Source organism: Ammospiza nelsoni, chromosome 16 (genome assembly GCF_027579445.1).
Source record: "Ammospiza nelsoni isolate bAmmNel1 chromosome 16, bAmmNel1.pri, whole genome shotgun sequence".
NCBI lineage: Eukaryota > Metazoa > Chordata > Aves > Passeriformes > Passerellidae > Ammospiza > Ammospiza nelsoni.
Window position 1 is genome coordinate 12,799,066 of NC_080648.1, and position 60,948 is coordinate 12,860,013.

Here is a 60,948-nt window from a genome sequence, read left to right on the forward strand (position 1 = left end):
TATCTCTTTAGAGAGGCTTTTGCTTTCAAATGAAAAAAAAAAAAAAAAGATAAATCTATGAGAAAGAAAAATCTTGCAGGAGCCCCTGAGCCTGGAGCAGCCAGAGGGAGCCCAGTTTCTCACAGAGCTGCTAAACCTCACATAAATCTCCACCAGAGCATCTGGTTTATTCTGTAACTTCTTGGGAATTGCTGTGTTTGCAGATTCAGCACAGGTCCCCCCTGGGCTGGGCTGCAGGAGTTCTTTTGATGCTGGGGAACCCGGTGAGAGGCAGCAGTGACCCCCAGGATGGGCAGGGGCCCCGTGGGAGGGCGAGGGCAGGGTGGGATCCTGCGTGGGTTGGGTGCCCCCAGCATCACTCCAGCCCAGCAGGGCTCCCAAGGGCAGTTTTGTTTGGAGCTGTCACAGCTGATGTGTGCCAGGCAGGAGACAAGAGCCTGGCAAAGCTGGCATCACCCCTTGCACATGGAATATCTGCATTTCAGCCCCGTCTCTCAGATCCTCCACTAACACCTTGCTCAATCAAATTAACCTTTTTTTACCCTTTATTAACCCACAGAGTCACCCTGTGTGGTATGCACGGGTTTGACCTGATGGTGGTGAGGAGGGATTAGGTGTTTGCTTTCTGATCAGCCCTGGGATGAACTGGGCTACCCACTCTGAAACATTCACTGAATTCATCTCATCCCTCAAATACGGGTTAGTGGCTGAAGTCCTGCCCTGGTGCTGGAAATCTGGTTCTGTTCCTGGTCATGTTGCAGCCTTGCTGGGCTCCTTCCCTCTTCCATGGATCACTGGAGAGCTTCAGTGCTTCTTGGGGACTGTGCTGGGACCCTCAGCCGTCACCCCCTCATGCTGTGCTGAGCCTGTGCCAGCAGCACCAGGAGCAAAGGCAGGAGGACACAGACAGTAGCACACCAGGAAATTGGGTGCTAAACTGAACTGAGTGACTGCTGCTTGTGTGCCTGGGAGGGCCAGCATCCAGTCCCAGCTGGGTGAGATGCCTTCCATGCCCATCCCTGCTGGCTCCCACTCTTGGTTTGCTCAGTGGTCAATGCCATGAGCTGGATTCTTGTTTCTCCTGCTTATTCAGTAGAAATCCAGCTGCTTTCATCCATCCCATGGGATGCTGCAAAGGAGCCCCTCTCCTACCTGCAGTACTCTGTGGCCATGGGTCATCCTGCCTTGAGCTCTTTCACATTCAGGTTTCAGCATAAGAAGTGGCTTAGGAATGTCTCCATCTCCTTGCAATGAGAGAGCAGGAGAGAGATGCTGATAAAAATAAAAATAAAACTGAGCTGGCTGAGAAACGGATTTGCAGCCTGGAGGTTGGAGTTTGCTCTGTGGATGTTCTCTGATGTCTCATTAGGGTGTCTAGAGCTCAGTTTTCCTTTGCACTACCTAAACTCCTGCTTCCACTCAGATGATGTCAGAATATAATTGTACTGCTGGGGCTGCCCAGTGTCCAACTGATTTGGCCTAAATGGGTGGATGTGCAAAGGACTCGTTAGGGAGAACAGATGAACAGGATGGCAGGCACACAAAGATCCCATTTCCTGGCAGAACCAGGCTGCAAGCAAGGTTGTGTAGGTTGCTGGGCTAGAAATCCCTTTCTGCACATCTGCAGCAGTGGTGTGCAGTATCTTGTCCATGTTGATACACCCAGGGCAGCCCCAGGGAAATCCATGGAGCTGTTCTGAGTTTGCTCCCACTCCTTCCCACAGCAGCACTGCTCTCAGCATCAGAAATTCAGAAGATGGGCAAACACATCTGCCAGGAAAACAAATGTCTAGGCATCATCCCCCTCAGTTCTCTGGAACAGGATTTTGTAATTTTGGGTGGAGAAGCAAATATCCACAGCTGTGTTTATTCCCTGCCTATGGGCTCTTCTGCAGGGGAAAACACCAGGAACTTGTCAGCAAACTGCCAGGCCTGGGTGTCCTCCCTCAGAGTGCCACCTGCCCCCACAGCCGAGGCAGAGTTCCACAGCTCACCCTGCATGCCTGTGGAATAAAAAATGAACTTAGGAGGAGACAGCTGGGCTACCTTTGACTGTATTTTTGTGCTGGAAAGCAGCAGGTGCTGTTTGCAGACCTGTGGGATGTGCATCTGTGTGCACAGACATGTGGATCCTGATGGCCCCAAGCTCTGTCCATATCTGGGGGACCAAGGAGAGATTCAGGCTGGCTTTGGCCAAACACTTCTGGCACACGGAGCCAGTGCCCAGCAGTGCTTAGGCATCATGTGGGCTTTCTCCAATGCATCTTTAAAGACTGTACCTAAAGCACTGCCCTCTGTCTTAGCTCAGTACAGGGAGAAGGAGAGTGACCCTCTGGGTGGCAAAGAAATGTGGTTCTTGCAGGGTTTTCTGTCCTTCCCCTCTTCTGATCCATGCACGTTCAAGTGATGGCACCTTGGTTTGGGGCTTCCTAGAAGAAGAGCTGGGCTTTCCTTAGCCCTGCCAGGCAGCCTGTCCTCAGCCCACCACAGGACCTGCAGCTCTGCTCCTCTCAGAGACAGGGACATCATGACACAGGGGATTTATGGTCCATCTTCTGGGGTGCCTCTGAACCCCTCCTGCTCTTTCCTCCAAGCAATTCCACCAAAGCCCAGGTACTTCCCAACAAGAAGCAACACTCTGGTGCAAAACAGGAAGGATTTTAAAGCCAGTAGGAGCCTCCTGACTCTCCCACTGGTCCCCAATGCATTTCCATGAGCTCTCCACAGGTTGTGTGTCTCCTCCGTGCCCTCGGGAATGCTCCTTCCATTCCACTGCTCCCCTTCTTCCCCCGCTGGCTCACCCTCCACTCTGCTCTCTCTGCCAGGTAAGACCAGGACAAAAGACAAGTACCGGGTGGTGTACACAGACCACCAGCGCCTGGAGCTGGAGAAGGAGTTCCACTACAGTCGCTACATCACCATCCGCCGCAAGGCCGAGCTGGCCGCGGCGCTGGGGCTCACCGAGCGCCAGGTCAGTGCTCAGCACCCCACAGACCCAGCCTGGTGGGCCTGGGGTGGGCAAGGGCCAGGGCTGTAGCCCGAGCAGTCAGAGGAAGCCCCACCTTGCTCCACAAACATCCCTTCCTTTCCAAACTTTGGGATGCCCTCCCTGCCCCGTGGGGACTGGAGGTTGTCATCCTTGCCTGAGTCCATCCTTGTCTCTTCATTGCTATCTTTCCTTTCTGCAGGTGAAAATCTGGTTTCAGAACCGGAGGGCGAAGGAGAGGAAGGTGAACAAGAAGAAGCTGCAGCAGCAGAGCCAGCCCACCAGCACCACCACACCAACCCCACCAGCTGTCAGCACCCTGGGACCCATTGGAGGCCTCTGCAGCAGCAATGCCCCCAACCTCGTCTCCTCATCTCCGCTGACGATCAAGGAAGAATTCATGCCTTAACCCTCTCCACCAGCTACAGACCCCAAGAGAAAAGCACTATGCAGCAGAGCCCTGCCAGCCCATGTGCTCTGAAGGGTGACAGCCCCTTCCCAAAGACACGACTGTCCCTGGCTGAACCGATGGGGCAGACAGCGAGGCTGGGCTGGGTGGCACTGGGCCTTCCCAAGGGACTGGTGGGCTCTCCACTGTGTAAAACCTGGGTTAGGTACTGCTCTCCCATAGGAATCACTCACTGGTTGGTCTCTTGTCTGTGTAGCAAGGTGCTGATGTCAGCAGAAGGAAGGGGATGATAGTGGATGAGGGCTTTCCTGTGGTGCTCCAGGTGCTTCCTTTGGTGTTCCTGGCAATCCAGCTGCCTGCTGATTTTGGGCAGTTTGAACAAGACTGAAATAGGAAAAAGACCTGGCTGGACTCAAGACAAAATGAATTTCTGCTGAGCTGGTCTCCCGGGAAGCGAGGTGAGGGGACAGAGCAAGCTGAGCTCTGGGAACCATGCAAGAGACTCAGCTGTGGGAGGTGACTTGGGAGCCCTTCAAACCATGGTGATGGTGGCAAGGTGGAGCACATCCTTGACAAGAGCAATCCTGAACATCCCCACCATGGTCCCCAGTGCCAAACCCTGCGTCCCAGCCCTGCCCCTGCAGCCACACTGAGCCATGTGAAGGCATCTCCAGCAGCCCTGGTTCCCTGGCTGTGCCATGGCAAGGTGGCACTGCAGCCATCCTCCACCTGGAGCACAGGGAGGGGGTAGAAGGGAGAATTTGGGGCATACCACCCTGTTGAGCCCTTCCATGGCGAAAGGAAGGAGAACAGAAGGTTTGCCATTGGGACAGGGTCCAAGAACTGGCCCTAGGCTGTCCAGAAGGGCCAATCCTGGGAGAATTTTTGGTGCTGCTGCCAGGCAGGCAGGGGCCTCCTCAGGCATGCAAGAAATGACTGGCATGTGCCCTGGTGTGAGGGGATGGAGAAGTGGTTTTCAGAAAGACAGAGAAGCATTTATTTTCCTATTTTCTTTAAAATTCAGATTACAGGACTGAAGATTTTGTCCTCGCTGTCTCCCTGCTCCTCCATGCACTGCACTCCCTCTCACTCACTGTATTCCTAGGCCAGTTAGCGAAACCCCATCCATTTCTACTGGTGAACTGCAGCTGAAAAGTCTCTTTATCCTGTGGAATCTTGACCATTGTATAGGCCCAGGTTAATGTACAGCCCAGTTTCAGCAACCCCAAAGGCCAGTGGGGCACAGCTGGGGCACAGGAGGGTCTGTGGCTCTTTCTCAGGCTGCACCACGTGCTCCTCAGCTGCAGTTCCAAAGACCAAGAGGGGATGAGGGAGCATGAGCCTTGCATGGTAGCTTGTGTGATGTTTCTCAGCATTTTCTCTCCAAACTCTGGCAGGATGGAGCAGCAGACATGTCCCTGCTGCCTGAAGACCACCCAGTCAAACCCTCACATCCCACCTGACACTGCTGGTGCCTCACATCCCTTGGCCACATTCTCCACTGCCAGTCTCCACCATTCCCGGCCCCCAGAACACAAAGTCCCCAGGTGTGCTGTGGCTTCTACAAGTGGGTCCCAGTTATCCCACTGTGTGCACTGCTCTGCTCCAGCCCCCAAAGGCTTTGGGTGTCCCTCCTCCCAGTGACACTTCCCACAGCCACTGTTACCAGGTGTGTTCGGTGATGAGGACAAATGTGTGCATCAACTCAGGACTTCAGCTCAGTTTTTGTGTATATAAGGCAGAACTGGTTTTCCTTTTTATTTTTTAGGCATGGGTGAAAATAAAGCCAAGCAGGGATCCTGTGTGACACAGGTTTGTGGCCGTCATTCCTGCCCGTGGTGCTGAGGCAGGGGAGGATGCTGGCTTTGGGGTCACACTGGGCACAGCCAGGGTGGGAAGGGTGTCCTGGGGCAGCAGCCTTGTCCCTGTAGCACACGGTGTGCCTGTCCCACAGGGACACTGCTGGCAGTGGCATGGCTCATATCATGGCATGGCACTGCCACATCTCATTCCTTTGGCACCAGAGGGATGGCAGACACGATGGCTGCAGACTCACAGCACTGCAGACAGAGAGGACAGGGTGAGGCCATTTGGGCTGGCAGAGGCCAAAGAACAAGGCCAGCTGCCCACGGATGTGGCCGCCTCCCGTTGGCGCCTCCTGGTCTCTAATCTCATTTTATGGCTGTCGATGGGCTGAATATCCTCCTTGTCCAAGATGAATAAACAGAGAATGAGGATGTGAGATAGTGCCTGGGACAGCTGGCATTGGTGCCCGACACTCTCCCCTCTCCATCCCGTGTTCCCCTCCTCTAGCAGAACACTGAGCCAGCAGCTGCCCTGGAATCCCTGCCCTAAATGGCTCCTCCAGCCCCAAAACTCTTCCCAGTGCCAAGGGTTGCATGGGGTGTGTTGAGGTGCCAGGGCAGGACAGCTGGCTGTGGAAGGACACCTGAAGCAGGATAAAGTCCTCGTGGGTGGAGGAGATGGAGGAGTGGGAACAGGATGAGGTGGCATTGCTGAGAGAGGGACAGAGCAAAGTGTTTGTTCCTGCAATTGCAACAGAGGCTGCACCTACTGCTGCACCCTGGTGACCCTGCATGGTGCCAGGCTGCCCATGGCACAGGAGAAACACCTCATGCACCCCTGCAAGGAAATATGGGGAATCAGGAACTAAAACAGGCAGGGGGATGCAAATGCAATGGAGCCATATAGGAAAGGGGTGAGACTGAATCAGCCACCTGCCTGAAGAGCTGGGCTGGACTGGGGAAACTGGAGCTGCTCCTGAGTGCAGACTCCAGCATGGTCCCCATGGTGGGGGCTGGCTCTTCCACACTCATCCTCCCTCCTTGGGCTTTGCCTGCCTTTAATGTCCAATTTTGCCATTTCCACGTGGAGACCAGCAGTGGGGTCCTGCCCTGGCAGGGGATGGGGTGGTGCCAGCACTGGGCATCACTGTTGTCTGCAAGGGGGAGGTGCAGACAGCAGTGGGGAGGGGAACAGGGTCCTGGTGGGGGTGAGATGTGCATTTCCCAAACTCACCTGCAGTGCTGGGTGGTCTGCAGGGAGGGGCTGGGACAGAAGGAAGATGCTCCACTGCCTGCCCAGAGAGGCTGCGGGTGCTGTTGACAAGATGAAATTCCAACTGATACCCTAATCTGGCGCCTGCCTGTTTGCACAGCAGGGTAAAAGTCCAGGGAGCCGTGGGCTGTGCCCTTGGGTCCCTGCCACCCGTGTGTGCACAGGGAGCCGGCGCGGGCGGGAAGAGGCAATAAATGCACCCACACACCCAGGCACCCCTTCCCCCTACACACACACACACACGCCCCTTGGCCAGGTGACGAAATGCATCTGCTCTGCTCCCCTCCCATGCCCTCCCTGCGCCCTGCATCTGCCGTTTGGGCAGGGATGGGTGAGCCCTGCAGGGCCCTCCCTGTGCCAGGAAAGGGGCTGGTGGACACCGTGTCCCCACCAGCTTTGGAACCTTTGGTTCAAACCTCCTGGACACGTGTCACCTTGGCGGTTTCAGCCCTGGCAGGTGACAAACACCTGGTTCTGGCACTTGCAGCAGCTGCCTCCTGAGTCACATGGAGCCTGGCCCTTATGGGAACAGCCAGCCCTCATAGCCAGGGGACCCTGGGGGCTGTCCCCTACAAGACCCCACAGCGTCTCCCTGCTCCTCCCTCTGCACTTTCCATCAGCTCCCACTGCCCAGCTTTACCCCTCCTTGGAGAAATCTTGAAACCATCATCAGAATGAGGCCCTGCAGAGCAGGTGGCCGAGCAGAGCGGTGCTGCAGCAGCCTCAGCATGGCACAGTCCCAGCAGTGACTGACCAGAGCACCGCTGCCTTCCCCGTGGCTGCAGCACAGAGCTGGGTACACTCCCCTCCTGTGCCAGCCACCTGCTCCCCCCTTCCCACCCAAATCTGTGGGGGCTGCCCAGGCTGGGGGGGCAAGGGTGTTTCCCCAGCCTCAGTTCTGCCCTCTCCTTGCCCTCACAAAGAGCAGGCAGTGCCAGTGGCTGTCAGGGCTGCCCTGGGGTGGAGGATGTGTGCTGTGCTTTGCCCATGGGAAGGGAAAGGTTTACTTGGTGTCCCAGGGGTGGCTCAGAGGTGGAGTGGGAGAAAATAAAACTTGCTGGGAAATGCTTGCAAGCCCTGTGTGTGCTGTCTAGTCCCAACCCCTTGGGGATCAGGGCGTGGGGAGAGTTGTGCACATCCTTGCGCTATCCTGGGGATTTTGGGATCCCTAGATTGCTGTGCTCCTTCTGGCTGTTTCTGCCTCTGCTGTGTGCTGCTCCATGAAGTGCATTTCGTGGCAGCTTCAGGGCAATGCCAGACTTGGTCCAGCCCTGCAATGCTGAGCTGAACCATCCCAGGTCCCTGGGGTGGGACATCTACTCCTGGTGACCCCAGGCTGTGAAGAGCTGCTGGTGCTACCAGAGCAGCACCAGACAAACCAGAAGAGCGAGTTCCAGGTACAGAACATCCCAGAAGAATTGGGATCAACATGGACATTTCAGGGCACCCTCAGCCCTGGGTGTCTCTAATGAAAAATACTGCCCTGGACACAAGAAGATGAGGCCAAGAAGTCTGCCCAGGGATGCTGAATGGTTTGGTGATCAATCCATGCTGGTGACATGGGGCTGGGACAGCTGTAGCAAGGTGGCACCAGGCTCTCTGGTTCAGATTGCACTGGCATGAAAGGCACACAAAGCGTCCCTGCCCTGCATGAAAGGCACACAAAGCATCCCTGCCCTGCATGAAAGGCAAACAAAGCATCCCTGCCCTGCATGAGGGCTGAGGTAGGAGCAGTGCTTGATGCAGCCCCTGGCCATCAGCCTGACCAGCTCCAGGCTCAGCATTCCCAGCCAGCATCTGGGAGAGGGAGAAGTGGTGGGCAAGTCCAAGGCAGGTAAAAGCAGCCTGAGTGAATTCCCAAAGATACTTCTATTTTTGAGGAAGCTGTGAGTGTGTGAAAAGAGATGTTTGATGGGTTATCTAGTTTTACTCTTTCCTCTTTTCTCTTGGAAATCCAGGTAAATATTAGCTCTAAAAGACCCATTGTGCAAATGCTGAGCCACTTGATCATGTTGGATTCCTGCAGAAATGTGTCTTTATCCTGAGAACACCTTTCCTTTCAGGTAAAATTTTCAGAAGTGCTTAGAGGGCTGCAGGAACACAACTGCCACTACATATCCTGGATATTTGCTTTTATATCAGGAAGGCTGTGTTCTCTCTGATCCAACCCTGTCATTGTCCTCCTCATCCCCACTCACATTAAACCTCAGTAAAGCATCTGGGCAGAAGTCTGGCTCAGGTTGGAGCCTGTAGGGCACTTGCAAGGAAAAGGGACACATGTGGTGTCAGAGCACTGGGCACAGTCCAGGGATCAAGTGATGGACAAGTGGATACTATCATGGGAAAGAGTCTGGAGCTGTCCTGGTCCCACATGTCAGCTGTCCTGGCCCTGGAGCATGTGGGGTTGTTCTTTCTCCCATTTCCACCATGGAAGTGGGAGGAGAAGGCACAGACCAGCTCTGCCACCCCACTGGGAATCTGACTGAGTGAGGATGGAAAGCCAGCATCTCCTTGGGCACTGGGATTCCAGTATCCACTGCTGACCAAAACTGGGACATCTGGACCTGGAGATGTGACCTGTGCTCCAGCACTGGGGCCATGATCTCACCCTGGGGGCTCAGATGCTCACCCTGGGCATTGCCCAGGGATTGCTCTTGCCCTCGGTGTGGTGGGATGTGGGACTGGTGGCTGGGGAGCATCCCCTCCCCTGGACTGAGGGCTGGGCTCAGGCAGCGTGGGGAGCAATCCCTTCTCATCTGCTCAAGCTCCAGCTGTGTCCTGCCACAGGAAAGTCCTCTCAGAACCAGACAGGAAGGTGCTGTGAGCTTGTGGCATCTCTGCCATCACTACATGGGGTGCTCGGTGGCAGAGTGACCCCAAAGTCGGGTCTTTGGGACACCTGATGCATTCGAGGTGTGAGTGAGGCAGCAGCCGTTCCCCCTCGCTGCCCGGGCAGGGTTCTGAGGTCCCGGAGCCCCCTTTCCCCGCCAGGAGAGCTTTTGACAGACAGACCTCCCTCGTCCCTCCCTGCTCCGCACGCAGCCATCCTCCACTCGAGGCAAACCTTTCCTCCAGCCTCGCTCCTCGCCTCCCGGCTCTCCGGAGCAGGTGCGAGCCCACCCCTCGGTGCCATCGCTCCCCGCTCTCCCTTCGCCCTCGCCGGCGCCGAAGAGAGCGAGACGCCGAGTGCCGGAGCGGGGAGCGCATAGCAACAGGGTGCGGGATGAAGCAGCTCCGGCAGCAGCAGCTGCGCAAGGTGAGAGCCGGCAGCGGGGGTGCCCCAGGGATGGGAGCAGGAGACCAGGGTACCCCCGGTAGGTGACGGGAGCGAGGGTACCCCAGGGCGGGGAAGGAAGCGGGGTAACCCCGGGCTGGGAGCGGGGGAGTCGTGCCCATGGCCCCGCATCCCTCCTCGGGAGCCTTGGTGGGCAGGGATCAGTGGGATGTTGGGGAACAACGGTGGTGCGCGGGGCCAGGGGAGATGGTGTCAGCGGGATGGGGCATTTCGTGCCCCCTGCCCCTCCTGAGCTGCCCCCTGCCCTGCCCTGCCCTGCCAGCAGCGCTGCCGGCGCTGGGTGACTCATGTTGTGTCTGCCGGGTGCCGTGGGTGGCACCGGGGCAGAGCTGGCTCCCGCAGCCTGGCACCCCGAGAAAGCCGCTCCTGGGACTGTCCCGGCTCGGGGTCCCTCCCACAGGATGGGCGCAGGGGTGGGCAGCACCTTTCCCATCTCATCCTCATCCTCATCCTCCTCCTCATCCTCCTCATCAGGATTTACAGGGGTGTGGGTGATGTGGGGCCAGCTGGACGCTGAACTCTGGGTTCAGAGCAGAGCTGGCAGAACTACAAACCCTTCTCACATCCTCCTGGGAACCCTTTTCCAACCCAGCTGTCAGGCTTTCCCATCTAGGCTCCCCTCCATTGCCACTTTGCTGTTGCCAGTCTGAGCTCCCATTTCCCCCCAAGCCCTTTCTCTGTGGACACGGTGGAGCAGGGGGGCACAGACAGTGTCAGCACAGCTCCATCGTGGGGATGTGCTGCTGCTGAACGGGCCAGCCCCTCCTGGAGCACCCCAGGGAGTGACCCAGGGCTGGGAGCCTCTTCAGCTACACCCTGTACCAAACCATGCCCTCTGAACACAGGGCAGGTTGACTGTGTTGAGATGAATGAAAACCCAGGAGAGTTTTATCCCTGCCAGGAAATTCCTTGGGTATTGGGAAATGACGTAAAAATCCCAGCAATGTCCTGGTGACAGCCAGCAGGCCCTGACAGCTATTTCTCCACTCTTGTTTGGAGGCATTGTTTGGCTCTTCTCTTTCTTCCTCTTTCCTACAAATTGCTTTTCCAGATGGCTTTGCGACTGCAAGATCCATTAAGAGTGGTCTTTGCCCCTTCCAAAGCCTTTCTGAGTCACTTGATGCTGGTGACCCTCTTTAGCATTTATTCAGGAATTCATTTAGTCCCATGATGATCAGCTGGGATGGAAAGCAGATGTCTCTGGAGTTATTTCCCCCATTCCCAGTGCTGCTCAGAGCCCTCTGTCCTTCATTACCCAAAAACACAATTGTTGAGCTGCAGATGGAGGACCTGGTGCTCACAGCCACCTTGGGAGCACTGTGTCCAATGCTGGCATTGGGCTTGCCTGGAGCTGGTGGTGGCTGATGAGGAGATGTGCCCATCCCCACTGCAGCACCACCCAGCGCCCTGACAGCCTCCTCTTCCTCTCATCGTGACCCACTGCCCATTGGTGAGCTGGAGTTTTAAGCTCTTCTTACCAGACATATTTTAGACATATGGAAATACCTCTTGATTAGAGAAGACCTTTCTCAGGCCCTAAGGATTTCAGGTTGGTTTTTGCATAATAATATTCCCAGAAGAGCTGAGTGGTTGTTTTTATTTATTTGGTTATTTTCTATGGGGTTTATTTGTTAGAAATGGACTAAATCCCACTCATGGGAGCCATGGTGCTGGTTGTCCCTTCCCATACCTGGCCAGGCTGCTGAGCAGCATCTTCCTGCCTGAGCCACTGCCCTCCTCTGCCTGTCACAAACTGCCTGGAAACTTCCCCAGGGTTTTCAGATTAAAAACCACAAGTATTTGTATCTGTGCACACTCCTTGCACTTTGGACATTGCTGTAATGAGTTTGCTTCAGCCTCAGCCATCTCCAACCTCCCTGTGCTGGCTCTGCCATCCCTTGTCCCTCTGATGGCATCAGCTGTGACCCCGGGCTGGGGTCACCCAGGGTCAGTTCAGCCCTTTGAGGGGCTCCTCCTCTCCATAGCAGCACTTTATTTACTTCACTCTGTAAGTGATATTACATTTGAATTCATTTTTATGCCTTTTAAAGATTTTTTTTCTCTGAGAGATTAGCAAGCAATTCAAACTAATCTGAAGTGACTCACACTTTAGAGACTCGATGTGCTCAGACCTGCAGGGGAGAAATCTGGTGCTGGGTGGCATTTCTCTTGCTCAAAGGCTGTGATCACGCACAAAACACTGACAAAATAACCCCACAATGCCAGCTTGAATGGAGATAAAATAGGATGAAAACATACCTTTGATCTGGCTGGAGTTTTTTCACTCAGATGCAGCTGAGTTTTGGTTTAAGTAAATTGGTTTAGAGAAAATAATTAGCACAGAGCCATTTCCTTACAGACCCGAGCTCTTATCTTGGCAGAGACTAAAGTGCTTTTTCTTCTCGGTGACCTTTGCTTTGCTGACTTCTTTGGGAGCATCTTTTGGTGCATAATGGGAAGTGGTGCTGTGTTCAAAGAGGCCCTGGTTGCCAAGGGAGCTGTTAGTGCCCGTCTGTTTATAACCACGAGGCGGGAGCCCGGCTTGAGGGATGGCAGCTGACATCAGTGGAAAGCACTGGAGCAATACTGGAGCACTGGTGCACTTCAGCTGCTGCTGAAAAGAGAATTTCTGTTATGACAGAGGCTGAAAGAGAGCATTAATCCTAAAAAACCAGCTCTAGAATCAAGCTGCTGGTGATTTCCAGCAGTCTGGAGAAGGGTGCTTCCCTCTGAGATCTGGGACAAGGATGAGCTGGAAGCCTTAAATATTGTGCTTCGTAATTCTTTTCAAGTCAGGCAAATAGGCCAGTTTTTCTGTGATTTCTATGGGAAGGCTGGGATTTGGAGGGAATTTTGAGCATTGCCTTTGTGTGTATTTTCCAGCAGCATCCCTGACCTGTATTCCTGTATTTCCTCAGCTTGCCCAATGGGGACAAGTGCCATTGTCCTTTGGGTTTATCTGACATTTGAGCGGTCTCTGCTTTCTGCTCTGGGGTCTTCAATTTGAGCTGTAAATCTCTAGATAAAGATATTAACAAGGGGGCAGTCATTATTGAGACACAAGTGACAAACTATATCCCATGGCCCTTGAAATGGTGACTGAGGTGGGCACCAGGACATTTACAGTTTGGACAAGGTCCCACTGGATTCTTTCATTGCCTGTTGTTGCTTCTGTGTTGATTTCTGTGCTACACCTCATGGACCCACATGTAATAAGATCTTGCAGCTCTACCTGACCCTCCTGCAGGTGTTTGGGATTCAGACAGAGATGCAGGAATTAGGGAACATGATTTAATGATCTCCCAGCATCCCTGCTTGCTGTTTTTTTGTGATTCAAATCTGGAAAACAAGAGCTCCCCAGGCAGTGTGATGGACAGGGAAGCAATATTTTGCAGGGGGAAGACCCAGCTGTGATGGCCCCTGCCTGACAGGGATGTTTGTGAGCACAGGTTTGAGCTGCTGAAATCTTTGGGGGGAAGTTCAGAGCAGCCTGTGCATCCCCTGCAAGCACAGAGAGCTGTGGGTCACACTCTGGGTGTGCTGGGCTCATTAGCAGGCACAGCCATGGCCTGGAGGTGCTGCTGAACCACAGAGCTGTGCTGAACAACTGCAGGAGGCTGCCAGGTACTGATGGTTTATAGCAATAGTATCACATTTGGGTCATATTTTGACTTTTCAGCCTGTGTTTTTGCAACGTTTTCTTCTGGCCTTTGCCTCGTGATGGCGGCATCCAGCAGGGATGGGCTTTTCACAGAGGATTTTGGTGTAACAGCTTTGCTGGAGCTGTACATTTCAGGTTGGCTCTGGGAAGAGTTTCCCCCTGTCCTGTCCCTCGAGGTGTTTGTGCTCCAGGTGGGGATGGGAGGAGTTTGTCTCTGTGTTTGGTGCCTCTGGGCTGCCAGCAGCATGTCTGCAGTGCCAGCAGCTGGGGGTTTGGGGTGCACCCTGCACAGGGGACAGCTGGCAGCCCTCTCCTTCAGCATCCTGGCTCGGTGTCTCCATGGGAACCAGCAGCAGGAGCATCCTCCAGTCCAGTCCAGCTGGAGGTGAGGAGGAGGAAGGGAGGTGGCTGCCACCATCTCTGAGGCCCTGAAAGGGCAGCACTGAGCTCTGGTCACCAGCCAGCTCTGCTCTCCTGGGCACTGGGCTCTGCTGCGGGCTCTGAGCACTGGTGCACACTGGTACAGGAGAGCCACAGCTCCTTCTGGCTGATCCTCCACACCCAGACCCCTCTCCTCAACCACATCCCAAGGGTTTGTTATCTGTAATAATGAACAAGGACAGGGAGATGGCTGCTTTATTTCTTCAGAGAGCCCAAGAAGAGAAGGTTCCTGTGGTGGCGTTTGCAGGGGTCCCACGACCAGGGAAGAGAGGAGAATGTTGACTCCGTGATTCAGAAGGCTTGATTTATTATTTTATGATATATATTATAGTAAAACTATACTAAAAGAATCAAAGAAAGGATTTCATCAGAAGACTAGCTAAGAATAGAAAAGAAATGATAACAAAATCTTGTGACTGACCAGACAGTCTGAGCCAGCTGACTGTGATTGGCCATTAATTAAAAACAAGCACATGAGACCAATCACAGATGCACCTGTTGCATTCCACACTAGCAGATAACCATTGTTTACATTTTGTTTCTGAAGCCTCTCGGCTTCTCAGGAGAAAACATCCTAAGGAAAGGATTTTTCATAAAACATGTCTGTGACAGGTTCTCAAAGGGGCTCCTCTGGCCCTGGTCATGGTACCCTGTCAGCAAGGACACCAGAATCCTCCCGTGCCTCAATACAAACATGATAAACTCCCACACCAGAGCACAGCAATGCATGGTGGCACAGGGACAGGGTCCTCATTCCACCCCTTTGTGCTGCCTGGTTTTGCTGTGGGTGTTTCTGTGATGGGATCTCATCTGGCAGCTGCTGGCTCAGGCTTTCAGCTCTGGGGTCAGTGGGGATGATTTCCCTGCTCTCCTGAGGTCAGGAAACTGGGAGGATTCAGACTGAGCACCTCCCTGCAAACCTGATGTACACCCATAAAAACACAGAGCTGCCCTCCTGGTGCATCACCCCAACCCAAATGGATTGCAGGGCTGAGGCACTGGGGAGGAAGGGAATGGGTTAATGCCCTGCCTGTGCTGCATTGATCCAGAGCACATTAGGAATTCTGGAAGGAGGTCTCTCATCTCTCAGCAGGAACAACTGGGAGTATCACTAAATTCCCACAGTGCAGGCTTTTGGCAGCTGGAAAAGTGTGGAAAATGAACAGAGCAATGAGTGTCAGCCAGGGGAGTGCCTGGCATGGCACACACATGGGGCTGGTGTCACCCTCCCTGGCACACCACAGAGCTTCTCCCACTGCCCTCATGCCTGTATCCTGCAGGAGATGCAGAAAGTTTATTGTGGCCCCTGAAAGGATGTGTTTGGAACCTGGGCTTGTGAGTGGGGTCCTGGTGAACCTTCCCAGAATGGACAATCCCAGATTTCCCAGGGGAGCTCTGGCCATGTGGGATCACATTTATCCTTTTTGTTACTCACTGGCAGAGCAGGGCAGTGGCTGAGGAGGGGAACAGAGAGCTGCTGGGACAGGGTGTTCCCAAGGCACAGGTGTCAGTGCTGTCACTTGGGGTCACAAATTCACTCACGAGTTCTGGGCACTTCTTCCCTCTCTCCCATTCTTCATTCTCTGTGTTTATTCCTTGCTCACCCCCTGTCTGCCCTCTCCCACCCCCTGGTCCCTCAGCCAGTGCCACCAGACCTCCTGGTGAGCCCCAGCAGCCAGGATGGGGACCTGGGCTCGGAGTGCCCCGAGGACAGAGGCACCTGGACGGGGCGCTTGGATTTCCTGCTCTCCTGCATCGGGTACTGCGTGGGCCTCGGCAACGTCTGGAGGTTCCCCTACAGGGCTTACACCAACGGAGGAGGTACTTGGGCATCCTCTGCAGCGCTCAGTCTCCCACCCACTGACCTGGGATGGTAGAATATCCCTGAAGAAGCATCCCTTCCCCTTCCGGGGGCTGGAAAGTAACACTGGTTGCGGGGTGAAGCTTCCTCCTGCCCTCCCCATGGTTGTTTAGGGCTTTAAGCACCTGTATCCATGTGTGGAAGGGATCTGTGAGCCCATCTCTGTATTCCTGGCCTAGGGCAAACCCCTGTGTCCATGCTGAACCAAACACCAGCTCTCCTGGTGTCCAGCAGCTTCTTGGTCTGGTGTCCTCCAGGATTCAGCAGGGTCAGCAAACCCTTCCCAGCTATCAAAGGAGGGAATGAACCTTTTGCAGTACAAGAGCCCTGGGTGATGGTGGAAAATGCTGGTTCAACAGCTCCCAGAGCAGTAACAACTGGAGAATTTCATGGTGTTTGTGAAAGATTCAAAGAGAAAAGAGTTGGGAGCAGTGGGGAAGCACAGCACCAGGTGAATCACAGCCCCTTTCTCCTTCACTAACAGTGAGCTTTCGTTCTTCCCTGTCTTCCTGATTTTGATGTAGATCCCTCAGAGCCACATATATTGAATGAGCTTTACTCCCCGTCACAGTTAGGCTTGAGGTGTTTGTTCTATATTTCTTTCAAGATTTTTTTTTCTTTTTTTTTTGCTTCTTGCAGGAGCTTTCTTGGTTCCTTACTTCATCATGCTGGCTATCTGTGGGATCCCCATCTTCTTCATGGAGCTGTCACTTGGCCAGTTCTCCAGCCTAGGGCCACTTACAGTGTGGAAGATCAGCCCTCTCTTTAAAGGTGCGTGAGTGAAGTCCAGAGCCTCTAAGGGGCCTCTGCAAGAGCTCTTTGGTGAGGACATGCACCAGCAGCAGCATCCCAGGGTCCTCAAAGCTCTTGTTAGAATCAAAAGAACCTGGGGGAAGGCTGGAATTCTGAGTTAGCTGTTTTAGTAACTGCATGAGATGGGTCAGTGTTTGAGGGCTCTGGATGGCATGGCCAGCTCTAGAAATGGTATGGAGGTTATTAAACCAGCTCCGGTACAAAATAGAGCATGAAAACAAAGCAATATACCTGTTAAAAACAAAGGTAAGAATAAAGCATTTGAGGAAAAGGTTCAGATCAAATACTTTTATTCTCAACATTAGGCTGGTGTAAAGGTGTTTGTATGAGGCAATAGATCATCAATGCAGAGAAGGCATGTCCACATGTTATATTATAATGGCCATAAGTGGCTCCCCCAGCAGGTGAACCTTGGACTGGTTGATCATTTGGCTGCTGAGGTGCAGTGTCTGACCCTGCTTTTGGATGCGCTTTGCTCTGCTCCAGCTCACTCCTTCTTTACCCTCTCCTTCCCCCAGGCGTTGGCATGGGCACGATCCTCATCGTCTCCCTGGTGGCCATTTACTACAATATGATCATTGCTTACGTTCTCTTCTACCTCTTTGCATCCCTCACAAGCGACTTGCCCTGGCAGCACTGTGGCAACTGGTGGAACACTGAGCTGTGCCTGGACCACCATGTCATCAGGGCGGGTAACAGCTCCCTCCCCATCAACATCAGCAACACCGTCAGCCCCAGCGAGGAGTACTGGAGGTAACGGGGCAGCCTGGGGACGTGGCTGCTGTCCAGCCAGGGAGAGGATGGGGAGGAGATGAGGGGTGAGGATTTGCACAGCTCACAGCACAGATGCTGCAGGTCTCACTCACGGGGGTGGTGTGGGTGCAGCAATGGGCCCGTGTGCTCAGCTCTGGGTGACAGCTCAGTTTAGCCACTGGGGTGTGGGAGGTGTCCATGTTCTAGTGCTGCTTTGTTGGCCGGGAGATATGCTAGACTAAAATGCATCCCACGTCTGGAATGGCTGGCAATTTGCTCTGGAGATGCCAGGCATCCCTTCTGGGCTCTCTAATTCGTGCTGGAGAAATCACTCCAAGTGTTCCTGTTTGCTTGGCAAGGAGCTGCCTGTGATAGCTGACAAGGTCATTTCTCAGCAGAGGCATTTCTGGGGTCAGAGGGGCTCTGGAAGGAGGCAGCCCATGCTCACTGGCAGCTCTCCTCCCTCCCTAGCCGCTATGTCCTGCACATCCAGGGCAGCTCGGGGATTGGGGATCCTGGGAGGATCCGCTGGAACCTGTGTCTGTGCCTGCTCCTGTCCTGGACTATTGTTTATCTGTGCATCCTCAAGGGAGTCAAATCCTCTGGCAAGGTAAGGGCTGGCTGCTCTCCTCTGGGGGGACCTGCAGTGATGCTCACCAGGGTGTGCAGCTCTGCACCTCTGGGCAAGTGGGACCCACAAACAGCACCTGCTGGGTATAAGGTATTTTGGGGATGCCTTGCACACCCAGACACCTGCAGGGCTGGCACACCGGCCCTGCTGCAGCCCAAGGACCCCAGGGTGATGTGACCCACCCTAGGGACAGGGCATGGTGGGCTGTGCTCTCAGTCCCAGCTCTCCCTGCTGGCTCTGCTCTCCCACAGGTCGTGTACTTCACTGCCACCTTCCCATACCTCATCCTGCTGATGCTGCTCATTCGTGGTGTGACCCTGGAGGGGGCCTGGAAGGGGATCCAGTTTTACCTCACTCCCCAGTTTGATCACTTGCTATCTTCCAAGGTGAGTAGGATATTGTGCAATTTGCTCAACACATAAAAATAAACCTTCTCCTGCCACCTCCTGAATGCCACAGAGGCAGTTCCCTTACTCAGGTGTCTTTTCTAGCCACACCCTTACCTAAAGCTCTCTTGGTTGTTTCTAGACCAAAACTCTTTGTCCCACACCTTGTCTGGGCCACTATTCCCATGTGTCCCCATCCCATGCACGTGTTTATGGCTCTGCATGGATGGGATGGTACCAAAATTCCCCTGAGTACCAGGACCATGGGCAGGATCATGCCAGCCCCTGTGATGGGCTGATGGGTGCCCGTGGTGGATTTGGCTGTTTGTGGTTCTCAAGAAATCCCAGAATGGGAGTGGGGGTCAGCAGTGGTGGCCATCAAGAGACCACCCAAGGACATTTAATGCCACACTGGGCTGGCCCTAAAACATTCTTATATTAGCCCTTCCATTAGCCAGCTGATCCACTATGAGTGGTGAGTGTTAAAGAAAGACAAATATCCCATGGGCTGTGCATGCTTGGGGTTCTGGGGAAGATGTGCCTGGGGCTCTGACATTTCTAATGTCATCTTCCTCATGTGGAGGTTCCCAACCCCTGCTCTCCTCAGCACTGCTTCCTTCCCCCAGGTGTGGATCGAGGCAGCCCTGCAGATCTTCTACTCCCTTGGGGTGGGCTTTGGGGGCCTCCTCACCTTCGCCTCGTACAACACCTTCCATCAGAATATCTACAGGTGGGAGTCTGATGCTGTCTTGTAAAAGTTATGGGTTGTGGGGAGCCGTGAAAACCTGAGCTGGTGGGTTCAGAGCCAGCAGAAGCCCATGGTGCAGCACAGTCACCTTGCTCTGCTGCTTGCACTGAGGGGATACCTGGCAGTTTGTGCAGGCTTGAGAAGAACAGAGAAATCCATGGGAAAAAATTCTCCTAAGCACCAAGGCAGAGTACCCAGCTCAGACATTTTGGGCTGTAGGTGCTGAAAGCTGGGGATATTTGAGGCTGGAGTTGTGCATGTGTGCCCTGTGCCCAGCATCCAGCATAGTTCACTGAAAGAGACGGGTGTGACATTTGGTCTGACCCCATCCACAGGGAACAGAAAGATTTAGAGGAGCCCCACAGTATTATCTATTAAATATATGCTTCTTTTGACCCTGGAAAGCACTTGCCATGATAGGCCCTGAAGGACAGTCACTGGGAATGAATGACCACGTTCAGAGCATCTTCTTCCTTCTCTTAGGGACACCTTCATAGTGACCCTGGGCAATGCCATCACCAGCATCCTGGCAGGGTTTGCCATCTTCTCTGTTTTGGGATACATGTCCCAGGAGCTTGGGGTCCCTGTTAACCAGGTGGCAAAAGCAGGTGAGGCCAAACGAAGATGTTTTCCCCTTCCCCCTCTCTCTGGGTGTGCTCAGGAGCATCCCTTCCAGGTTGGAAGGCACCTGAGGGTGTCAGCATGAGGGATGAAGGGGGATGCTCAGCTGGCCAGGGGGAGGGAAGGGGGCAGATAAGTTCCTGTGGTGTAAATATTGAGTAACAAGTGTTGTCTAATGAAGGTCTGAGCAAGGCTTCTCCAGTCTCTGCCACAGGGCCCCTCCTGCCCATCTTGCCAGAGTCCTGGCAAGTCTGTGCCATGGTGCTGCTCTGCTGAGCTCTCCTCCATCCCCACAGCTCTGCCACCACCTTTTCACCCTGCTGTCCTTTGCCTCCCCCAGGTCCTGGTCTGGCTTTTGTGGTGTACCCCCAGGCCATGACAATGCTCCCCCTTTCTCCATTCTGGTCATTCCTGTTCTTCTTCATGCTGTTAACCTTGGGCCTGGACAGCCAGGTGAGGACAGAGCCCAGGGAGCCAGGCGTGCCCTCCAGGCAGCCTGGGGGCTCAGGGCACCCTCTCCTCCTGCAGTTTGCATTCATGGAGACCATTGTCACAGCAGTGACCGATGAGTTCCCCTACTACCTGCGGCCAAAGAAAGCTTCCTTCTCTGCCCTCATCTGCCTCGCCCTCTTCCTCATGGGGCTCATCCTCACAACAGAGGTATGGCTCTGGGGGGATCCATTGTGGGGCCAGCTAGGGACTCATTTTAGGGATAAATTAGGTCAAGAGCCAAGTTTTCACATGTATATTCATATCAGGTAAGCAGGAGAAAGAGAGAGACGAGCCTGGGCTTGCAGAAGGTGTGAGGGCCAAGGGGAGTGACACAGTGTCACTCCCATCCCTACACCAACCCCATCAGGAGAATGATGTCTCTTGAGGCTGCTCACTGCTGTCCTCCCCAGGGTGCCCAGCAGTCAGAGGATGTGGGTGGAGGTTTGTTGGGATGATGGTCCAGGAGATGCTGGCCTCTGTGCTTTGTCTCCACAGGGTGGGATGTACTGGCTGGTGCTGCTGGATGACTACAGTGCTGGCTTTGGTCTCATGGTGGTGGTGATCACCACCTGCCTTGTGGTGACACGTGTCTATGGTAAGCCTGCCTGTCCCCACAGGGGCACAGGGAAGGAGGTGCTGTCTGTGTGAAGAGAGGGATTTAGAGAGAGCAGTAGGGAAACCAACAGCCTCACAGTGGAGCACGAGACTCTACTCCCACCACCTGTTTGTTCTTGGCTGTCACTTGATTCACCTCTCCAAAGGTACAAATGGTGCTGAGCCTGGTCCTTCAGGCAGCACCAGGTGGGCCCCGCTCCTGCATCTCCCAGATGGGTGGGGGCAGACTGCCTTAGAGGGTACAAACCACTGCTTGTGATCAGTGCAGGGCAGCCTGGTACAGGCACAAGGCTCTGGGTAGGGATCAAAGCTTCTGAGTCCCTCTCCCTCCTGCAGGCATGAAGAGGTTCTGCCGAGACATCCACATGATGCTGGGATTCAAACCAGGCCCCTACTTCAGAGCTTGCTGGATGGTCCTGTCCCCAGCAACGATGATGGTAAACTCCTCAGCTTGAGCTGCGGGATGGTGCTGGAACACCACAGTGCTGCCAGTGCCCCTGGGGGACCTCCCAGTGTGATCAGTTACTCTGCTGGCATCTCCTGCCCCAGAGACCATCCTTCTTCTGGGAGGTGTCCATCATCTCCATCTCTTTGAGCGTGAGACCTCTGGGATGATCTCACTTTCTTCCCATCCCACAGGCTCTGCTGGTGTATAACATTGTCAAGTACCAGCCTTCTGAGTATGGCAACTACCAATTCCCCACCTGGGCAGAGGCCCTGGGCATCCTCATGGGTGTGCTGTCCTGCCTGATGATCCCCATGGGCATGGTGGTGGCTGTGCTCCAGGAAGAAGGGACGCTGTGGGAGGTAGGAGGTTCTGGGGCCTGACACTGCTGGGGAGCACCCAGAAATGTGCAGCAGGGAGCACCAGCCCCTGCCAAGTCAGTATCCCTGGAAGTTTCTGTATCCTCTCTCCTTGGGGGTGTGTGTCTCCATTTCCCCTCGCTGCCCATGGGATGTGAGACATGGCACATCCCAAAGCATTTCCAGCAGTGCTGCTTCCCTTGATGCCAGGCAGGTACTGAGTAAAACAGCTGCCCAAGGGGCAGCCCAGTGTGCAGTCCCACTCCAAAACAAGCCTGCTGTGCCCTGTGAGGGAGCACATTGTCCCCAGCGTGGGGTGGCCATGGGCACCTGGGACTTTGCACCCACTCGGCGCAAGCAATGACACAGCAAGGCAGGCAGCTGCCAGACCGTGCAGGCAGCCCAGATGGGATCCCTGCCCTGAAAGGCTTCTCCCAGGAGCAGGTTACAGAGCTGCTGGCTGCTCACAGCTTTCCCAGCCCTTCACTGCTCTCGCCAGGCTGTTAAAAGCAGAGGAGCAGAGCTTGGTGCCCTCCCCAGGTAGCAATCCCCAGGTGCCCTCCCCAGGTAGCAATGCCCTGCTGGAGCACTTGCTGGCTGTAACCTGGCTCGACACAGCCACGAGCACTGTGACACGGCCAGGAGCCACCTTGGCCAAGGCTAACCCCTTGTCTGAGTGGCTCTAGCCCCACAACACAGGGCTGTAGCCCTACAATAGCCCCTCACTCCTGCAAGCCCTCACCACCAGCACACACAGCTCATGACACCTCCCCATCCCACAGCAAGACACTTAGAATCAATCACCTTCCCAAAAGGTTTCAGAATGAGCTTTTGACCCCATCCCCTCCTCACTGGGAGTTCTCTCAGTCCCTGGGGGCCAGCAGGGAGGGGTGGGTGAGCTGGGCTGGGGAGCAGAGGTGCAGGGTGCCTGTGCTGCTCTGCCTTCCCCCACAGCGGGTGCAGCAAGCCAGCCGGCCGGCCATGGGCTGGGGCCCAGCCCTGGAGGAGAACCGCAGTGGCGCCTACGTGGGCAGCCTGGCTGGCAGCCAGTCCCCCAAGCCCCTGATGGTCCACATGAGGAAATATGGGGGCATCACCAGCTACGAGAACACGGCCATCGAGGTGGACCGGGAGATGGAGGAGGAGGAAGAGGAGGAGTCCATGATTTGAGGGCGCCCGGCATCCCGCAGGCTGGGTGGGAGCTCGCCTCCCATTTTGCACAGGTTGCACTGCAGCACTTCAGGACAGCTTGGGGGGGTCTTTCAAGGAGTAGTCAGGAGCTGCTGACCCTGCCAGGTTCCCCATCACCACCCTGGCCCTGCCAGGACAGAGCTGCTGCCTGTCCTGGTGCCCCGCTGTGTTTCTGTTCAGTGTGACAAACTGTGTGATGAGTCTGTGTTTGTGTGACAGTGTCTGGTTGAAGTGTCACAGCTGTCCCACTCCCACCCGCAGCCCCAGCCCTGCTGTCCCCTCTCAGGGCTGTCCAGGGTGGAGGGATGTCCAGATGCAGGAGGCAGAGAGGAGGAGAAGGAGCTCCTGTGTGTTGATCTGTTCTCTGTCTGTATTTGACTCCAACAACCCATAAACACATGTGAGAGAATCTGTAACAGCCTCCATTCCCAGAGGACAGCTTGTGCCAGAGTCCCACAAAGGTATTCCAGCAAAACCAGCACAAACCAGTGTCCTCCTAAAGCAATTTGACCTAATAAATGAACAGTTATAAACAAGTAGAAGAATAAAAGAAAAGACTTTATAAACAAACCAGGCTGTAGATCTCCTGAGGACCTTGGTGGGTCAGGGTGGCTCTTCCCTGTGGTGAGGGATTGGGGTGATTTGAAGGGAGAGCAGAGATGGTGTAACCTGTCCCTCATGTGTGCAGGGGGTCAGGGACAGGTTTCAGCTGGACCCAGTGTCCAAGCAGGACCTGTTCTGTTGCCAAGGGGGACCCAAGGTGTGGCCCCAGCCCTGAGGGCTGCTTTTCCCAGGGAAAGGAGAAGGGCTGGGTTTCAGTGTCTGTGTGTGATTTTTGGGGTAGATCAGCCCATGTCACACTTCCTGCTGACACTGATGGCCTGAGGCTCTTGGTGACCTCCTGGTCATCAGGCTGTTTGGACCTGATGCTGCCAGTCCCCATCATCCCAGTGTCACGTGTGCCATGTGCCATCAGCTCACCTGTAGCTGTGTGACACAGCCCCTGCCTGGGTTATCTGGGGAGGTGTTCAGCATGGAAGAAAGGCACACCTAGAGGAGCTTCCAGGGCTTCTTATGCACATATAGAGGGGCACAGCTCCTCCTCGTCTTTTTTCTGCAAATTTTTATCCTGGTAAAAGACAAAACCATAGGACGAAGAGAAAAATTACAGTCTGTCAGGACTGTGGATGTGCTCCTGATGCACTGGGTCCAGCACTGGCCTGAGCCTCCAGAGTGAATTCTATCAGGAGGCTGCAGTCTTCTTTCCATACAGTGTAGGAGATTTAATTATTGCGTTTGCCCCTCCAAGAGTGTAGGATCAGCTCCTACAGCTCCTCCTTCCTGCTCAGCTCCTCTTGTCCAGGGATGCTGAGCTCATTTCTGGATGGCTGTGCCTTTTCTTTCTCCTGCAGGACCCCTGGTGCCTTTCCCCATCCTCCACCCCATTATCTCCCATGGCTGCAGCCCTTGGGGGTCCCCCAGCTCCAGCTGCCCCAGCTCTGTGGGGCTCTGGCAGCACAGCCATGGAGCACCTTGGGCTGCTGGCCCTGGGTTAATGATTAGAGCCCAGCCATAAAAGCGTGGCTGATGGAAAGGCCAGGCCATGGCGGCTGGGGAGCAGGGAGGGCCTGCCATAAACATTTATGGCCCCAATGAATGCCTTGCTCTAACCTTGACACTATTTGCTGAGCAGGAGGCCTCTGCAGGTCACGGTGCTGCCCAGCCACGGCTGTGGGTGCTGCAGGGAGCCCGGGCTGGGCTGGCCCTGCAGGGGCACACACAGGGCTCTCTGTGGGTGATGGACTCCAGGGTTTCATGATGGTGCTGCCAGCCGCAAAGCACCAGGAGAACCAGGAGAAACTGATGACTTCCCACAGCATGAAGCCACTCTGGGCTGACCAAGATGGTCCAGGCTCTGCTGTTTCTACCTGCAAAGTATCCTTCCATATTCCCCAAATCCCCACTGCAATCTAGGATCCTCAGGGCTCTGCTTTGGTAGCTGCCATCACCCAGCACTGCGCTGCAGAGCAATGGGAGGGATGGAGCTGAGGCTGTGCCAGCATGTAGATGGGAGGCAAAGCTGGCACTGAGGGAGGACACCAGGGCAAAAGGCAGTGGGGCAGTGGCACATCCAGAGGACACGTGTCCTGTGCCATGCGTGGCTGCCCAGGGCTGGGGGGGATGCAGCAGAGGGAACATTCCAGTGCTGACACCTGCTGGGGCAAATGGCAGGGACAGGGGGCAAAGGGGCACCCCAGGGCCTGGCGTGGAGCAGGAACATGGGAATGTGGCAGCCTGACTCCAGTCCCCCTGAGGTACCAGCCCACCTACGTGAGCAAAGCCCAGCAACTGCCCCTGGGAGCCCCCCAAACCCTCCCTGGACTTAGCTGGGGGTCCTGTGCCCCTCACCCTAGAGGGAGCTGAGGTAGCATCAGCTCCCTCTAAACTCCCCCAAACTGCCCAGTGGGCACCCCCACACCCCATTTGGCTTGAGCACCTGCTGGGGGCTCCCAGACCTCTGCAGCACTGGGGTGGGTCAAAGACAAAGCTCTGTCCCTGGGAAAAGGGCTGGATGGCAATGAGCTGGGTCTGGGCAGGACCCTGAGCTCCCTGAAACCCCAGAGATGCTGCAGACCAGGGTGGGCAGTGTCCAGAGCACCCTGCAGGCAGCAGGACAGCTGCAGCCCCTGCCCAAGGCCTGCTCTCAGCCCTGATGCTTTCGAGGACAGGAGTGTGGTGACGGAGGGACAGGGGGGTGGCAGACGGTCTGAGTCACTGCAGTGACGGAGAATCATCCGTTTCCATGCTCAGAAGTTGGTAGCTATTTATTGCACTTGAACACCAAGAATAAAACTGACACTCGCCCTCCCTCCCACGCCCACCCCCACCCCGCTCCCCATCCCTCCCCAAACAGAGCATCCGATTTGAGCAGTGATCATTCTGTTCACAGCCGCAGGTTCAGAAAAGACAAAGGAAAAGGAAACAAAATCAATCCTCCCCCACACCCCCCCACCCTGCCCCGAGTTCCCACTGAATCCAACACGGTCACACTGCTCAACAGTTCGAGTGCACTTACAAAAAGAGAAGAGAAAGGCTTCAGCTGCAACCGTACGGACAAACAGACACGAGGGGACAGGCAGCTACCCCTCCCCGGGGCTTGATTTTTGTTACGTGACAAAGCTCGGTATACTCTGAATTATAATATATTTTCTGCAATCATCTTAAATAAATATTTCCATAGAGATTTCCTGTAAGTATATATATATTTTATATATATATATAATATATAAGAGAGATAGATCTCATTTTCTTTCCTTAAACCACTGTTAACATATTTTCCCTGCTTGTCCAAAAAATGTTACAAAAGCCCTAAAATTGTGCAACAATTAGAAAAAAGGGACAACAATCCAAAGAAGGAAGGAGCCACTCGATACAGTCCCCTCCACTGCTCCCTCTCTCCCACTCCCTGTTGATGACCTGCAGGAGGGAAGGAGATTCAGATCAACTTGGTGGCAGAGTGGCCACCAGCCCCTGCTCTGGTGTCCCCACAGCCTGCTCACACCTGGGTTTCCCTGTCTGACACGGATGGGACCTGCACCTTGGGACACGGGCAAGGGTGAGGTCTCCTGGCTGGAGGATCTGTGCAGCATCAAGAGCGTGGGGTACACCACAACCCATCCTGTGGTGGGGAAGAAGGGTCAGTCTGTCTCCTGGGGTGATCAGAGGATGTGATCTCCTGCTGGCAGACACTCTTGGTCCATGGGGCTGTGTGGCTGCCCCTCACACACAGCACTGCAATCCCACCACAGGCTGCAGAGCTCACCGGGAGCTCCAGGTGGGAGGAGATGACTGCTGCCTGCTCCTGCTTCTGGAGATCCATGGGGCATCCATGGGAGGAGAGGCAGGTTGGGGGTCAGACAAGGATTTGGTGCCTGGCAGAAGGGGCATTTCATGCAGGTTTGAGGGGAAAGACAACTCTCCCAGCAGTGCCTGGCTGGGGTGAGGAGGAGGGTGCCTGCTCCTCCAGCAAAGAGCAGAGGCCTCTTTTTCTTCCAAAGGGGCTGCATCAGCAAGATGTGAGAAATGATGATGTTGTCAGTGGATCCTGGCAGGCCAGAAGGGAAAACAGGCAGCTCCCAAACCCACCTGTGGAGCTGGGAGCTCGACACCACTACAGCAAGTGCCTCCAGTTAGACATCCCCTGTGGTCTGGGAGAGGAGGAAGAGAGGATGAGTTTGGAGGACCTGGTTTGACCCAGGCACCAGGAGACCAGAGGAGAGGAGTTCTGTCTGTGCCAGGAAATGAAATGTGCCATAGCCTGATCTCCAGCCTTGAGACCAATGGGACGGGAGGTCCATGGTGGTAAACTCCATCCCAACAAGGTGTCCCTGTCCATGCTGCTTATTAGGAACATCCCTGGACGTTGTCATTCCCAGAACCATGGTGGGGTTGTTGGGGCAATGCCCATTTGCATGTGTCAGGGACAGTGTCAACAGCTTAAAAGTAGAGATATGACAGCAGCATCCCTGGCTCTTCCAGCCAAAGAAGGATGGCGGAAACTTATTTATATAGCTTTCCTGCAAGTTTAGGAGAAATCAGCAAATGGGAAGGAAGACAGAAACAGATGCTTTCCATGGATACTGAAAGAAAAGGTGGAGGTCCATGAGTGCTTGCTGAGATGCTCTGGAGATACAGGAACCCACTCTGGAGAAGCAGGGCAAGGTGGGGCAGAGACACCAGGCAGGACAGACCCCTAAAGTGCAGGTGCTTAATGCTGCCAGCAAGGGCATGTTGGGAAGTTGGGTCTTCCTTGGTCAGGCTGCAGCTTGCCTGGAAGACTAGAATGAGTTTAAACTTCAGACTCTGCTTCCCTTGCAAAGGAGTGTTGCAAGGACATCCAGCTGCTTCCTGAGGAGATAATCTTAGGGAAATATCAAGGAGGAGAAACTTCCTCCAAAAAGACACCTCAAAGCCTTCCTGGGAGCCAAGACGCTTCTCCCTAGAAGTGACTGTGGGTTCTCAGTCAAAGAAGCTTGTATCTACCCCAGCATCTCATCTGTTATTCCCAGGGAATCCCACCAGACCCCCAGTCCTTTCTCAGTAGCAGCTGCTGGAGCAGCTTGACCCTCACAGCCCACCCAATGTCCACAGCTATCAGCAGCTTCAAAACCAGACTGTGATGGCATCTGCCCTTCAGCCCCCATGCAGAGCCCTGATATGATGTCCTCCATCATCATCCACCTTATACCAATTCCCAAAAATCCTCTTGACACCTGGAGAGCTTGGACATCAGAAGGTGGATGACACTGACCCACGGCTGGCTTCAGAGCCAGCTCTGGAGAGGGAGAGAGAGAACTGTGAAAGAGCTGAGTCCTTCCTTTAAAAATTAAAAAAAACTTCAGCACTACATGACTACAGGAAGAAAAACAGATCTATAAAAACACCCAAACTCTACCTTAAAAGTTAATCCTTTCCCTGCATGGATTTCCCTGCTCTGGGGAACTCTTGCAAGCCTATGGTGCACAAAGGCATGGGGAACCCCATGGGCACCCATGGATCAGCTCTGTGATTTGCCCCCAAAAAGGCATCTCCTACAAACATCACCAGCAGCCATCACACTGCTGGCACAGAGGAACACACCAAAACACTTCTCAGGGCCTGTCCGTGCCCCAGCAGTTTAGATTTCTTCCCCTCCATCCAGTGGGAAAATATTTTTGCAGTCTGCAAGGACGCAGCTGCGTTTGGCATGGTGGCTGTCCCTGCCTCAACAGAGAGCAAAGCATTCAAAACCACAGAAAAGGCAAAATACACACTCAGAATTTACATGGAGGAATAATTTCCTCTATTTTTTTCTTTTTTTTTTCCTTTTTCCTTTTTTTTTTTTTTAGATCCAAAACAAGCAGTTTTTGTTCATTTCTTTGTTTTTCAACACACGCACCGTCTAGAAAGTTAAACACCATGCAGACAAAGAGAGTGGAGCTAGAAAGTACCCCGGGGCAGCAGTGCTGCAGGAGCCTCACACCAGTGAGTGAAGAGGCTCCAATCAGGAAAAAGAGAATGTGAAACGGAAGAATTGCCAGAAGAACACCCACCCTCAGACCTCTACCTGATGGCAAAGAGGCAAGACCAACGTTCCCCTTCTCGGCCATGTTTTCTGTCCTGAAAGCCACATGTTGGTGGCACTCCCAAAGCCACCACTGTGGTTTGCCCTGCAGGAAGACCCATGGGGTGCAGGAAGGTGCCACGGTGATGTGGGTGCCCCTGGAGAAGGGGGCTCCTGGAGATGGGTGCCTTTGCCACCCAACACTGCAGGACAGAATGGGACAAGCCACCACGGTGTGAGAGGAGGGGGCTGGCAGCTGTGGGACCCCTGGCAGGAGCATCGTGGCAGAACAACCCCACTTCAAATGTAAACGCACTGAAAAAACAGCAACCCCCAAAAATCCCCCCTCCCGCCCCACTTAAACAGTTGAATGTTTCTAGTTATTACATAAAGATCCATTTCAGCAAATACTCAAAATCAAGTTACGAAATACACGGTAGGTTGGTTTGTTTTCCCTATAAAAAGGCATGCGCTCAAAGGAGAAGACAGCGAAAGGCTCGTTTGTTGTCGTTGAAGCACAATCAGATTCTGCAGTTTGTCACTAAAGCTTGCATTCCTTGTTGTCGCTGGAAGGAGTCACGGGGGCCATGGAGGTTGGTGCCCCGAGCCAGCAGCCAGCTCGGCTGCCCCCATCCCATCCTGGGAGCTGGGAGCAAGGGAACGCCAGTGCTGTGTGTGGGGAGCAGGGGTGGGTGCTGGGGTAAAGGATCCAGGCTGGGTGGTGGGTGAGGAGGAGGCTGCAGGGGCAATGCTGCCACCCAGACATGGATGGGAGAGCCCCAGCTCCCGTCTGTGCTGATGGGAAGCAGTTGTCATTCTCCTCCTCTCTTCTCCCAGCATCGCCAGTCTCTGCTCCAAAGGGAGAAGGGAGGAAGAAGGGAGAGCATCCTTCTTGGCACATCAGTTGCCCTGGAACCAGGGTGCAAACCTACTTGCTCTCCTGGGAAGGAGCCAGCCTATGCTGGGAAGAGAAAATGAACAGATAGTCTTTACTCACCCATCCAAACACGGCCCTCCTTGCACAGGTACGCATGAAAAATGGACTTGGCAAATGGATTGAGTTGCAGTTCCCTGGACGAGGCTGCTGGGAAGCAGGAACTCGGGTTGGGAGCAGGCAGGAGTCATGGCAGCAGACAGGGACCTTGATAGCAGCAAAGCAAAATCCACCAGCACGCAGGGAGAATGCAGCAGAGAGCGGCTCAAAACTGCCCCCTTTCCTCGGAGGGCTTCCAGCAGGGGTGGGGATGGAGGTGGATGATGAGCCTGAGCCCAGTTCAGGAGATGTGCTGAGTGAGGAGGCCACCAACGCTGTGCAGTCGATGAGGGGGGCCTGTACACAGCCAGATGCTTGGGTTTGAGTTCATGGTTTCTCTTGTTCTGGTTCATGCAGAGGAGAGGGCCCAGTGCCATGACCCTGGCAGGGTGGGGGTTGATGGATGCTTGTGCTGTACTGGCGGGGCTGTCGTGTGTGTGCGGTGAGAAGCGAGGGGTTATTCCAGCGGGAACCAAGCAGCAGAGCCAACAGCCAAAGTCCCGTAGGTGAACATGTCGGAGGGGGTCTCCCCTTGGTAGTCAGTCAGTGACAAACCCAGCATGGGCAGGGCCACACTTCAGCTGCAAAACACAAACCAGGAAGAGCCGGAATTCGCTTTGACCACCCCTTTGGCAGAGCATCCCTCTCCCTATTGCTATCCCACAGCAATCAGCCATCTCCCCACCACAGATCCTCAGGAGAGGATCCCACCTCCTGTGAGCTGCAGTGTGCCCATCCTATCCCTCGTGCCCTGCCCCTGGATGCTCAGAGGGATTACTGCGGTAGGACTGAGGGCGTGCCGGATCTGTGGAAGTGAACAATCTGCCATTTGCCATCTCAGTGGTGGCAGATGCATCCCTCTCCCCATTGCTATCCCACAGCAATCAGCCATCTCCCCACAGCACAGGATCCTAGCTCCTGTGAGCCACAGCATGCCTACCCCCAGCCCTCCCCATCCCTCGTGCCCCTGGATGCTCACAGGGATTACTGTGGTAGGACCGAGGGCGCGCCGGATCTGTGGAAATGAACAATCTGCCATTTGCCATCCCGGCGGTGCCAGATGCGGGTCTCCTCGGACTGGGCAGTGCGGGGGATCCCTCCAGAGTCCACGTACTGCGTGATGCGGATGTAGGCGATGCAGGCAGACTCGTCCCCCATCAGGTGGATGTGAGGGTTCAGGATCGTCGTGTGCACGGGTTTGCTGTTCCGGGACCACACTGGAGAGGGGACAAGCACAAGTGGATTCAGGCAGGGGAAGGAGTTTGGGTGGCTCTTGCTCAGGGTGGCAGCAATGTTGGAAGGGGAGACACTTGTGTTAAGCTCCCTGCTTGATGGTGATGAGTTAAATGCTGTACAGGTGGATTCAGGGTGGGTCCATCTAGAAAACAGCTAACCTAACAACTTCTACAGATACCTGGCCCCAGGTGACCTAACACCTCCTGCTGGGATCTTCCAGATCAGCCAGAGATGCTCCCACAGCAACCTTAGCCCTATTCCCTCCCTCTTGACAGGCACCTGGGAGGTGGCACCTGGGAGGTGGGAGGGGTCCCTCACAAAGCAAGTGAGCTGCTTACGGTTTTCAAAGTAGAATCGGTGGAAATCCAGGCCTTCCACAAGGTTGCCCAGAGCCTCAGGCTCAAAAGCAGTCATTCCAGGGTCACACATCTTCCTGGGGAGCCAGGAAAGGGAGAGAAAAGGGAGAGGTTATCTCACCACTTCTGGCATGAGAGCCTCAGGAACTCAAATGCCTCCTGCTCAGGATGGCTCCCTCAGCCTGAGGCTGAGGAGTGTCTGCACCAGTGAGTAATTATAGCAAAAATCTGACCTCAACCCTGCATTCTACCCAACACACCTCTCCTCCTGCCCACTAACTGTAGCCAAGACCCCACCAAAGCGGGGTGCCTTCTCCATCAGTCACGCTGTGCAATTAAACATTGTCATCATCTTTACAAAAAAGGAAGACATCAGGGAAAAAGCTCATATTATCTGCTCTGTGTCAAAATATCCCTGCTGCGATCCTCTGAGGGAGGGATGACAACCTGCACTCAGTCAGACATCACTAATTACATCAGCCTTGGACACAGAAGAGGTGCACTCTGAACAGCATCAGCTCAGCAAGCAGAAATCATCTACACTTCAGAGCAGCCTGTAGCAATCTGGATATAATGGATTCCATGGATACAAACACTTCTTTCGCCATAAGTCATGTTTACAATTATTCCTCTTTCTGCAAACCAAAAATTGGGCTCATGTGTCAGAGAGACCAGAGAACTGTGGCCAGCTGAGCATAAGAGCAGCATCAGGCTCAGAAACTGATGTCTCCTTCTTCTCTTGGATGGTGCCCACTCTTTCCCACCACATCAACCTTGTCACCCTGCCCTGGGCAGCAGTAAAATCTCCTGGGCAGCACTGTAAGAGTGTGAGACCCTGGCCTGGGAGGCTGAGCCCTCACCCAGCCCAAACCCACACTGGGCACACTCACGTGTAGGACTCGAAGTCGCCATTGCTTATTGCTTCAATCAGCTGCTCTGTGACTTTAATGATTTCTTGCTTCCGTACTGTTGGTTTAAAGAGAAAAGGGAAATAAAAGGATAAAACAAACCAGAAGTAGGCACTGGTATTACCATATCGGTGAGAGATCTTTATCTCATCAGAAACAGACCACAGGACTTTGGAAAATGTACAGGGAAAAAGCAGGAGAGCGACTAGGAGAGAGAGGTGGAGAAGGGCTCTTCATCTCTAGATTTTCAAAGCCAGGGCAAAACTGAAAATGCCTGTAATTTCCTAAAGAGCCAAAAGGTTAATCACCAATTGGGAAGCTACCCTTAGCCCAAAAGTTGGGACAGGTTGGTCTTGGCTGAAGAACCTTGCCAAGCTGGGACCCTCTACCCCATGAAGTCACAGCAGAGGCCAGCTAGGGCAAGTTGGACCAAGGATGCTCTCACCTTCTTTTTGAAATGGGAGGAGACAGTCTCAGAAGGGAGGAGAATGGGTGAGTGACATGTGCAGCCACCCCAGGAGATACAAGAAGGGACCCTGCAAAGGGCACAGAACTGTGCAGCCTCTGCCAGAGATTCCAGGCTCTGCTGGTTCATCTGGGAAGGGATGGGGTCCAAAAGTGGCTTTGGGGCTCCCAGGGATGCAGGAGGAATTGTCAGAGGCAACCCTGGGCTTATTAACAAAGCTCTGCTTCAAATGCAAATTGTCATCGTGCTTGACTTTTTTTCCCTTTGCATTGTGACTCATGAAAGGAGAGGGAGCGTGTTCCTAGGAGCTGTTCACAAAGGCGAGGGAATCCCATCACTTCCTGAGCACCACCTGCCTCCACAGCCAGGCCCAAGGAGCCCCTCTCCAGGAGGACAAGTTGTCCCATGAGCTCTCATGTCAGGCCAAAGTCCATTTTGCTTTGTGCCGAGATCACTTCATCGAGAGACTTTACAAATTAACACAGATAAATTATCCCCTGGGTTATTCTTAGAAAGCTGCCTCTGGCAGGCAGGCAGGCAGGCAGCAGACAGGGATTTCCCCTGGAGGCTTTTCCCAAAGGGAAGCTTATTTTAAAAGAGCAGCCAGACTGCTATCCCTGCAGATTTCTGCCATTTCCACACCTGCTTTCAGGGGACATCCCTGTTCATGGGAGCACCTCGCTCCTCACCAGCAGTGCCCCAGCTGCTCGTGTCAGCAACCCAGCAGTGAGGAGTTAAAGCAACTTCTGACAGGCCCTGAGGCAGCTTCATAGTGGTGGGTTTTGCTGTGGCAAATTTCTCATGAGGGGTGGCCATACCCATGGGCACCTGTACAAAACAACCTGCCCACCTTCCCACTCGCCCTCACTGGTACCTTTGGTGTCTTCATCCTCAATGGTGGTGTTTGTGCTCTCCGACGATTCCTGAGCAAAGAACAGAAAGGAGACATGGCGTGGTGAGGAAAGCCTTCCCCCCATGACAGATGTGCTCCTGTGTTCGACAGCCCCCCGAGTCTGACCCCACAGCTCAACTGTGCCAACAGACAGAAACCAAGGAAACGCCAGCAGGTCCAACCTGTCCTCAAGCACAGCTCTAGGGCAGCACTGGCAGAGCCCTCCCTGACCTCCACTCCTTGTGGCCAAGGGCACAAGAGGTGGGCTGTGGAGGGTCTCGTAGGAACGGCGCTGCCTTTCCTACGGACACCTGTGGGGACAGAGATGGGGGCAGGTCCAGGGGCCATGTGGAGGGTTCCTAGGAGCGTTGCCGGAGGGGCAGGGAGAGGGGCTGTGCAGGGGTGGAAGACACCATGTTGACTGTACAATAAAGAGAGAGATGTACAAATTAACAGCGAGAAGGAGCTGGGATGAGAAAGAGGGGACTGTGCAGGAGTGAGAGAGACCACACTGACCGCAGAGTAGGGAGAGAAATGTACAATAAAACAGTGCTTCCAAGACCCACATGGACCACTGAAGGCTGAGACACAGCTCTTTCAAGAAACAGCTGAGCACTACACAGATTTGGGGGGAGAGGGGTACTGACCCCCCGTCTCTCTCCGGGAGCCTCATCAAGGCAACTCTGCTAGCGGAGCTAGAGCAATGGCTCTGCTAGCTCTTCCCAGCAGAGCCTTGCTTGTGTATTACCCAGAAGACCCCGATGTAGGTTGGCAAGGTGTCCCATGACCATACAGTCCCCGCAGAGGCATGGAAGGTGTTTCTCCAAGGCTCCTTGGACCGATGCAGCCTGCAGACCTGAGTCAGGAGAACTGGGAGAAACGGCATGAGAACCCATCAGCAAGAACCAGGGCTGGCTTCCCACCAGCTGGTGGCCAGCGAGGGCCTGCACCAACCCTGTTAATGGGGTTTGTGGGTGATACGGCTTTGAGGATGTTCCCTCCAACCCCGCTGTCCCTTCTTCCCTACCCCGAGGTAACTTCCAAAAGCGGGGGAAGCTGGAACATGTGGAGAGGCCCAGCAATATCGGCATTTAGGAAGACGAAGGACACTCACCATTAACTGAACGCTGGAACTGGACTTTCTTTTCTGGAAAAACAAGGAGAAGAGATGGAACAGGAAGAGACATAGAGTGAGAAAGGCTGAGAGCAGCACACGAAAGGCAGCAGCTCCTGAGCCACCCTTCTTGGTCCTCATGGGCAAATGAAAGGCGCAGAGGGATTCGTGGCTCCTGTGGGGACGTGCTGCTGGCTGCAGTGTTGGTGGTGACTTGCCAGCTCCCTCCCCACATTCCTGCCAGCACTTTTCTCTCCTGACCTGCCACAATCTCTGAGGTTGCTCATCCCAAGGACCTGGCTAATCCAAAAGGGAATCCCCTAGGAGTCACCGACCACTCTGGTGGCCTGTGGCCAGGCCAGCAAGCTCACAGGAACAGAAGCAGTGTGCTGAAAAGCTAAGGCATCTTCACCACAGCCCTGTGCCCAGTGTGAATGCTCTACTGACTTCTCCGGTTCTGCTCTGGGTGCATCTGCTGATGGCACTGACTGCTGTGGAGACACTCCTTTAGCTTTGAAACTAGACCAGTCCTAAGCTGGCTGGTTTAAGGCCAGAAAGGCGTTAAGGCCTCAAGGCAGGCTCACAGTGTGGGAAGCAGTCCTGACCACAGCTCCAGTGCTTTAAATCAGGACTCCAAAGAGAAGACCTGCACATTTATCTCCATCCTTGACCACTACCACTAGGTCTTAAGGTTTTTGAGTGGGATGACCCCATATCCACTCTTCTGCTTGCAATCCCAAACTACTTCTAGACTCTCCTTCCTTACTGTGCTCTGCTCCCCATCTCCATCTTTAATTTAGCTGGGAGACAGGAGGACATGCCTGCTGACCTCTTAGCCCTTCTGCACCTCTGGCTCCCAGGGAATGAAGCCCAGTGTGCGTCAGGGAATACCAACGTGCAGAAATCAGAATCTGCAGTGCCAAATAAAAAAGTGCTGTACCAGCATATTTAACAAGGCACCAGCTGTGCCTGCCCTGCAGAGGGAAAAGCAGCACACACTGTGCAAATCTCTTGGAAAAGCCCATAGAGCGCCCCATTAGGGTGCGTGGATGGGCTATAGCATAAAAACTGATGATATCCATTCTCTCTCATTGCTCCTTCCACATCCTAACTGACTCCCACCAGCATCCTCAGTGAGTTTCCCCCTCAGAGAACTGCTGCTCTCCCCTTCCTTGCTAGGTCATAGAATCATGGAATCACAGAGTGGTTTGGATTGGAAGGGACCTTAAAGATCTCTCCAGTTCCCAGTAGACCAGGTTGCTCAGAGCCCCATCTAACCTGGCCTTGAACACTTCCAGCAATGGAGCGCCCACACTTCTCTGAACAATTTGTTCCAGTGCCTCAACACTATCACAATAAATAATCTCTTCCTTATATCCAATCTAAACCTGCCCTTTATCTGTGTGAAGCCATTCCCCTTGTTCTGGAACTCCATGCCCTTGTCCAAAGTCCCTCTCCAGCACCCTTGTAACCCCTTTAGGCACTGGGCCATCTCTCATCCTTCCTTCACCAAAAAAAAAGATGTCCTAAAGGGCAGAGTGAGCTGTGGTATTTTGTCAGGAACCTCATGGAGAAAGGGAGCCCCTGGAGCTGGGCTGTTGCAGGAAGGACTGACAGCTTCTGCTACCCAAGGACATGAGACGGGGCAGCAAACTGCAGAGATTTCAGACGCAACAGAATGCAACACAAAGCAGTGACTGCACCGAGTCTGGACATACAGTGACAGGATGGGACACGGGGCAGTGAGCTCTCAGCCCAGGACGGGACAGGATGTGACACGGGGCAGGGATTCCATCGGTTTACAATGGGACAAATGTGACACTACACAGGGCAGTGAGCTGCTGGCACCATAGGGCCTCCCCCGGATCCCAGAGCAGGGCTCCAGGGGGAATTCTGGTCCCAGGAATGCTTTTAGTAGGTGAGGAATTTCCTCAGGAGGGTGAGTTTTGAGCCCTCTGAGCCTGGGCTGGCTCCGTGCTGGTGTTGGAGGGCTATGCAGACAGGCCAGAGGGCAGCTGCAGCTGCCTGCTGCCCACCAGCCCAGCTTTGGGCAGGAGAGGCAGGGCTGGCTGCCTGGGGTCTGCCTGCTCTCATGAGGATGGCCAGTCCAGCACCTTACACCAAGTGGGGACACCACTCTCCTGACAGTACCCACACCACGTGGCCCTGCTCTGAGCAGGCAGGACCATTCCCTTCCCACCGTGCCAACCACTCAAGGCAGGCTTCCAGGTTTCTACCTTGCTTTTCCAACCAGTTAAAGAAATTAACACTGCTCAGCAGTGTCCTGACATTTGCTGGTTGCCCAGTGGGCCATTACAGCTTCACCCACAACACCCAACGTCTCTGTGAATGAGTTATGCTGCAGTTCCCCCAGGCTGAGCATGGAAATGAGAGGTGGGGATGGTTATGCTGAAGGTGGACAATGCAAGGAAGCTGTTGGGAGTGTTGTCTCTACCTTGTCTTCTCCTCCTGCACCTTCCTGGCCATCTAGCCAAGCTGTCTCCCATTACTTGTTGAAAAGAGGGCAATAAAAAAGCAAATTCATTCTCAGAGTTTGTCCACATTCTTCAGATGAGTGCTGGTGGGTAGGCTGCACTTGGAATGAAGCCTCATCATCTGCTCACTTCTGGCCAGCAAGGGCTGAGGGCTGGGGATGCAAACCAGCCTCTCTGATCCCGCTCTGAAACCAGACTCTCCTCACTGAGTTTCAGTGAAGAGCCAGAAGGTAGTTCACCCAAACAAGCTATTTTGCTGCAATAGGAAGTGCTTCTTTTCCCAGGATAATGTCTGCCCTCAAAGCTACTTTGAAGTCCAACAGTGAGCATCATTAGCAAGATGGGCTGGCAAATAGTTGTCTATCACAACACAAAAATTCAAAACTGTGCCTTTTTGCTGGAAAATTAGATTCAGGACTGTGCCTGATGAAGCCTCTTCATCCAGCAATCTCTCCTTTAATAGGTTAAAAATGCATCTTCTGTTTGGTCTCACCTGTGCTCCAGCAAGGAGCTTATACCAAGTCAGCTCTACCTGTGGTGCCACATCTTAGGTGACTCTCAGAAGCAACCAGGACCTCAGAGCAGCTGAGGACAGGCCAGCAGTGGCTGGCACAGGGGGTGTTGTGACTACCCTGGGATCTGCCAGCCCCAGCCCTATTAATTCTGTTCTGGGAGTCTCCTGATATCCTGACAGCCCAAAGTAATGTCCTCTCAGAGCCATCCAGGCCATCAGCCTCATGCTGCAGAACAACACTGCATGGCCAGAATGGCCTCTCATGAAGCTGAGCCCAGGTTGAAGGGTTGTGCATGGTCTCAGTCCTTGCAAGCTTCTCCTGTCCCAGATGCTGGGTCTGGGAAGAGTGAGAGAAACACACACCATCCCTAGACTGTCCAGCTTCACCAACCATCCCTACTGAGGAAGGAAGAAGCTGGCTGAGGGCTCTGCTCTTCCAAACCCTGCACCTATCACAGCCCAACAGTGGGGTCCCTGCAAAAGGGCAGGAGAAGGTTCTGTAGGTTTTCCCAGCAAAGGGACCCTATGGAGGAGGAAGAGCAGCCACACTGCAGTCGAGCTCCCAAAGCTCTGCCTGATGGAGGATGCCACCACGATGGAGGATGTCACCACACCAGCTCTCCTTGCTGAGTGATCCATTGTATTTATGAAGGGAACAGGTAAGGAGAGAAGGAACCTCACATGGACCATTCCTTCCTGCAGGAGGAGTTTAACAGAGCTCAATAACCACTTCTATCCACCACACCTCCATGTCACCAGAAACAGCAGAATTCTGCTGCCTCCTGGAGCCACCTTGTCCTGGAGCAGTGCTGTACCCCACTTCAGAGGGGCTGATGAACCTGCAGGCTCTGCAGCCCAAGAAACAAGATCCACCAAGCACCCGCTTGCTTTTAGAGCATCACCAAGCCATTTACTCTGTCGAAGCACCACCACGTTTGTTTGCTGTCTGCACTGGGAACAGGGGACAAGCAGCACTGTTAAAAGCACCCCCGTGTCACCCAGCAGCACACCAGCCCTTGGCACAGGATGGGGCAGAAACTGGGACCCGCCTCACCAGCTGCAGCTGGACCCCCATGCTGAGCCAGCAGGAGATGAGGCCACCCATCCCACTAGAGAGCTACTGTCGGAGCCATGGTCCGGGGCTGCAAAGCCGCCTCCTGCTGTCCCCTGTCCTGCTCCAGCCTCTGCCTCTCCCCCTCCCTGGGGGCAGCGAGGGACACGAGGATACTGCCGGCACTGAAACAGCAGCGAGTTCCCGCAGCGCTCCCTCCATCCAGCACCAGCCCGCTGCCCTCGCCCCTGCGCCGCCAAGCCCCCGGTGCACTGCCTGCGCTGGCAGCAGCCCGGGAACACACCGGGGACACACCGGGACAGCCGAGCCAGCAGCTGCCCTTTAAAGCGCGGGGTGCAGCAGGGACTGCCGAGCGCAGAGTACGGGCACAGCACGGAGCCCCCAGGGGCAGCGGGGCACGGGAACGCTCACCGCCGGCACGGCACGGCACGGCACAGGGACACCGGCACAGGGACCCCCGGCACGGCACGGCACAGGGACACCGGTACAGGGACCTCCGGCACAGGGACCCCCGGCACCGCCCGGCAGCACCGGGGCAAGCAGCACAGGGCACCGGGGCTCAGCTTACCTTCACGCCGTCATTCTTCTTGTTGCCACCACTTTTGCCTCCTGGAGAGAGGAGGAAGGAGATTAGCAGAGCCAGGCAGGGCACCAGGACCAGGAGGGCGAGGATCAGCAGCATGGTGCCGGGTGCCAGGGCGGCGGGAGCCCCCGGCCCGGCTGCTGGGGTTCGTCTTCTCTCCAGCAATCACCGCCGCACCCGTGGCAGCTCAGGGGCGACCTTGCCAGCGCTGTCCTGTCCTACCGCAGCTCTTGGCCCGGGGCATGACCCGATCCTAACGTCACGCCAAGTGCCCGGGGCGGCCGGAGGGGCTGGCAGGGCTGCCCGGCAGAGGCGGGCTCTGCCCGGGCGGTGCTGTTGACCCGGCGTGGTGCACTGTGGAGGAATGGGCTGCCCGCCTGCCGCCCTCTAATTTTAGCCCCATGCTGCCGGGATCATGTGCTGCCGGCCCGCCGGCCCGACAGCTGCAAGCCCGCATTTTGACAAGGATGAGAAGCAGGCGCCTTGCCCTGTGCCCACCCTCCGCTGCCGACACTGCCCCCGGCTGCACAGGCACTGCCCCGGAGCCCAGCGCAGGGTGGCACCGCCGGAGCCCAGCGCCTGTTGCCCACCAGGAGGGACTGCTGAGCCCCTGAGCCGTGCGTGGGACGGGCAGCACCAGGAGAGATGCTTTGAACTTCCTTCCTCTCGGGGCTTCCTGTCCGCCTCTCCCGGCGTGGGGCTGACATCGGATCCCCCCAGCTGCCCGCCACAAGTGCTAAATGTGTCTGCGCGATCCCCCCACGACAAATGCAGACACCAGCCCTGGCCACGGCCCTCTGCCCTGGCACCCCTGCCCACCTCCTACACCTGGCACTCGGGGAGCCTCAGCAAAGCACCCTGACACACCCAGCTAACCCCAAAGAGCTGCATCCTGAAACAGCCAGCTAACCCCAAAGAGCTGCATCCTGAAACACCCAGCTAACCCCAAAGAGCTGCCACCAGCCAGCTGAGCAGCGTGCAGGGCTTGGCTGGTGTGTGCCAGCCCTGCAGCACCACTGCAGGGCCATCCCCAGCGCTGGGCAGGGCAGGAGGTGACAGCGGTGGCTGAGCCCTCCAGTGACACGGTTCCATCTGGTTCCATGCGTGGGGAATGGCCTGTGACATCCCATGTGCAGTGAGGTGTCCCCAGAGGAACAGCTCTCTGGGAGGGCTCTGGAGCAGAGGGATTCTGGCTGCACTGAGACCTCTCCAGTGCACAGGCCGGGCTGCCATGTTGGTGCTGTCACCATGGCAGAACCAGGGATGTAGGGACGCAGGAGGAGAGTGGGGAATCCTGCAGGATTAGCATCCACCTGCCTGGGGAGAGACCTGTGAGATCCTGCTGCCATCTGCCTGTGATGGTGCCAGGGGCCTTTCCCTGCTCCCGATGCAGAGGATGCTCTCCCTGAGCCACAAACATCTCCAGGAGGACACAAAACCAAACCAGCTGCTTGAGCTCTGCTGCCCCCAGCACCCACATCCCCATCCCTGCACAAACCAACTGGTTGGGTGCATACAAACCCCAAAATCCTAAAGCACTGTGGATCACTGAGCCTCAACCCCACACTTTTTCTCTTGCATTCCAAGCCAGCAGCCAGCCTGGAGGTGCCAGGTGACCTCTCCTGGAGGAGCACCCAAAGCCACACATCCCCAGAGGTACGAGGCTGCAACTTCAGCATCCCTGTGACACATGAGGCAAAGCCAGCTCTCCAGGGACCCTACAGATTTGCCCTGGGGAGACAAAGGGACGAGTCCCAGAGACAGCACCTACCGGAGAAGTTCCTGGTGGCCAGCATGGTGGTGAGGATGGCTCCCTGGAAGACAAGGAAGGCAGAAGGAAAGGGTGTGCTGACCCCACGTCCCTGCACTCTGCTGCTCCCCCCATCCCTGGGGGAGGAAAGCCCTGCTCAGCACCTGTCCCCAGCCACAGGAAGGAAGGAACTGGCTCACGGATTGATATTCTCCTCCTGCCATCAAAAGCAGCTCTCAATACCTGACTCCATACCCCAGCACCATGGCTGGCATTGGGTTGCATCCTCTAAAACTGCCTTCCCTCTGAGATTAAAGGGATATTAAATATCTGCAGGGCACTTTTCATTCCCATACTGCCCTGTCCTAGATGAAGCATGACCCCACTGACTGGGGCCAGCAGCTGGCAACAAGGGGACCCACTGGGAGTGGGACTGGATTTAATTGTGATTAAAGCTGTGCCAGCTCAGAGCAGCAGGGCAGGGATTGCTCATGGGAGCCACGCAAAGATCACCACCACAAAACAACATTTGTAAAAATCCTTCCCCTTTTCCAGCTGAGTCTACTAACTAGTTGCTAAGTGTATAATGAGATTACTTTGGACTAATTGCTTACAGTAATGGATTACTATTTTGAAGAGTATGCCTGAACAAATTTGATTACTTGTCTAGCTGAAAAGTAATAGTAGTTTATAGCCAGTTTCTTTGCCTGATAATCTTGTCAGTGCTCTGCAGCTGCACTGCTCTGTGTCACGCTGTGTTCAGGCCTGGAGCACTGATGGCTCAGGCTGTGGCACAGAGCAGCCTCACCCTGCTCTGCAGGCAGCACTGTGATTTCCAGAGCCCATTCCCAGCTCCCTGCTGCCAGCTGAGGCTTAGCAGCACCCAGGAGATGGGTGCCTCAGGGAGGTGCACAAGCTGGAGATGGTGATTTCAGAGGGGTCCAGGCTGTGGTCCATGGCAGCATCTGAGAAGGGAAAGGCTGTGGGGCTGCTGGGGTGGGTGAGCTTTTTGTCTGTCTGTGAATCACTTTATTCTTGGCTGCAAAGTGCCTTGGCCATCAGGCAAAAGGTCTAAGGCCTCTCAGGCCCATGTCCAGCCCCAAAAAGAAGCTACCTGGACACTGGCTCCAGTGGAAAAGTCCTCAACCAGTGTCCAATGTGACTCAGTGCTTTCCTTCACAGTGGCTTTCTTTGAGCAGTTGGGAACTCCAGCCAGATGAAGCTGTCACCCCACTCAGCCTCCTTCCCCTTCTTCACAATGGGGGTCCCCAAATGCCCATTGCCCCCACACCACTGCCACAGACACCACCCTGTCATTTCCCACCAGGGAACAAGCCCACCAATGATCTGATTGTGCATTTAGCAGCCAGCTTGGACAGAGTTACCTTCAGCTTCCTGCGGGCATTGAACTTCTTCAGACAGTCCACAGTCTCCTGCCTGTGCATGCATGAGGCCACGGTGGCACGGTGCTGGGGGGAGAGAGAGCTGCCTCAGAGCAGTTCCGGGGGGAAGGGGTCCCCCAGCCTGGCTCTCACATGCTCACACACGTGTATGACCTCCCATGGCCGAGGCACGGGCCAGAGCTGCCTGCAGCAGCAGCAGCAGCAGATAAAAGTTTAATGGGCAGTGGGAGATGGAAGCTTTGGAGTCAGCAAGATCTGCTCTGGTGGTGGGGGTGTGTGGAGAACTGACTGCCCCCTGAGTTAAGCCCTTGGCTGACCAGCCATCTTTAGCAATGTGCTCAGGGTTTGCATGTGTGTGGTTAAGCCCACAGACTCCTCCTGCCTTTAGGATCTGATTCAGAGTGAGAACCAGCAGCTGAAACTGTGGGATGCAATGAAGGGTGCAGGGATTGCTGGAGTGGATGGATGGATAAACATGAACCTACTCCCATCGCCTCTGAAGACCCCCCCCCCCCTCAGCACAGCATGACACTGAGAAATTAGTCAGTTCCCACCAGGGCAGGGAGCCTGTGTGTCCCTCCCACCACCAGGTCCCCCAGGAACATGCTGTTTGCACTCACAAGCTTTTATCTGCTGTAAAACCTCAAGGAAAATGCTGCTATGAGAGCACTGAGAGGAACCCTGACAGGAAACCATCCTCTCAAGATGGAGAAGAGAGCTGGCAGCATGTTTGATAACAAGTGATCCCCAGTGAGATGTTCCCCACCTGTGAATCCCCCGATCTCTCTTCCTTGGGCCCCAGCTCACCGATATCCAGGGGTGCTTCAGAGCCTCGGCGGCCGTGATGCGCTTGGAGGGGTTTATGGTCAACATCTTGTTGATGAGATCTTTTGCTTCAGGAGTGACCGTGTCCCATTCAGGGGAGGGGAACTGCCAAAGCAAAGGGACGAGGGTGAGACATGGCAGAGCCCCTCTGCACTTGGGACAGGTTGGAGAAATGGTGCCACTGGAAAGAGCTGCCAGGTGGAAAACCGAAAAGCAGGAGTGGAAGAAGGAAGTTGGAAGGCTCGGGCTCTCCCACAAAGCCCTGAAATGTGCCAATGTGTGCACTGGGCATGGCAACAAGGCCAACATTCTGTGACCAGGACAGAGGAAAGTGCTTGTTCCCATCTCTCAGAATTTGTCTTGGTTGCTCTTCTAGAGCAGCAGGCTGCGAGGCAGGGACAGCAGGAGAGAGAGGAGACTGTGAAAGGGGCAGCAAGACAAACCCACTCACATCGTAAGCCCCAGCCTTGATCTGCTGGTAGAGTCGGTGTTGGTCTTCATCCCAAAAGGGTGGGTACCCAACCAGCAGGATGTAGAGGATGACACCTGCCCAGGAGAGGAGATGGGATCAGTGGGAAAGAATTCATTGCTGGCAGCAGGGGCACACACACAGCCTGGGGACTGACCAAGCTCAAGCAGAAAAACAGAAATTAGGGAAGCATGAAGATTTGCTCACTGTTTAAAGATCAAAAGGCTTGGTTGGTGGGTCCAGTTCAGCACCTGGGGAGGTTCAGGGCTCTGGCAGGCACCAGGCAGAGCCCAAAGTGGGTGCCCTGGCAGGGGTGGGTGATGCCTCCTCCCCATTGTGGATGGAAAAGGGCTCCCCTCTGGCTGCAACTGCAGGGAGGCACTGCCTGACTGCACCAGCACCACAGGGAAAAGAGGCAGTGTCTCTCCTGACTGGGAGCTTTGGGTACATAATTCCCAGTAAGGCACCCACAGGGGGGTGATGCTTCAGAGAAGGGTCCCACTGGATTGTGAGAGAGTGTGTTGCCCAGGGTGATGTGCCATCTCCTGGGTAAAACCTCCACCCTGACTGCGCTGAGGTGTGACTGGAAACTGCAGCTTGGGACACGCTGGATGAGCAGCCTGCCTCATCCCACCCAGCTCATCCCATCCCACCCGGCCCAGCCTGGCACAGCCCATCCAGGCGCAGCCCGGCCCCGGTGTGACTCACCACAAGCCCACAGATCCACGGCTTTGCCATAGGGATCCTTCCGGAGCACCTCGGGGGACAGATATCCCGGGGTGCCAGCGAAACCTGGCGCAGACAGCACAGTCAGCACACACAGCCCGTCACTGCCACCACCAGGCCCAGCCCCGTGCCCCGGCTCACCAGCAGGGCCTGCTCCCGGCCAGGCACAGAGAGCCCCTGCGCTGGCACATCCCGACCCCCGGGACAGAAACCTCTGTCACTCCTGAGGGCAGAGCAAACTGTTTTTCTGCCACTGCCAAACCCCAGATGGTGCCCAAGGCTGGAGTGCTCTGCTGTGCACTTCCAGCACTTTCCCCCCTCTGGTCTGGCCCTGTTGCCAGCTTGTCCATCTCACGAGGACACCTCGGTGACTCACAGAGTCCCCGTGGAGCTGTTTGCTCCACATCAGCCTGCTCACCCACAGTGCTTCCTGGGCTGGTGCTGTTGGGGCTCTCCCATAAACCTGGGCTGGAGGTCCTGGAGCCCCCCTGAACCACCATGCCCCACCTCAGGCCAGTCCCACTCACCAAACCACGCTTGCTGGTCACCCTCCACCTCGATGGCGAGGCCAAAGTCAGCCAGCTTGACAGCAGCCCCCTTCAGCTTGGATGCCAAGAGCAGGTTCTCGGGCTGCAGAAGGAGATGGGGGGTTGGAGAGGAGTGAAAACCCCTCAGGGTTCTGCTATTGGCAGGGGGAGCTTCCCAGCAGAGCACAGAGGAACCTCTGGATGTGCTCCCCAACTGCTTTGTCCTGCTCTTTGTCCTGGTGTCCCTGGATCCCAGACTCCCTACCCCATCTCCCGAGTGGTCTGTGCTCTGTGGGTTTCCCGCAGCCCTGCACGCGTTCCTCCCTGCTGTTTCAGCACCCTGGAGCACTCTGGGCGTTGTTCCACAGTGCTCTGCATCACAGATGGGGTCCCCTGTCCTCCCACGGCGCTCTGCCTGCAGCTCCTACCTTCAGATCCCGGTGAACCACCCCCATCTGGTGGCAGTGCAGGACGGCCTCCAGGATCTGCTGGATGCAGTGGCTGTGGGAGAGAGGAGAAAGCTCACACGAGTGCCTGGTGGGGCAGAGTTCTGTCAGACACTTCTATTCTGCTGCATTTCACCCTCTCCCCATCAGCAGCCCTTGCAGCCCAGCTCAGCATCCCTCTCCACTGACACCCACACACCTGTGGGGAGCAGTTCTAACCCAGCAGGAAGCTAACAGAGCTATTGTGCACCAAATAATGGTGAGCAGGAGCTTAGGGGACACAGCTGAGCCCGTGGGGATCCCACAGGAGCAGCACTGGAGGCGGGGAGCTGGAGACCAACAGTGGAACCACAATACCAGCAAAGATTAGGTCTCCAAACCCAGGCAGAGCAGATGTGCTCTGTGCAACCTTTGCCCCAGCCCCATTTCCCTGCTTTCCTCTAATGCAGGTGGCTCTGCTGTGTCTGCTTGCTTTATATCTAGTTCATTACATTCCAGCTCTGCTGTGTGCGTGAGACAGGAAGGGAAAAAGACAGAGGCACTGATCACTTCTGCTCCAAAACAGCTTATGTGCAAGGCAGAAGGTCTTTATTTACATGTATTTTATTTTATTTGTATGACACTAATAAGTGGATGGGCTCTAAGTGGATTCAGTGCAGGCAGCCCATTAAATGAGATTGTTTTCTGCCTAGAAATAAAGGATATTTCCGTGCAGAGAGGCAGTGTAGAGTTTACCACCCCCTTGGACGTACATACAGGCTATGCTTAGTAAAGCCAAGAGGCACAGTGATATGTGGAGACTGGGGAGGGCCAGATCATGTCCCCTCAAAAGAGTGAGACCAATACTGTCCCCTGGATGAGCTGTAGGGACCAAAGGGGTGGCTGAAACGGCTCTGCAGAAGGTACCTGGAAAGTGCCAGTGAGAGTGTGGGAGGGAGCAGAGCTCCAGCACAGCCTGTCTTGACTGCTCCTCCTCAGTGCTTTCAAGTGGCAAATGCCAGAGGAACACTTGCAGAGGGCTGGAATGCAGCTCCAGGGGGAAGGAGTGACATCTGCAGGGTGTCTATGCTATCGTGGCCCTGGCTGGCCACCAGCCTGGTGTTGGGTTTCCTCCCTGCCAGCCTGGGGAGCCCTGGTGCCCCCAGAGCAGGGAGCCCCCAGCACCCTGTTCAATTACAGAGAGGTCAGATGTTGGTTACCCCAGCATCCTGGGGATGAGGATGCTGTGGGCAATGGCTGGGAGCCACAGGAGCCAAAGTGGAGACCAGTGCTATGGCAGCACATGCACCTCCTGGCACAGGAGCTGGGTGAGCTAAAAAGAGCATTTTGGGTGGTTTTAGGGTTTTTTTGCACCACAGTTCCAGACTATGAGTATGTGTTGCAGAGTGTAAAACACCTCCCAGTACAGAACGAGCTGGTGCTGCAGAAAGCCCTCCCTGGGAGGGAGCAGCTTGTGGGAGAAGGGGACACCTCCTCCTGTCCCCTCCCCAGCCTGGCTCACCTGGCATCTGCTTCGCTGTAGTACTCCCTGGCCACAATGTCCTCAAAGAGCTCCCCGCCGGTGACCCTGCAGGAGGACAGGGCTGCATTGACTGACAGCACAGCACACCCAGCCCTGGCAATCCCCCAAAAACGGCACTCCACATGCATGGGGGGTGCAGCACAGGGACCTGCCCTCTGCCCGGCCTGGGCGACCCGAGTTTGGGTCAAACCCAGCCTGGGGAAGGGCTCAGGTGAGGGGGAGGTCAGGTCACCCCGGGGGCAGCACGGAGCTGCTGTGGGTAGGGGATGCATTACTCACAGGTCAAATATCAGGTAGTGGTGGCCCTCTTCAGAGATGCTGTCGTGGAGCCTCACTGCAGCAGAAACAGAAGGGTTATGGGGTACACCTGGCTCCCACCCCACTCCCTGGGAATGCCTCTGCTCCCCTTTGGGCACAAGCAGGAGCTGGGGAAGGGCACAGCAGGGCTATTTCTCTTGCTATTGCCACTGGCTGGGTGGGGTCCCTGCTCACCACGGGACCCCAGCCTTGGCCCCAGCCTGAGGCAATCATGCAGGCTCAAAGATCACATCCAAACTGGGAATGCCCCGGGGCTGTGCCTGGCCAGAGTTCCAGGCAGCTGCTGGGCTATCTTGGGCACTGGGAAGGCTGGGTGTCCCCAGTCCTGTCAGGAGAGGTGCCCAAGCAGAGGGAGAGCTCAGCAGGGAGCTGAGCTAACAACTCTGGCACTCACAGGGCTTTTTATTTTCTGCTCATGACCTTCCTTTTCTCCTTGGGAATCTCCACGGGATGAATTTCCCCATCTCCTGGCACCCTCTCCCCTTGGGCACACCCCTTGCCAGGTGCAGCCAGGTACAAACCTGTTACCCTGCTGCATTCTGATTATTCAGGCTCAGATCCCTGCTCACACTTAGCAGGCAGGTGTGCAGCAAGGGGACTGGCACAGAAACAGGTGGGGTGGATAAATAGACACTTCTCCAGTATCCTCTGCCCCCACCTTGTATTTTGTTTGATTCCCTTAAGGCTATAAATATTCAATGTTTCCTCTCTCTCACCTGGTTTCAGCCTGATACAACTTTCAACATATTTGAGAATGTTGGGAATCAGGGAAGAAAAAAGAAACATTCAGGTGAGAGATTTTGTGGGAGTTTTTACTCCTAGCCCCTTTCACTGCATCTAAATCAGTGGAGCCCTATATGGAAACATCCTCCAGACTGAGTGTGAGCCAGGGGAGATAACAACCCCAGCACTGAGCACAGACACTGCACCGTGTCACTCTTATCTGCCAGGCCAGCAAACACCACTTTGCTGCTCCTTTTCCTGTCTCCAAGCTCCATGGGCAAATCCAGAGGCTGCCAAGAGCATGGTGCCAGCAGCATCACCTCACCTGGCAGGGCACAGAGCAAATGAGGGCTGATGGATGTCACCCTGTTCTTCTAAGCCTTCCAATGTTTATATTTTTGTAATGGAGTTTCACATGCACTTTTCATGTAAATAATGATTGTTTTGCATTCCTTTCTGGAGGAGGAGAGAATTGATGGACTGTTGGTTTGATCAGTGTGGCTGGAGAGGTGGCAATTTCATCCTCCAATCCATGGTCACTTTTGAAAGTCTATAAATATTGGAGTTTGGAAATAAACTACTCTCTTTTTACCTTGGACATTTCAGCGTGTGCATGTCGTTCATTTCGTGTCCTATTGTGACAGATGGGCTGGTCAGAATCTTTTCTGTGTCTCTTGTGGACTTGGCTACTGACACAAGTTGCTCATCTCATTCCCAGTTATCCCTCCTGACTGCTGGCCTCTGCAGACATCCCCTGTGCTCTGACATCTGTGTCTGCTCCGTTTTTCTCCAACATACAGCCCCAGCTTTTCTGCTTTCCTCTGCTGGAAGAAACATATTTCCTCCCATTTCATCTCGCCTGGGAGGGATTTGGGGGTATCATGCCTGGGATCCCACAGAAACCAAAGTATTCTCAGAGGGATTAGATGAGTTTGGTGTGGGTAGGGCCAGCAAAACCATAAGCATATGGTCCAGATACCGTCCCTGCTCGGGAAGTCCCAAAGCCTGTGGCTGCCAGGAGCCAAGAAGGTATAAGAGGGAGCAGCTACTCTAAATATAGCATGATCCTACAAGTATCTGTTACTGCCCATAGTCAGAGAGAGCCACACTGGCCAAACCACTCCAGCTCAAAGCTGAGAGCCAAGGCAGGAGCAGGACACAGCTTCAGGAATGAGAGTCAGAGGACAAGTACCTGCAGTTCAAACTCCAGGGCTGAGTGCAGCCAAAGTTTTCCCAATAAAGGAAGATTTCCCTGAATGGAAACAGCTCTCCCTAGTATATCACCCAGTGCTGTGGGGTCCTGGGGACCTGGGCCTGCCCCTGCACAGCTTTCCATGTGAGCTCTCCAGCAGGCATGGCACAGAGCACAGGTTGGTTCCTCCGGGAATTGCAGCACGGCATCTCATGGGAGATGGAAGGACCCTCCCTCCCTGCAGGGAGCAAGTAAGAGGACAGCAAAGGCCCTTGGCAGCTGGGGTGCTTCTCCCCAGGAAGGGCTGGACAGGGCTGTTTTGGCTCCTCCAGCAGCAGTGCCTCCTGTTCCTCAGGCCAGGCTGCTCTGCAGTGCACTGCTCATTCCAGCTCCTGTGTGGGTACCAAGCGCCTGTGGAAGCTGCAAGCCCAAGTTTCCAGGCAGCAGGAGCAGTGGAGGGGGGGTGAAAGGAAAGAGGGTGTGGGGTGGGGGGTGGAGAAGAGCCTCCTGAGTATAAATAGCAGCGGATTGGGCTTGTTAGCATCTCATGCTGTTAACCCCTTCCAGCCTTTGCAGCTCTGAAGCTGCCGGGTCACAGCCAAACAGCGAGGGGTAGTGTAGGGATGGGGGACAAGGACAGGGACAGATGAGGTGTTTCAGACCTCAGAGAGCTTGCCAGCCCCACAGGAAGGTGATGGAGAGGGAGGGGTGGAAGACAGCAGTGGGAAAGAGCTGTGGCCAAGCTGGGAACCCGGGGAACCTGCAGGTGCCATCCTGCAGATCTCACACGGTGAGCTCCTCCAGGTTTAGCATTTCTTCCTACTCACACACTTTGCAGTGTGTTCCTTCAGGTCTCGGCAATCCCTGCATGTATTTTGGTGCAAAGAGGAGCTGGAGGCCCCGGAGGGACCCCTGCAGGACAGCTCCTGGTGCTGCTGGAGCAGAGGCTGGGAAATGCTGCAGGGTCCGGCAGCCCAGCAGCGAAGGGGAGACCTGCCACGCAGCCGTGTGCCCGAGACAGATGGAAGCTGACAGTCTTTTTTGGAACTGAAATATTTATGGGACAGGAGCCACATGGCCTGTCCCAGTGGCCCTGGTTCTAGCTCCCTGAATCTGCCGCAGCAGCTCCTGGGGAAGGATGGATCCAGGTCACCGGAGCAGTGAGGGGGCCAGGGAGCAGCTCAGCCACACAGGAACCCTCCCAGCTCCCGACTGTGGGTTCAGAGGGCTGCAGAAACCACCAAATGCTTTCCCTAAAGCTGCAGGATCTCACTGGGGTTGGCACATCCTGGGGTGCAGCACAGAGAAGAGGGGGTTCACCCAGACCATCCACAGGGATCAAGAGCCTGCATCAGCATCACTTCCACGATGGAGTTTAGGATATATATATATTTTTTTTTTTTTACTGCAGTTTTTTCCCCTCCCCTCTCTCTCTCTCTCTCTCTCCTTCTGGCCTATTTTTGTCTTTTGCAGGGGCTCAGGAGTTTTCCTGAAACAGCTTTTCCGAAGGAGGCTACTTTCAGATGGACGGTCGGTGGGAAAGTCTTCGCTTCCCCCCGCCATCGCTCCTCCCACACGGCCCGCGCTGCCGCTGCTGCTGCTCCGAGCCGCAGCCGCTTTTTGGAGCACGCACGGCAATTCGGCACCGAGCGGGGGGAGAGCAGCAAAAATAGCCTCTTGCAGCCTCCTGGGGCTCCGCTGCTCCCCGAGGGAGCTCTGGCCAAGTGGGTTAGTCCGGACCTACTTCAGCCCCGCTGCACCCAGTGGGGGCATTTTTCCCCATGACCCCGTCTGGAGATGAGGAAGAGGAGGGATAGCTCTGCAGATCAGCCGGGCAGGAGGACACCGAGCCCTTCTCGGGCTCTGGGACAAGCGGTCCGTGCTGCTGCAGGCAGGGTTGGGTTGTGGATGGAGAGTCCCTGGCCCTGGCTGGGACATGGGAGGGCAGCAGAGCCAGGATGGAGCACCAGCCGTGGGGTGCACTTACCAATGTTGGGGTGCTTCAAGAGACGGCAGATCCGGGCTTCTCGCTCCAGCTTCTGGTGATCTGAAAGAAGCAACGACCATAAATTAGGATCTAAGGAAGGGAATCAATGGCTCTAAGAGGAGGTGTTGGCACAGGAAACCTGGGGGGACAGAGCAGCTTTTTTTTTGCTAAAGAGTAACGGATTTTGGGATAAGTTCTGCATCAAGGCACGATTGGGCACAATCCCAGCACAGATGCAGTCCTTGGCTAAGCCCCTCAGGCACTGATGCCATGGGCAATCTAGGGTTTGGAATGATCCCTCGCTCTCCCCTCTCCCTTCTCTTTGCTGAACAATCTCTGATCACCTCCCAAATATCCTGGATCTGCCTGGGTTATCCTTGCTGGCAGCACTGTTCCTTTTTCTCCTATTCAGCCAGGCACAGGCAATCAGCCAGGACCCTGCCAGCCTGGCATGGTACAATTTGAGCAATTGAAGGCAGAGTGAACCAGAGAGAGGTGTGAGGATGAAATGAGGCTATGGGCTTCACTCCCCCTCGCCATCGTCAGCCATCCCACCCCAGGGCTTTGCTCTCCTACACGGCAGAACCCTATCTCAGAACCAGTGCCTGTCTCCAAACAGGAAGCACAGGTCCCACTCCCCAGCTTTCAGCAGCCTTGGGGATGTGAGACAACAGAGCTCTGGGCAAAGCAAGTTGAGCTGAGCCAAAAAATCCTCCGCCCTGGGACAGCTCAGAGTGAATCTGCACATCGTTTTGTTTCTTATCCTCTGCCCCTCTCTCCTTGCTCACACCTGTCCCAGCCGCCCTGCATGGAGGTGCCTGACTGGAGGCATTTTGTGCAGGCACTCAGCAGCCAGGACAAGCGAGGATATAATTAGGGCTGCTGTCTCTCAGTGCTCTCACTGCTACCTTGCAGGTTCACACCCCAGAGTCTCGCTCTGCATCAAACCAGACCTGGGTGTCTCCGACCGCTGAGCCGTGAAAGCAGAGCAGCCCCATCTCTGCAGGGCTGCAGCCTCCCCAGGGCCCAGGATCCTGTCCCAGAGGCACCCTGGGCCTGGGGTGAGCTTTGCAGCCTGTGCTGGAGGCTGTGAACTAAAGGCTGAGATAACCTTGGTGGCCTCATTCAGCTCCCCACAGCTTTTCCCCCGATGGGTGACTGCCTTCCCAGGGTGGGACAGGGTGACAAGGAGGGGATGGAGTTCAGGATGTTCTCACAACTAAAGTGCATTGTGGGGTGGATGATGGGGATGGGATGGAGGGACAGTGAGACCAGTGGGGCAAGCACTTCACTGGGGATGTGAGTTACAGCCTCTCCTATGCCACAAACCCAGGTCCTGCACAACCAAACCCCATTTTTCCTTTAAAATCTCCACCTTTTCTCCTCCTGGCCCCTCTGTGCTGGCAGTCAGGAGGATGTCTAAAGGAACAGACCATGACTGGGGATGTTTTGCAGCTTCTCTCACCTTCTCTCCAATTCTCTCCTGCCTGCCCTTTGTATCTGAGGAGGTGCCATCCCCCCTGGTAGCACTGCAAAAACGGGGGGCTCCACACCATTAGCTAGAGTCACTGGTGATTCCAGCTGGCAGAGCAGGGAAAAGAACCCCAGTGAAGCCTCTCCAGGGGAGTGCTGTGCACTGCAGGGACAGCACAAACCCCAGGAGAGAAGGGAGAGGGGCAAACAGCCGGAGGAGGCGAGCGGAGGCAGGAGGGAGCACAGGGAGGGCGGCTCAATCTGCTGCTCCAGGCAGCACTGAAAACTGGGAGGCGTTTGCCAGCTGGGGAACCCGGGCAGGAGCCAAGGGCTGAGCCCAGCACTGCACACCCTGCCCAGAGCCCAGCCTCGGGCTTGGAAGGCAGAAAATTATCTGCATCTCTGAAGAGAGGCAGGAATCAGTGCTGGAGGACCTCGGGGGCTCAGTGCCAGTGCTGTGCCGCTTTGGCAGAGCTGTGGGGGGGACCCTGCGACACGCTGGTTTAATTCCAGGTCAGAAAGGAGCTTGTCGCTCTTTTCTTCATTTCATTTTTGCCTTCGGAGGTCAGCAGTGGAACTGGGAGAGACACCGAGGGAGGTTAATTAAACCGTCCTGGCAGGGTGCTTCCTCCAGCACACATCCTGCGCTGCCGGCAGCCGCGGGGAGCCGGAGCGGGGACACGGCATCTGCTGCCTCATCCTTTCAATCCTCCTCACCACAGCTCCTCTGCCAGCTGGGGCACAGGGGGACAGAGGGGTCCCTGGCTTGGGGCAAGGCTGGGTAATGATTTCTGTGCTGCTTCACTAGAGATAGACCCACCAGGACAGACCCTCTAGGACCACTTCCAGCAGCAAGCCAGTATGTTCCACCAGAGCAGAAAACAGCGAGGGCTGAGGACCCATTTCCAGGTAGAAATTAAGTCAAACCCCCACCTGAAGGGATGTTCCCCTTTCATTGATGTAGGTGTATGAGTAAGAAAACTTAGAGGCCCCAGAGCAGGGATGGGGTGTCAGTCAGCAGGGGCCCTCTCAGGAAGTTATCCTCCCAAAATAACTGTGCTACCCTGCACCCAGAGCTGGTCTGACTTGTTGCAAGGCTGTAACCATCGTTTTGCTGCAGTGTGTGTGCAGGGTGGTGGGGGGGTCTCAGGGACAGAAATGGGGTGCTCTGGCTCCTGAGGCAGATTGGGGTCAGGGAGTTGCCCTGAGCCTTGGCACGGCCAGGCTGCAGATGCTTCCCTGTGATCAGATGGCATGTGGCAAGCAGCCACCAAGACACCTCCTCGGGATGTTCACCCCATCCATCAAGGAGCTCAGGGAGTACCACAGCGGGGACAGGGTGGGATGAAGGGTCCCCCTCAATCAAAAAGCCCCCACCTCATTGCACATCAAAGGCATCATCCCAGCGCCATGCAGAAGGGACAAATTCCCCTATATGAGCCCTGCTCACCTCTTTCCTTCGCCAAAACCCCTCAGTGCGTACCTCGAGCAGAGAGCTTCTTGGTGTTGATGATCTTGGCCGCATACTCCTGTCCTGCCAGCACCTTCACGCATCTCCGCACGATGGAGAAAGCGCCCCTGGGAACAGCAGAAGGCAGAGCTGAAGGGCTTGGTGTGGGAGCAGGCACAGCTCAGCCCTCGTGTGGCTGTGGGGTCAGGGGCAGCCACAGGCATGGCGACAAGGATGGGGATGGGGATAGGTGCTCACTGGGGCAGGGATCTGTGCAAAGCCTGGAGGGATCACTTCCCTGCACCAGTGTCCTTGAGGAATGATGGGAGGAGGCACAGGCAGACCTAGAGAGGAATATGAGCTTCTCCCCTCATGCTCCTCTGGGACACCCCAGGCACTGTGCACTTTTCCTCCTCTTCCTCCTGGCTTTGCCCTAGCTGTTGCCAGGAGGGAAGGGGCAGTGATTTACTGGGGGCAATGGTTCCCAAGGGAAACCCTGGTGGCTGCAGCCACGTAGCTCTCAGCCACTCCAGTCTGTGTGGCTCTCCCTGTTCTAGACCTTTCAGTCACAGCAGGACTTGGCAGCTGTGCCCCAGTACAAAACTGTCACCCAGGCAGGGACAGCCCAGGGAACCCTGCAAGGCTGGAGCCCAGCTGGACAGGGATGGATGCTGCACCTTACACAAGTGCAAAGCTCTTCTGGGGTCTGGCAGGCGAGCAAGCATGAGGATGGGACGCTCCAAGCACTCCTGCCTGCCCGGGTACCCCCTGCCCCAAGTCCTGCCAGCTCCTGGCACTGCCAGTGCTGGTGCAAGGCTGGGAGCTGCAGCACTGCAATCACACGCTCATGCTCCAGCCCTGCTGAGCACAACCTTTGTGCCAGGTTCCCTTTCCTGCCAAACCTCTCCAATCGCTAAAATAACAACTATCAACAGCAATCCCACCTCCTGCCCCACCCTCCCCCAGTCCCCTTCGCCCGCTCCAGCTCCCTGCCGAGCAATGAAAGGCCTCGGGCTGCCGAGAGCGGCTGATAATTGATTTTAGCGGCGGGGGCGGCTGGAGACGGGCAATTTGGGTTGGAATGTGATTTTTAGGAGAGCAGGCGAGCAGCGGGTGTGGAGGGATGGGGATGGAGCCCCAGCAGGGCTGGCAGCCCACGCTGCCGCTCAGAGCATCGCTCATGGCACGTGCCAGGCAGGAGCTGGGGGAAAACATCCTGGTGCTTCCCAGCTTTCCTGTCCTGCCATTTCATCCTGGCTGCTCAAAGAGCTGAGCTGTTCATATCCCTGAAAACTGGGGAAGAATTAACTGGAAAGGGTGAGTGAAATGCTTCATGGCCAGCTTGCCATAGGTAGGCAGGCCAGAGCTATTGGCAGTCCTGTGGTCTCACTCCCTTCATCCTGCTGGGAACCCCACACTGTGCAGGGTTTGTGGGCTCCTCTGGATCCCTGGGACTCATATTCTCTATTTTCTTTTCCTAAAGACATGTGTGATGTTTCTGCAGTGGCAGGACAGTCTGCAGCAGAGAGTGCAGCAAGCAGGGATGTCCCTCTGCCCCAGCTCGGGGTTTCACTGCAGAACCCAGCAGGTTGGAGGGCTGTGGGTGTCCCAGACCCACTGGAGGCTGGGGACTGATGGTCACTCCTAGTCCCAGTGTCCACAGCCACTTGCTCATCTTCTTATTTGAATTGAACAGCACAGAAGAGGGAGCCATGGGAAGTGACTGTTTCATTCCCCCATCTGCATTCCTGGCTTTTGGCTCCTCCAGACCTTCCTAACAGAAACCAAATGTCTATTTGTGGTCTGTAAAGCATAAGCAAAACCCTGTGTGCCTAGAGGGTGGGTGGAACATGGAACACTGGATACAGGTGCAGGATACCCAGGGGTACAGCATGCTTGCCATACCCCCATCCTTGTTCCAATTGGGTCCTTCGGTGGCTCTGCATTGGTCAGGAACCCTCCACATTGGGTGTTTGACCTCCAGCCAGGCTCTGCTCCCTGTGCCAGGCTGCTCCCTTGCTACTCAGCTCCATGTAGGGGAAAAAAAAAGCTCCCCTTTGCTCCATCTAAATACAGCATCTTTATGGTCTTCATGGCAAAGGCAGCATCCCCTTCCACACCAGGGGCTCATGCAGCACTGCAGGCACTGCTGGGGATGCCAGGCAGGGAGCTCAGCCCCCCTGAGCTGCAGGAGCCCCTCTGGAAGGAAGGAATCATGTCCTGTTCCCTGGCCATGGGCAGCAGCTCCCAGGGCTGGGTCTTTGGGTGGGGATCACCCCAACCCTGGTGGCAGCTGAGGATCCCCATCTCTGCCTGGCTTGGATGAGACAGCACGTCCCAGTCTGAGCAGAGGGCAGGTACATCACCTGCAGGGCCATGGGCACACACCGTGTCCTTGTCACCTGGCTGGCTGCCACCGCAGGGCGATGCTGGAGCCAGAGCCCAGCACAAGCCCTGTCTGCAGCCCCGAGCCCTGGCACTGCTGAGCCCCAGCCCTGCAGCCCCTGTCCCTTGATCCCTAGGCAGGCCTGACCCCGTGCCTTGTCCCCAGGGCCTTCCCCACCAGCTCAAGAGCGGCTTTGCCACCAGGCTGCTCCGCTTCTCCCTTTTTCACACCTTCCCTGCCAGTGCCCGGCTGTGCTGCTGCCACCCTCCCTCTCTCCAACACCTCCTCCTCCTCCGAGGGATTTTTTTCCTTTCTAGAGAGAAGAGTGTGGGCTGGGGATTTTTTGTTCCTCCATATTTTTTTTCCCCTTTTTAATAAGCCCCCTCCCCTGCAGCTCCGGGAGCGGAGGGGCTGATCCTACGGCTCGGCACGGTAATTGTCTCCAGCCTCTCCCTGAACCTGCTGCGGGGGCGTATTTGGAGGCGCCGATGGAGCTGCACTTGATGTTTGTCCTACTCCGGGGGGCCGTGGGCAGGATGCTCTCCGTGTCCCCCCCGCTGCCCCCCGCCTGATTCCCTCCTGCCAGCGTGGGGGATCCGAGCAGCCCTTCCTTCCCTTCCTTCCCTCCCTTCCCTCGCTCAGCTTTGCGGGGGCTGCCGCAGGAGTGGGCTTTCCCCGGCTCCGTGTGCCCCGCTCGGGACAGATGTCCTGCCGTGCTTGGGATGTGCCAAGGGCAGGCTCCGCAGATCTCCGTCCCCATCTCTGCCTGCCCACAAAGCTCCGCCGTGGTGCTGCCATGAGGTGTGTGGCATCTCCCCATCTCTGCCCTCTGCCTGCCCGGCTGTCAGGGTTGGTGACAGCCGAGCAAACGGCAGAGACACGGGGTGGGTGCAGCAGCCTGGCAGCCAGAGCTGCCCTCCTGCCGGCCGGGCTGGGGACACACCGTGTGCCCCACAGCAGCCGCCCCAGCCCCTTGGGGACAGCACACTCAGGATGGACCCTCTCTGCCCTGAATCCTTGCAGGACGCTGCTCCCTGGTGCGGCAGAGCCGTCCTGCCCAGCCCTGCCGGGACAGAGCCACCCCGGCTGCACCGGGAGCATCTCCCCGGAGCAGGAGCGGCACTTCCAGCGCGAGCAGCTGCCGCAGCAGAGCAGAGGTGCGGCACTTCGTCCTGATTTCCCTCTCCAAGCCCATGAAGCAGAAATTTCCCCGTGGGAAAGCGCTGGTTTTTGAATGTGCCAGGATGTGCTGGAAAGCATCCCAGCGGAAAATCCCCAACCAGCCCCACAGCACCTTGGCTAACCTGGTGAAGCCCCTAACTGGGGAACACCTCAGTGCTGCTGTTGTAGCTGCCCTCTGGAGTGGATGGAGGAGCTGTGGGATGCAGGGAGCTGAGGCTGCTGCCCCTGCCTCAGCCCAGGACTGGCGTGGTCAGGGGCGATGCTCACAGGGGCGGGTGAGCTGCTGCGCCAGCTTTGCTCCTTTATTCCTTTAAAATGCGTCTGTCCAGGTGGTTTGAGACCACAGTGCCAGGCAATGCAGGCAGCCCCTGAGCCTGGGCGCTCAGCGCTCCAGTCAGCACCCACCCAGCAAAGCCTCACAGCCCAGAAACCTCCAGGAGCCTCCTGGTCTTCCCCCATCACTCCTGGCCTGTGAACTCCCCTCCACATCCCCACAGCCTCCTCTGCCCAGCCAGAGCCCCACAGCCTCACTGCTGGCATGGAGCAGCCACTGCCTCACCTGCCCATCCCTGGCCACCACCACAAAGCCCTAGAGCCCTGAAAAGCCAAGAAAAGTCTGGAAGAAGCAGGTCCCACATCCCACCTTGCCACCAGCTCCCCAGAGGGTGCCCATCCTGCTGCCTGCAGTGCCAGCTGGGGCTGTCCCTGCCACAGGGACCCACTCCCCAGCCCAATCCCCTGCTGTCCACCAGCCCCTCTCTGTCACCCTGATGCCACAGGGATGGGTGTGAGTGTCCCAGGACAGAGGGGTCCCTCTGCCTCCACGGAGTTGCACTTCAAATCAGCACCCCAGTGCCACAGTCTGCCTGGGGAATGTGAGCAGCACTCAGCCCAGGCAGCACAAAGTCCTCCTGTCTCAGCCTCTCCATTCCCCCATCTCTGCCCTCTCCCTCGCCCCCGTTTCACACACCCACGTGCAGGTGGGCACACACTCAGGCAAGGCTGCTCCCGCAGGGCTGCGGGCTCAGAGCATCCCTGTGCCTCTGGATGGACGGAGCTTCCCCTCCAGAGCACAGGCACCCCGAGCCCACCACCACACTGCCAGCCACCCCGCAGGGACGGCGGCCACACGGCCCACATTTACACACCAGCTCCAAAAAAAGGCACAGAAACCAAAACAGAGGCACATGCCTGCTCACTCCTGCACCGTTCACAGCCACACGCTGGGCGGGACGGGAGCATCCCTGCATCCCTCCACACGGGGAGCCTGGCATCCCCTGCTGCACCCGGGGTGCTCAGTGCTCCCCAGGATCCCCTTGCTGGGCACAGGCAGCTCTGTTTGCACACACACACACACACACACACACACTGATCCAGGCACACACGATGCCACCTGCACCCGAGGAGCTGAGCCCTCCCTCGCAGGAGAGCAGGGTCAGACAGGGCTAGGGCTCACCCGCACTGGGACAGGGCTGGGGAATACCCTGGATCTTTCCAAAAGCCACCAGGATTCTCCGGGGGCTGCCAGGCACACTGGGTCTCCTGCAGGTCTAGGTAAGCCCCAGTGAATCCACACAGATAAATTCCCTACAGAAATGTGAGGGGTGTCCACTGCTCTGGCTTTCCTCCTCAGCCGTCCTGTCCCTCCTCCCGGCTGGGGAACTTCCCAAGGGAGCTGGCAGCCTCCTTTTTTGGGAGCAGCTTTTCCATAAGAGGGGCAGCCAAGCCCTTCCCAGGCAACTCCAACCCTCTGGGGTGTCCCAAGCCCCCAGCCAAGCCCCCATCAGCAGCCCCTGAACTCAGGCAGGGACAGAGAAGCAGGTCTGGGGCTGGAAGCCCCCATCCTCACTTGCGTGCCCTCTCTGATTCCCGCTGCATTCTCCCCATGCCCACCTCCTTTCCCTCATCTCCAGCAGTTCCCAGCTCCGCTGAGTCTCTCTCCCAGCCAGGGCACAGCCCTGCTCTGAGCATCCCAGCCCCATCTCCAACTTACTTGCCCAGTTCCTCAAAGAGCTGGTACTCCTCAGTGAAGCGGTTGCAGGTGATGGTGGCCATCCTGAGGGGCTGGAAATGCTCCCTCCCAGTGCAGAGTTTGGGGCAAGCAGCTCTCCTCTCGCTCCCTCCCTCTCCGTGTGCTCCCGGGGCTCTCTCCTCGCTGAGGTAAATAAGGGAATATATTTGATTGACAAGCCCAGAGATAATGATGAGGGCAATTTGTCTTCTCAGCTTCACAAGCCTTCGTCAGCATCGCCGTCCCCATGGTGACCACCGCTGCCAGAAACGCCCTGTTTCTGTTGCCGGGGCAACTGCTTCCCAACCCCGCCGCCCTCTGGGGGACCAGGGCCCTGCTGGGGACCCGGCCCGGAGGCTGCCCGGGGGTCACCCCCCTGCTGCACACGGGGGACACCTAAAATACAACTATTAATGGCAAATTAAAGGCTGTGGCAGTGGTAAAATAATTGGGGCAAAAAAGGTTTCCATGGAAACCGTGGTTTCCATGTTGCAGGAGGATGCTGTCACCCCAGCAACTGCTTATCTCCCCCCCCCCCCCAAAAAAAAAAAAAAAAAAAATCCAGGCCCTGCTGGTACCTGCAGCAGCATTGCTGGGGGCCCTGGGGGCTGTGGGATGGGGCCATGCTGCAGCAGGAGGGAGCAGATGGAGCAGAAGTGTGTCAGGAGAAGCTGGAGAAATCATGGCAGGTCCCCAGGTCCCCAGACCGTCCTGCCTTCAGCCAGGGTCCCCAGAGGGGCTGGCCCTGATCACACTGCAGGGAGGGCTGGCTGCTCCCACCCCCCCTTTTCCCACTGTGACCCCCAAGGGCCCTGGAGCAGCTCCTGAGGGTCCCCCCAGAGAGGGGCGAGCAGCCTGGCCTGAAGCACAGCCAGAGGGGAGCACAGAGCCCTGGGGTGCTGTGTCCCTGGGCTGCCCAAGCCAGGGTAGACAGGGAGGAGTTTCAAAGTGGGAATAGGAGGAACGTGTGGCCCCCCAGTCCTTGGACTTTTTGTTGCTGA

The 60,948-nt window shown here is 55.7% G+C and overlaps 3 protein-coding genes across 4 annotated transcripts in view; 2 read left to right on the top strand and 1 right to left on the bottom strand.

Annotated features, from left to right (window-relative positions):
• CDX1 (caudal type homeobox 1) overlaps window positions 1–3,395 on the top strand; it is a 12,377-nt gene extending 8,982 nt beyond the window's left edge. The window contains exons 2-3 of the mRNA XM_059483813.1: window positions 2,826–2,971; window positions 3,189–3,395. Of these exons, the coding sequence (XP_059339796.1) occupies window positions 2,826–2,971; window positions 3,189–3,395 (353 nt within the window). The remainder of the gene's footprint in view (window positions 1–2,825; window positions 2,972–3,188) is intronic.
• Window positions 3,396–9,696: 6,301 nt separating this feature from the next.
• On the top strand, window positions 9,697–23,349 carry SLC6A7 (solute carrier family 6 member 7). Its single transcript, XM_059483465.1, has 14 exons — window positions 9,697–9,729; window positions 15,511–15,691; window positions 16,371–16,502; window positions 17,063–17,297; window positions 17,769–17,907; window positions 18,180–18,314; window positions 18,941–19,044; window positions 19,546–19,670; window positions 20,024–20,136; window positions 20,212–20,343; window positions 20,671–20,770; window positions 21,127–21,227; window positions 21,430–21,597; window positions 22,549–23,349. Exons 1-14 carry the CDS (start codon window positions 9,697–9,699, stop codon window positions 22,762–22,764), a joined length of 1,914 nt encoding a protein of 637 aa, XP_059339448.1. The 3' UTR covers window positions 22,765–23,349.
• Window positions 23,350–28,625: 5,276 nt separating this feature from the next.
• CAMK2A (calcium/calmodulin dependent protein kinase II alpha) lies at window positions 28,626–60,166 on the bottom strand. 2 transcript variants are annotated; one of them, XM_059483766.1, is made up of 19 exons: window positions 59,930–60,166; window positions 54,402–54,496; window positions 51,446–51,505; window positions 47,505–47,559; window positions 47,205–47,270; window positions 45,686–45,758; window positions 45,258–45,360; window positions 44,713–44,796; window positions 43,987–44,081; window positions 43,518–43,640; window positions 42,693–42,776; window positions 41,329–41,371; window positions 39,543–39,583; window positions 34,894–34,926; window positions 33,762–33,810; window positions 32,404–32,479; window positions 31,496–31,590; window positions 30,901–31,138; window positions 28,626–30,502 (listed from the first exon to the last, which is right to left on the bottom strand). In XM_059483766.1, exons 1-18 carry the CDS (start codon window positions 59,989–59,991, stop codon window positions 30,906–30,908), a joined length of 1,470 nt encoding a protein of 489 aa, XP_059339749.1. In that variant the 5' UTR covers window positions 59,992–60,166; the 3' UTR covers window positions 28,626–30,502; window positions 30,901–30,905. The 2 variants fall into 2 exon arrangements, with proteins under 2 accessions (XP_059339749.1, XP_059339748.1); XM_059483765.1 differs by lacking the exon at window positions 34,894–34,926 and having other exon boundaries at window positions 59,930–60,154.
• Window positions 60,167–60,948: the final 782 nt, after the last annotated feature.

What these genes read in the sequence shown, in the direction of transcription:
- CAMK2A (XM_059483766.1), bottom strand. Translation starts at nt 59,991, where the DNA reads ATGGCCACCATCACCTGCAACCGCTTCACTGAGGAGTACCAGCTCTTT. An exon ending in TGGTTCACCGGGATCTGAAG is followed by an intron (nt 45,361 to 45,685) that starts GTAGGAGCTGCA and finishes CTCCTTCTGCAG; the next exon opens with CCCGAGAACCTGCTCTTGGC. An exon ending in ATGCCCGCAGGAAGCTGAAG is followed by an intron (nt 41,372 to 42,692) that starts GTAACTCTGTCC and finishes CTTGTCTTCCAG; the next exon opens with GGAGCCATCCTCACCACCAT.
- SLC6A7 (XM_059483465.1), top strand. Translation starts at nt 9,697, where the DNA reads ATGAAGCAGCTCCGGCAGCAGCAGCTGCGCAAG. An exon ending in GGCAGCAGCAGCTGCGCAAG is followed by an intron (nt 9,730 to 15,510) that starts GTGAGAGCCGGC and finishes CTGGTCCCTCAG; the next exon opens with CCAGTGCCACCAGACCTCCT. An exon ending in TAACCAGGTGGCAAAAGCAG is followed by an intron (nt 19,671 to 20,023) that starts GTGAGGCCAAAC and finishes TGCCTCCCCCAG; the next exon opens with GTCCTGGTCTGGCTTTTGTG.